Genomic DNA, 72,089 nt, shown 5'->3' on the forward strand with positions numbered 1-72,089 from the left:
GTGGTGGGCTGGGTCAGGGGGTGCAGACTGGTTCTGTCCACCAGCTTTGGGCCACGGGGGCTAATGCCTCCTGACACTCTCAGCCCCATCAGTCCTGGCCGCATCATTCCAGTAATGTAGAAGTCATCAAGGGCCCGGATTGCATGAAGTCTCTCATCTGGAAGACCTCAACAGCACTTGACAAATTCCTGTGGAAGAATGAAAAAAGAGGGAAATAGCCCATTTTTCGCTTACAATTATTATTTGTTATTTATAGGGAATTCTGGATAAAAATCTTTGTTTACTCTGAGTGATGGGAAACATGCTGGTCCAACCAGCCAGCCGTCTGACCAATAAAGTTTCAGAAAGAGTCTACATGGAACTCAAAAGCAAAGATTTATAGAAGTAGACTATGAAAAGTTGGTAGACCAAGATTGCTTTGGAATTAGGCTACTAGTAGCCATTGAACCACAATTTCTTGGGAAGGAGACTGTAAAAAGGCAGAAACCCAAGATTTCTTTCAGATGTATACTGTGTAGAAACAGTAAATTACGATTGATTTGGAACAAGCCAAATGACCAAGACTGATTCAGAAGATGATGGCGAGAAGCCAATAGACCAATATTCATTCAAAAGTGAACTACAAAAAATTGGAAGACCGAGAATAGTTCAAAAATAGACTACACCAAACTGGTAGAAGAAAAAGGACCCATTTAGAAGTAGACGACATGAAACGTTATACATATATGGATATTGTGAATGATAAGATGGCAGATGAAGTTTAATCTATATTGTCCACTCTCTTGCTGGTGTGCTGGTCTTTTCCAAGTGCATTGGACTTGCTTTACACTCAACTGAATCGTTGCTTAACCTGCGCAGTGACCCTGCCACTTGTCATCTTTATCCTTGTACCCCAGATCTTCCTCCACGCCACCTACTCCCCCTCCGGCGCATGCGGTTACGCCTTGCATCGAGCGCCATCACCGACTCGAGAAGGCGATCAGTAAACCTTATATGGGAAAGTATAAGTCAAGAGTGCTGCTTACTCGTCTGTTAAAAGCAGAGTGATCTCCTAAGTTTGTACGAGAGGCTTTTTGACGGTGCCCTGCTGCTTTGTCAGTGCAGCACATGCTGCAGGCGCTGGCATCCCCTATTGCCTTCCAGGTCATTGGCCAGGCCCAGCAGGAGGCGAATTTCTAGCCCATGACACGTCACTGGTTCACAGCTGGATCCGTAACAAGGTATCATAGCAAATGAGTCGGTAAAACATCACTCGGCCGAAGAGCGTGAAAAAGCGTCATGATATCATTTCTAGTTTCGTGTTCGGGAAAGAGAACGAGATCTAGTGATGGAGCGCTGTTATTCCTCACCCAACCATTACGTGCCCCCTTCAGTTGTCCACTGCCTCCTGTTACCCCCCAACCCAAACCGGCGCCCGAGGCTGCGGTCGAGATAAGTCAAGCTAATGTAAGGAGGCAATAATTAAACATCTCGTGACGCTGGGCCAAGTGGCTCATAGGTGTTGCACTAGTTACATGAGGCCGCTGTGACATACTGTCCCATCCTTAAATGTAGACGTCTTCATCACACCAGACTGGCGAGCGGTCGGGTCGCGTCACATCGGGCTTGTTTCGCTACATTGCGCTAATAGCCATGATCAGAAAGGATGTACTACAGCTGCTGTGTGTGTGGTGTTTGGAGCGTGTATGGGAATGGGTACTCGCCTGAATTTAAACTGAAGGTTGAAGTGAAAAATTCTGGTTTAATCCTCTATTTAAGTGTTTTTTTTTAAATATGTTACAGTTTACTTTGAACAAAATTGGCAAAATTGGCAAGTCTGATAACTATCAAATAGTAAAAGTATAGACACCAAATAATGCAAAGTCATTTTAAATATTTTCATCTGAAGCTCAACCTCAATAATTAGAAGTTTGGCTCAAATATCAAATAAAACTTGAACTTTAAACCATCTTCATGTGTGCCATTATGCTAAAGAAATATACAGTTCTCAAGGATTTTGTGTGCATGTGTATGTGTGTTAGTGATTCCACCACAGAGGAATTACCACTGACAGCAAATAAGTAAAAATGTGCTGACAAGCTCAGAAAAGTAAACAAAACAGTTCAGTACAATATGCATGGACAACAAATTCTTAGTGCATTGAAGTGATCGCAATCTCGGGCCCTCCTGAGTGGAGTTTGCATGTTCTCCCCGTGCCTGTTTGGCTTTTTTCCAATTACGCCAATTTCCATCCACATTTCAAAAACATACATGGTAGGTGAATCAACCACTTCAAATAGTCCGTAGGTGTGAGTGTGAATCGTTGTTCGTCAATGTGTCCTGTGGTTGACTGGTGTACCCCGCCTACTGCCCGGTATAGGTGACCCGTGGTACAGAAGTGAATGAATACTATTCTGGTTGTCTTGAAAGATGTCTCAATTTTTATCCTACCAAGCTTCATCAGTTCATGCATAAAGACTTAGAACAGCTCTAGTCTGAGTTGGTGTGGAAATTGACTAAATTATTAATTTGATTTTAGCACTAGGATTGGATTGAAATATACTAAACTATTTTACTGTATTCATTGTATTCCACATGTAACTACTGGCTTGACATAATATTGAGATGACAAAAGTGTTTATTTCTGAAGATGGACGTAAATAAACTACTCCATGTATTTCACAGTAAAATGCATCACACTCTGGTGTTGAACCTTTGAGTTGTGTGACGGATGCAAAGCGGAATGGACAAACACCATCTCGCCTGGTTAAAAAGAACCACAATGGAGACCTTGGATCTAAATGTCACGGTTTCATAACGGATACACTGACATTTGTGTGATGGGATTTAGCCATGGGTTAATACAGCCATCATTGATGTCCATCTTACACTCTCGGTCTGTGAAGTCTATCGCACCGTTTTTCTTTTTAGGGCCCTCACAGAAGTTTCTTTCAAAGGAGCGAATTGAAAGCCAATTATTTCATCATTGGGGAAGGAGGGGAAAAAATAGGTTTGATATATTGCTTTGTTTTGTATGATGCTAATAAAGTGCCTCAGGAGCTCCTTTTTAACTAACTGGCTAAAAAGCACATTCAAATCAGAAGAATGTAAATCGAATCAATTATACTGTTTCTTTTTTTTCTTTTTTCAATGAAAACGCATTTGGAAAAAGTCACGGTATAATGAGGAATTTAAATTGGAAAACTAAAAGCTTTTTTTCTGATCATAAATGCCAGGGTGAGGTGGCGATTCGCCATCCGTGAATTATCCTTTCATATTCCTTTTTTTTTAATCGCCAACGACAGCTTTGCCACGTCTTTTAATGAAGGCAGACCTCTGTGAACTGCCAAAAAAACAAAAAAAATGATGCTTCCCTTTGACATTATTGTTTTATATTTTACTGCCTTTACAGGGGGTCATTAGGTGAATGCATCATTTAAAAACAAAGGTCTTCAACCAGGTCCATACTGCTCTCCTGTGGGTGTGCGAGTGTGTTTGTATGTGTGTGTATGCAGGTAGCAAAGGCTATTTACTTGACTCGAAAGAAGACTTTCTTCTCTTCTTTTTTTGGACAACACAAGAGAAAACCTCCACCCCCGCCCTCCAAGTTGCCGTGGCGCGACCCAGTGTCGGCTGCTTTCTTGGGCTCAGGAGGTTTTTTGAGGGAGAGCAGAATGGAAGTTGAGGATCTTGCTGTGATCCAAAGAAAGTGTGCCAAATTCTATCAACACTGGATTAGCACACAACATTTGTATTCGATCAGCGGAAGAAAAAGAAGAAAACGCTGAGGGGTGGAGGGAATAAAGCTGTTTCCTAGGAGCATAAAAATGGAATTTTATCAAAGCATTGCTGTTCAGTCCCATGTGAACGGATGGTATCAGCCCCCTTTTTGTTTGGCAGGAAAATTTTATGTTCATGAAAATCAACTTGTTTTATTGTATAAATATGACAAAAAGTTATTTTTCTAATTGTAAACTACACACAAACCTATGGTGGTTCATTTTTCACTGACAACCTCAGTTTGGGTATTTTGTGATCAAGAAAATGAAAAAAAGTTACCATTTTCTATTTTATCCATTCATTTTGGAGGAATAATTAAATAACTAATGCCTTCAGAGATGCCCACTTTTAATGAGGAATATGGCCACTCCCCTTCCTCTACCTTCATGCCTTGATGGGAGTCACTTGAAGGGAGCGATCACAGTTTGGCCGTTAGAAATCGTTACACAGACATCACTTATAATTTACTTTAAAATTACAGGGACCAACAGACTCAAATTTATGTACGTGGACATTTCGACATAGGCCCACTTGAACCTCTGTAAACCTCTTAAAATTATTAGCCTTTCCATTGCTGACTTAAAAAAAGCAAGAAATGAGCAGCCTCCCTGCAACCAAAGTGTCATTTCTCTCAGGTCCGTTTGCTTTCAGAAGTCAACATACGCAAACAATGCATCCCGAGAGGCTTTTTGGAAGTTAAATTGTTCATAAGTCGTTTTATATTCAACTGAAATCTCCAAGGGTTAATTTGACTTACATTTTTCTTGAAGTACACATTCAATTGCCTATTTGAAAAGGAAGTGCTTGCTGACTGGCAGCCCAACGATGCACACTGGCCGGCAGCGGACGTACACCTATGCAACTCCTGCTACGGTAGACGACCACAACAAACAGCTCTGGTGAAGAAGGTGCGAACATGGTCGGTGGTGAATTTTGGTGGCAATGAATCACCATTTCAGACACAAGGTGACAACAGAATGTGACAAACCAAGCCAGGAACCAATGAGAATTAGAAAGCTTGCCTGTTTGCCTCCGGTGACGTAGACTGGCTGAGATGAAAAAAAAAAAGGAAGCAAGCTCAAAAAGTTGTTGGACAAGTTTGTTGTACATCTGATCTCTAAAAAAAAAAGCTCTTAAATCATTTCAAATAATTTTAGTGACAAAATTTGAGATGACAATTATTACATTTAGACCTATTAGTGACAACGTTCACCCCGGTTGGACCTTTCACCACTGTAAAACCATTTTCACCATTGTAACCCCTTAAACAGTTTAAACGTGAACACACTTATATTAAATGAAAAAGTGCAATGGGACCTCCACCTTTTTTAACTCCTCTCAGAATAACTGTCACCAAAAAGCCGGAAAATGCACAGAATTATTTCTTGGATGGATTTCTGAACTGTGAAGGACTAAGAAAGAAACAGCAGTGCAAATGCATTCTACGCAATTGTTTAATTGGCGAGTTACTGTATTTCATACACGTGGCAGGCAGCATGTTCACTTTTAAAATCAACCAATGGCTGTTGGGCCAATGTTGACATTTGGAGCAAACTCCCTGCTGACTTAATCACGACAGATATTGCGTGTCATTTTGTGCTCCGCGCTCAGACCCGGGCTGATGGCAGGGCTCATAATTCACCACCGCTGTGAGGTGGGACTCGTGGGAGGTCACATGTCTCCCCGTTCTCTCTCGAGGTCACAAGCTTCATTCTGTCTCCGTGCCTTCCCATCCCGCTGAGCCAGCCAGTGTAAACACAAACAGCAGTGACGCAAAGAGGTCTTGAATGCACCAGAGATTCTGAGCAATGCGACAAACAAGGTGATCATTAGGTCAGACAAGTGTGTTATCGTGGAACCCCCAAACTCTGTTTGCTGATTGACTTCCAAGCTGTAATTTGCGAATAATTTCCCAATGAGAAATAATGTACAGCGATTATACGTACCATAGTCCCGATATTATTCAGTGGCTGGTAGAATTTAATTACTCAACCACTCAAGAGCAGTGCCTTGACTTTCATGGCTCACAAGTAAATTTACATGCATATATTAACCAAATGCTCCCCTTTGATTTGAATTAAAATTGTATTAATTCATTCCAGCTGCTCAAACATCACAACTTTGATATGTTCTTGATTTAAAAAAGCACAATATTATATAAACGCTTAATAAAAGAAAACAATGAAATACTGATGACCTGCAAGTTTGATCCTCAATAATGTCAGTTTAGATTGGCTCCCTCTCCATTTTGACATTGAAGGTTTTATTTGGATTGGGAAAAGAATATAAATGTTTTTTAGTCACCCCCAAAAAGCTTCGAAAAATATTTTCCATGAATAACGGGTCAAGCGAAGAACAAAACAAAGAAAACTGATCAGAAAACAACAACAACAAAAATACACAGTATATCATTTTAAAAACATTTTAAAATCTTGATTATTTTTCAAATCAGTGGACATGCATGGGTTTAGCATCATCCTATTTTGCAGACTTAGTCGTACTGTACTAAAGTGGGGCTATACCAATAAAAAAGAAAAAAATATATATATATTTTAGAAAAAAAAGCTGGAAGGTGAAGGAAAATAAATACATAACTAATCAAATAAATAAAGAAAATGCTAAACAAACAATCTGACATATTTGTTTGATTATTAAATTTCATTTCATAATTGGCTTATAAAATTGGTTTGATCTAAAAGAGGGATTAACTTGTTTGTTTGTTTGTTTGTTTTTAAAATAATTAATATAACATACACACACTTCAAGCTCCAAATTTGGTCACACGTCCCGCCCCCGGAACCTCCAATAGATGTCAGGGCCAATGAGCTTGTACCCTGTCAGTACCAGCCCCTATTGCCGCCTTGACCAATCAGACAGGGCAAGAATTCACTTACTCAGCCAATCGAGGTCTTCCATGAAGAAAAATGGCGGCGCCCTTCAGAAGAGCTGTCAAACGACTTTTGCAACAGTAAGTCAGATCGTTTGCTTTAAGATGCTTCTGCTTTCATTACCGCTTGCAGAATGTACCCCTGTGACCTTGTTCAACCAACTGTGGGGCATATTTTTGCATGCTTTGTAGCTGATCAGCTGTATAGCACCGAGGAGTATATCAGAGCTTGGATTGCTTCATTTGTTTACTCACCCTGTTGTATAAAATACCAGAAAGGTGCATTCTGTGCCAATTGACATTTGATGCAAATTATTTGGTTATCTGCCTCATATGTGATGATTTGGCTTTTGCTTTTGTTATACCTATAGTCAGGTATATATACTGTCTGCTGCATGCACACTTACTCCATTTTTGCTCCTCTTATTTATTTATTTATTTATTTATTTATTTTATATATATATATATATATATATATATATATATATATATATATATATATATATATATATATATATATATATATATATATATAATATAATATAATAATGTATTCTATTATATATATATATTGACAATAAAGCAGACTTTGACTTTGATATTAAATAACCAATTTTCCATTTGCATCAGATGTCAGTCAGACTACGGTCCTCAAATGTAGCCTCGTTAGGGTTAAAATGTACCTGACGTGAAATTAAAAAGCTTTGTAGTCCATTGCGCCCACATTGTGCAATGCACTTCCTTTTAATCTTACATACATCTGCACAGTAAATCCCTTTCGAAAAACCTTAAACAAAATGAAGAAACCATGCAGTTCATAATGATTGAATGCAAGATCTACTGTTTGCTGTCATGCATGCATAAATGTACAATTATATGTAATCCCTCACAGAGATTCGGGGTGCGGGGTTCGATTCTGGCTCCGGCCTTCTTTTGTGGAGTTTGCATGTTCTCCCTGTGCTTGTGTGGCTTTCCTCAGGGTACTCTGTAGAAAAATGTTCAAAATGCTATCGCAACACCAATTAACAGAACATTGAATGTTCAGAACTCCTGTTTCCAAGTTAGTGCTGTATTGAACCTTTGTCCAAGTAGTGCTTTCCATTTCATTTCAATTGCAAATGATTGACAATCAATTCCACACAATCGAAATAATTTCATGAATCTCTTTTTGTGTAGCCGCACTGTAATTCAGGTTCTCACCAAATCTTAATGGCTTGTGTGGCTTTTGCATAATCGTTCTTACTAAAAACCCAACAAAATGTCTCTCGCCTTTGCTTTTAACACTTGGCGGAGGTAATAAATGTAATAGGTACAGTTTACAGCCTCAACAAAGGGTCACGTCTTTCTAATTGGATCCGTTGTGACTTGAGGGAATCGGCGTCTATGAGGGTAAATGCTCAGACAGCCGAGACCCGAAGAGGAATGTGCGCGCTTGTTGTTTTGTTTTATGAACAGCCCAGAGCCGCCCTCGCTTTGCCTCGACACTGGCGGCAGACTGTTCTTTGTCACCAACACCCTTGCGTCAAAGATGCAACGGCATCCTGGGAGGAAAAGCATTGGCGGCCGCTATGAAGTCAACAAGTGATGAAAGTAGCCTGGAGCTTGTCAATTAAGAGAGCCAAGGCCTGGACCTTATAAGTTAATAGGCAGTTTCCCCTCTAGGGGCCTGCTAGGGCTTTATAGCGATGCTTATAAAAAGCTCATGCGTAACTATCCCTATAACGTTTTCAATTAAGTGACGTGAAGCAGTGCCCGCACTTGCTCGAATACTTTTTATTGCATTGATCAGGATGGGACGTTTTCCAGTCACCACAGTTGTTTTTAAAGTGGAACTGTATTTTGATGCTACCTATAAGTGGGTGTCGGAGAGTCACTGGTGACAAAATATTACAGTATTTTGTAATCAATATTGGGATACAGTGATTATGGCCGATCAAAATAATCGTGATACACTTTTTAACCGTATCGTCAGGGATTATAAATCAGAAATCAACAGGTGATAGTTCAACAAATTAGAATCTTGTACGAAAATTTTTTTCCATACTGCAGTTCAATTTGAAAATTGATAAAATCATTTACTGACATATCAAAAAGAGAAACATACTTTTCAGAAAGCCATTTCTTATCTTAGTTTTAATTAAAATCATTTTATTGTCCATGTACTACTGAAATTTCTCACAATGTTGAATTCAGGGTTTGGTAATTTAATAATATTATTTAATTTAACAATAATATTCGGAAGACCTGATGTAACAGTGTACATCTTTACAGTGTCACTTGTCAAACATTACAAAAATGTGAAATCACGCAGCTCACAAAAGTTGTCTTCCGGTTTAACTTTTGAATTGGCATATGTCACAGTAAATACCAGTGTACCATGATATAGTTTTTCTTTTTCCTCTTTTTCCTACTCTAAAACATTAATGTTTTGATGATGGCTGACATGTAGGAAGAGACTTGTGCAGTCACTTGTGATCTGTACCATGAAAGATGTGTTTCACAATATCAATATTTTGTTCCAGCCCTTGGACTTCCGGGGTATAACCGTATTTCCTTGGATACTTTTAACACTAGAATCACATACATTTGCGTGAGATTTATTTGTATAGCAGAGGGGGAAATCCTCGATGAAAATCCGCTCACTCATCTGGTGTCGTCTGCGCTCGAGCCGGCTTTGGCTTCCGGTAAAAAAATAAATGAGTGTTTGAATAAACACCCGTGTGTTGACACCTCATTTCCTCATTGATTGGCGCTGGAAGCCGAGAGCTCGAAGTGTGTTTGTGGGTGTGTGGCCATAATCCAATCAGGTGGGAAAACAACCAGTGGGAATGTTTAAGCAATTTCTTCAGCCACTTTATCCTTGGCTTAATCTTTAGTTTTGAATGTATCGATACGTTTCTTGACTTTTAGAGATTTTTCACTGCCTTTAGTCTTGTTCCAAGTTGTCCTGCAACATGTCAGACAGCATGTTTGCTCAGTAGGTTCCAATAATAGTGATTATTCCCATTGAGCAGACATAATTTAGTTAGTTTGTACTGTTCATATGTGTTATAGGTCTAACATAATTGTTGTTTGAAGACTTAAAACATATATGCTAATTTCTTTTAGCTCCTGTATGATGTTTTGCATTAGGTGTTAGTATTAAGATAGTGGGTTTGTTTTTATTTGTGTGTTGGGGAGAAGGGTATATATTTGGCTACCATTGTTTAAATATACATTGTTTAATTGTCTTTGGTTGTATGTGTCAGTTACAGTAAACGTCAAGTGGGACAAATAATATTGAAGTAAGCACACTTGGCCTCTTGGAGAATTGTGCAAGCAAGTGGCACTAATACGTGGAGAAGCATACTTTAACGCGTTTTAATGTGCTTAAAACGTGTGTGAGTAGTAAAACTAAATAAATAAATAAAATCTTTTAAATCACAGATTCCCACCTATTGGGTGGGTTTGGAATGTATTCCCTGTAATAAACAGTGATTCACTGTTTTAGGCATTACATCATAGTCAAATGTAACCCTTCTTTATTGACTATCATGGATGGCTCACCCACCAAGCCTTTTTTTTTTTTAACGCCTCCATTTTCAAGGCAATGCATCAATAAATGGCTCTATTACCTGCTGTTGACGCAGCTAAGCTTGCCTTTGAAATGTGTTACAGAGCATTAAGTTAACACATGTTGCTATGCAAAAACAAACTCTGGCAACTGGTGTGGGGGGCCAGCTGAGTAAACGTCCTGGATGGAGGCAAAGGGTGGGTGGGCAGTGAGAGGGAAGAGGCCCCACACTACACTTGTCCCAACGAAAGGTGGATCCATGCGGCCAACAGATGGATCTGTTCGCCTGTATCCCCCGGAGGCAAGAAAACAACCAAAGCAAGTGTCTCAGCTCCAGCACAGAAGCCTTTGATCAAAAGCACATCTTCAGCCGCCGACGGGTTTGAAAAAAAAAAAAAAGTAGAGAGAGAGACTTTTCCGACCCTCAGAGTGCACATCTGTATAAACAGAATCAGGGAGGAATGTGTGAACAATGCAACAAAAGAATTTTGTTCTTGGCTAATAGGTCATATATATCTTGGAATTTAGTATTTAATGAAGAGGCATGGAATTTTCTTTGTTTTTAAAGATAGCAAGCTGAGAATGTGTGTTTTGCTCTTTACAGATGTGAGGTAAAAGTCTGTTGGAATTTTCATCTTAAATTTTAGTAGATGGAATTACATACAGCTGAACTTCTATCATCACAAGTTTTTTTTCAAGATAAGACAATGTTTTTCCTGTTCTAGATAAGAATAAAAAAAAGCAATATTATTACATATAACAACAAAACAGTGTCTTTACTGAGGAAGTTATTTGAATGTGTTTTGTCAACAGTTAATCATCGTGAAATAGAAAAGCGTGTATATTAACCTTTTTGAAAAGTGATGATTTATCTGTGAGGAGTAATCCAAGTCTACTCACAAAATGAAGCTAATTTAAAACACTTGTTACCTTGAGTTCTCTGATTTGCCTCACCTATCTCAATGTTTTATGTTTTGCCACAACTGTATAAACAATCGAGAAGTGACTAATAAACAATGGTGACACTCTGAACTTTAAGTGGTACACAGCGGTACGGAGTACCAGCACTTCTCAATATTAGTTTGTAGTCTACCGGGAATGTTTATGGTGTATTGGAATTTCACATGGGCCCACAGTACCCTTTACTCATACAACTCAGTAATAGTCCAACTGATACGATTCAGCAATCTGGGTACCTCAAATTCAAAAAGATGATAGAGGAAATCAATCGATTCTATTCCCGAGGTCTGTTATGAGGCAACAAATTTGGAAGGAAGTTCCGTTAAGAGACTTTTGGCCAACTGGTTACAATGAGTTTCACTTTACGGAGCAGTGTTTTTGAACGTTATACTATACCCCTGTTTTGAAGTGATCATTCGCCTTAAGTGCATTGAAAAATGTCTTGCACGCCTTGGGAGATTGTTGCTCTGCTGGCGGTTGTACTAACAAGCGGAAAAAGTTGAATCTGTTACTACAAGAGCATTGTTTTTGACTGGCTTCCCAGGCGAAGAAAAAGTGCTGTTTTGAGCTTCCAAAGATTCCAGCTTTGACCTGAGAATGAGGAACAGGAGAACAGACCAAGCTCAAGTAGCTCATCAAGAACACCCGTGATGAAAGTGTAGCCAAGGATCCTGAAAGAATCGTTTTAGGAGTGCATGAAGCCATGGCAGAGAAGGTGTTATACTTCAGCAAGATTACCTCAAAGGAGAAACCTTGTAGTTTAGATTTCAAATGTATCCGAGTCTTGGAACTTTTCTGACACACAAGAGGTTATACGTACATTTAAATTTATTCATGGTGTGCTGCCATCAAATATAAAAGTTCCTATTAGGTGCCGATAGCCAAGTTGCTCACTCTAAGTATGAGTAATCATTCCTAATTGCTTCCTTAAGAATATGTTGATGTTATAGCTCTCTTTTCCGTGTCATATTAATTTGCTAGCAGTTTATGTGTATATGTGCACCAGGATATTACTTCCAGGTTTGCAGTAAGACAGATTTTTTTTTTTTTTTTTTTTAACAATTAAATAGGCCCATAATTTTGTTTCTTTTTTGGGGGCATTCACTTAATCCCTTCTCCCTCTTCTGTTGCCGGGTATTGTGGGTGGTGTTTTTGGCGTTCTCACCCCTCTGAAGTTGGCTCATTGCCATGGTGACGATCAGTCAGTTTGAGAACGATGAGGTGTAATTTAGCAGCATTTCCTGTCTGATACGCAACACCATAATGTGTAATGGGTTTTACTTTTTTATAGAGGGGTGTTTGTTAAGCAGGCACAGCAGGGGGGGGAAGGTTTACATGGTTCTCTGAGCCTTTCCACCTTTTTTTGTTTCAAGTTTCTAGCGTATACACCGATATCAGAGATGCTGAGGCCTTGTAGATGCTGTTCTTAGTGTGGCCCATTAGGGTCAATATGGACAGTAGTGTCACGGTTATTGTCCATTAAAGTTTTACCGAACTAATCATAACTATTGCACATTTGTTTGTAGTGTTGCCCCAAGTACTGGTACTAGCATGGTATCCTAAATTTCGGGGGAAAAAATAACCCAATACCAATACAGAGGGCGGGGATTCCACCCTTCATTCTAGTGAATGAGATGTCAGAGGGAATGATAACTTTATTATTAGCGTTGCTTTTTGCATTAGCGTTCAAACAACACAGATGGCAGTAACAAACAACTCCTATGGCACTTAAATGGAATAGCCATGGCCCATGTTTCGCTTGGACTGTCCTTCATATGCGATTAAAAAAAATAACACCCAACTTTATATTTAATTTATAATTGTATTTTGATGCAAATTTCCAAATGAGCTAACCAAAACAAGTTTATAAATCCAACAAATTGGCTACAAACAATTTGGTACTGTGTCGCACGTCCCATCACATCATTGGCACGAGTCTGGGACAGACGGCGTCCTGCGAGCGCTATACTTCATTAGAAACATGTTGCACCTCCACCACACACATTCAAAACAGCAGGGTCATCCTCTTAGCACCAGTCTTTTTTTATCGTCAACAAAGCCGTGCCTCTACATCTGACCATCAGTGTCCGCTAATGATGCGCATCTCTTTACACTGTCCTCTCTTTGTCACTCATTTGTAAACTCTTCATCTCCGCATCGCTCTCTCGCTTCCACGATGTTTGTTTGGCTGCTGAGTTTTTGTTTGTTTATTGTTTCCAGATGGCAGACGCAGACTTAATTTGTGTGGCTTTCAAGTTTCCCAGAGAGCTTTTTACTGCCTTGGCTCAAGCGCTTATCCTGTTTCCTCTAGCTGGGCTTTATGGTGGGCCTTTTAATACTGGAAACAACTGTCACTACCACACACTAGCAGTGTACGTCAATGAAGATCATGTTGAGAATCTTCACTTCAGTCGAGCCCCGAATGAGGGAGTACTTTTTCTTCACCAGAGGGCTCTGTAAATCAGTATGCTTATGTTCATCATGCAGTACTTAGAGATTATGTGACAAACTCGTACTGTTGACTGTTTCGCTCCCATCTCCAGACCCCGCTGAGTCTCGTCTGGGCATCATTAAGCACCACTACGTCATTTATTTACAGGAACCCAGGAGGCAGACTCACCCAGTAAACGCGGGGGAGGACCAAGCGCTTGTCCTTACTCATCGGATGCGGTTTTAAGACGACGCAGTAATAATCAAAGCTCTCAGCTATACAAAAGCCACCCCATCTTCGCCTTAAAGAGGGCTTCTCTCCTGGCCAGTGCTGAGTGATTACCCCAGCATTCGGAGTTGCCTAATCCCATTTTTAGCTGCAATTTACCTCTGACTGGTCCATGGGGTGGACTTCCCTGACCCACTCCCAAATATCTCATGCAACCTAGATTATTATCCTTTGATTTGTCCTTTTTGCCACAGTGTACAATCATTGAGATGTCACCTTCCCATGCCCATTGAGTGTACTTAGTCGTGGTTTAGATCCATTCAAACCGAAGGCACAGCCAAAAGAATCCGAGCCGAAGTGCGAGGGGTTCCGACAGTAGCGTTCGTGTAATCAGTGGTGTTTTTTTGCTGAGCCTCCTGGCTGGCCAAGCTAATCTCATCAGGGTTTGGGCTCGACTGCCGGGGTGAGCGAGAGGACAGCCTAGCATGACCCATATCTCCGTGCCAAGACGGCTACACAACTCTGTCGCAACTGTGCAGTCACATCAGTTTACTACGAGGACGAGGCCCTCTGCCAGGGTGTTTACTACGGAACTGTCTGGCACAACAAGATAATGCCCATGCTAATGCCCTCCAAGGACACAGCCACTCGCATTAATGATGGCCTGAAATTTCTCATCATACACAGACTCTTATCATTTGTAGAAATACAGAATTGGCTATGTTACAGTAATCAGCTTTACTCGTCTTAGTGTACTATGTTTCTTTTTATTGAAACAAACATAATTCAAAGGGACCCTTTGCACGCAAGTTAAACAACTTTATACCCAAATAAACTATTTTATTGATTTTCCGACCATTAAATTGAATACCAGTTGATGAGTTGACCATCAAGATTTATGTTATATGGAATTATTTTTGAATAAATCAATTCTCTTGATAATTAAGGATACATTGAGTGAAATATATGACAAGTGCAAACAAGTTGGCGGTCTAAAGAACATGAACTGAGCTTTGGGAAGATGACGTAGATCCAAACCTTGTTGATTTGAGGAAATTTTGTCAATTAATATGAACATAAGCTGTTCAGATAATGGATGGATGGATATTTGATTGTGCTACTTATTTATTTCATTATTTGATCAGCTAGCCTTTGACAATGATTTTTTTATTATTATTATTTATTACGATAATGTGTAGCAACGGACCAATTTCGCCTTCCAAAACAAGATTTGAATGCATCCATAATACAGTAGTATTGTAGTAAGTGTAGTAAATGATGATGAATAATTGCTTTTAGTGAGCCTAAGATTTATTTTTTCAAAACTTTTTAAACAACTACATTGGAACCAACATGAAACTTTTTGTCATCCCAATTTTGGTAACCACAGTGATTTTAGCCAATTCCAAACCTTAAAAGAGACAAAAAGCCCATAGTAGTTGTAAGGTTTGACCAAAATATAAATATTATCGCTTTTACGCCTTTATGACTTCAGCCTGATCAAGCGAGAACTGATCCATGTTGTAATACTCTGATAACCCTCTAGAGGTGGCAGTTAGTCAAGAATGGTGCTACCAAAGGGCTGTATCACTAGCAATGGAATTACCCGGCTGTTTCACTTGCAGCTGTGGACAAAATGGAACAATAAATACACAAGTGAAGCTGTAAAAATATACACGCACACACCAGAAAACGCCACACGCATTGACAGGATAACAAATCAGCAGCTGTCTGTTTGATGCTTTCGTACTGAACAGGTTGATATTTTTAAAACCAAGTTCAGTCTTCTGGCGGATGTGTTGACACTGGCTTGTTTGGTCAGTTTGAGGGGATAAGACTTGAGTTCTAGGTATAGACTCATTGGAATGGTTAGAATTTGAGGGGTATCAGGTTTTGACGGTATTATAATCTTGAGCAACAAATATGAATTTACTGTCTTTGGCTATTGCGAAAACGTAATAATGTTTCGACATTTTTTGCATATCCGTCCTATACCAAGGTCGAGCAATTGTTGATATCGATTTTGTGGGACGAAAATGAACCGATTAAAGCATTATTATGGTGGAGGGGCATAAACAAACTGTAATATTGATTATGAAATGAAATAATAAAAAGTAGCATAATTAAGTAAAGACATATTCTTCTTAATAAATATAACAGTCCAAAACTCATAGACATGCAATCATTTTTTACTTCACAATTTTGAACTCTGCAACCGATAGGAGAGACAACCGCGTTGGCTGTCGCCAATGGCCTACCCAACATTTGGATGGCAGTCGTAAATAAAATTGTGATGCGACCATTCTGAGAGTGATAGATTACGTCTCGACAAGCCTGTTAGGACTGATTTGCACTACCAGTCAACCGGCCCATGTGCATCTTTTGTGGTTTGTATTTTCAATGTTCCACGCATTATTGCTTCTTCATGACCTTTTTTTTTTTTTTTGCCAAAGTTCGCCTTTCAAAGAACCATTTCACACCATGAACAGCAGACTAACCTTCGAATCAGTCACCAACATAAACAACTGACCACAAACAAATCACCATAGCTTTTTACTCAAATCTTCGATGATGCGGTACTTCCTTTCGGCTTTTGTCTGCAGTTCGAGCCACAGCTGTCGGTGTTCTCAGCTCACCCCTCCCAAAAAAGAAAAAACCTCAGGCCACGCGCCACTGAACCCCCAAACATTAAATAGGAGCATTAGACACACCTTGTTAAGGGCTGCTGATGTTTGAGCTGTGGCTGTGGGTGCGTGTCTCATCCTTTGATGAGACCAGATTCACACACAAGCACACAACTGCACAAGTCCTCCACATATGCCCTTTCCTAAGCCAGCAGATGTATTCTCTTATTGTCCTCCACTGACGCCTCACTCGGATTTCAGTGTCTGGGCCAAAATACCCGCCAGACTAAAGCTTACCTTTTTCTTGTGTAACGTTTCTGTAATTATGCACTTCTGGCGTCACACCTCAGCAGGGTTGATCCAAATATAAAAATGAATTCACAGCTAAATGATGCTCTGTGCGGCCTGAAAAGGGGAAGGAGAAATCAAACGTTTGGTTTAAAGTGCCAGAGCCTAAAGGCAGGCAGTGTTCATTAATGCGGTGGTCATTTCAATGAAGGCAAGAGCCCCTGAGTTCATTGAGGGGAATATCAATAGGCATAATAAATGGCCTTAAATGAAGCAGATGTAAAATATTCACTGCTTAAAAATCATGTTATTGGGCAGGAAGAATAAATCAGCATAATAAGATGAACTGTAAACACTGGAGAGCTGTCACAGGAGAGTCCCACTCATCAGGCTTTCAGCAGAGAAAGTTTTTGCTATAATACACAGTGCTTATCAAATCTATAGACCACCACCAAATTTCAACTTTAGGCCATAGCTGCCCAAATTTACACATACGTTTTCTGTAATTGGTAAAACATCAGGATGTAGATGTTCTTGAACCAAACGTATTTAATGTTTCATCCATTAATCTTCAAATGTACTATTTCAAAGCAATTGATTTTACTTGCATTCCTAAACATAAAAAAACATCACCAGTGCAAATGCTGAAGCCAATTAATATAAAATCCCATTGACATGCTAATGGTAAATTAGCTTCTGGGAAGTGTGTTCTTTCAAATAATGAACATTCACACACAAATGCTATAGGATCACATACAAACTAGTAATATACCAATACTCAAAAGCAAATATTCTTCAGAATCTGTGAAAAATAAGTTGTGAATAGCTGAGTTTTGGTATTTACAATAAATAATTGTTTTAAATAATAATAATTTTAATATCAATCAAAAATAATCATGTTGAGTCTTCTTCTTATGATCTTATTATTTTCTTATCTTATCTTATGATTTCCGTGCCCTTGTTGTCCAGCCCTTGTTCTTCCCCTACGTTCAAACTTTCACTCTTCCACTGCCCCCGCCACTGTTGATGACAGTCTCAGATAGACTACAGTACCTAAAAACAGCCAAAGTCTAAAAAAGGCTACATTTCCAGATATTTTCGTGCCTACTGCAATTTTCCTCAGATCATTTTTGAAAACATTGTCGTGTTCCAATCCAAACAGTCGGCAGCATGTCCACGTCAAATGTGGCCCGTGTCAATCAGCAGACATTTCCAGCTGCACTATACTAACACCCATAATACACCCTTGGTCAGGAAATCTATTACTGACTTCAAATGGAATCTTCTTGATGACTTCCTGAGCCGAACGCCTGCTCTACACTATCTAATGCACCCCAAGCCCCCACCTCCACCCTCTTGGGCTCTGGAGTTTTTGCGTCAGCAGTACCTTCCCGATTTGTTTTATGAACACCGATTGCAAAAAACGTTGTTGCCACCTTCAACTTTTAAATACTTGTTTCTACTTTCTTGTACTTATATAAAAAACAATCCTTAATCACTGACTAATATTTTAATACTTAAGACAAATGTATCTGACCTCGGATTTCAATAGGGCTCTTTTTCTATTTCTGCTCTGTGTAGATTGTGATTTATTTTATTGTTATTTTTCCTACATTGAGTATCACCTGAAAAACATCTTAGTCAAATATGGGTGGTTACGTTTTTACTAGCAGAATAAAAAAGTCACTGTATTGGTAATTTAGGTTCTGTTAACACAGAATCTGGCATGATACAAGATTGACCACGTTTTATTGAGTTCAGATATAGGATGTCTTCGTCAAAGAACCATGATGGTCTAAGTCGTGGATTTCTGTAGTCTTAGTTTATTGAGGTATGCTTATTTTTTGTTTGATCCTGAGATATGTTGGTGTCAAGTTGAAAATGAGATCATGTGTTTCCATGATCCACCCAGTAGGAAGGAAGAGGGCCACTTGTTTCATTGCCACTCCTGCCCATTCCACTCCCTGAATAGAGTAATGGGCCAAGGTAGGATCCTGCTTGCTGACACTTTCCACTTTGTGTTTTTTGTTCTTGAAGGTTTTAAAAACTAACATGAGAACAGTCTGCTCTAGGAACCTAATTTGTGTTGTCAAGACAACACTATGTCATGTTTTTTGTCTTTTTATGATCAAAACACCAATTATTAAACTTGTAAACAGTAGAGAATGTTAATGATCTAAAATGTGTTCAGTGGTAAAGGTTTCCACATGGCAACAAGTTGACGTTTTTTTTTTTTTTTTCCCATTGAAACTGCAGCACTCATAACTACTTGAATATTTTTTCGGAAGATGTGTGGGGGGGTATGCTGTGTGATATTGTTAGCTGAGTTTGATGGCCTTGGTAATAATATCACAATGTATTTTTGTAAACTTAGTCTCATAGTAATTTTCTGAAAGTCAAATACTTAGATGATTCTTTATGCGAAATTGGCAAAAAATGGTTATCAACCTCCCCCATTTCCCAAGTCACTATCAAACCCACCATGACACATTTTCCCTTTTTTAAATGTGTTGTATTCAAACAGAACAGTTTAATTATAATTTGAGTATTATTTTCCAATATTGTTTTAATTGAGATGTCATCTTTTTAAGCTCGATTTTGCGCATGGAGTTATTACCTGACATTGTTTTTTGGTTGTTGTTTATTTCTTCATTTATTTATTCCCCCCCCTTTTGTTTTACTTTTCAAATATTCACTTGCACACGTTGGATTCAGTTATCCGGTGGGATATGTGAGGAATTTCAAATGAAGCAGACCTTGCTACCGCTGCTTGAGTCTCTGGCTTTGTTGTGGTGAAAACAGGTACACAGGTCCCCCCCATGTGGTGCCTGTAGACATGCACAACAGGAGTGACGCATAGAGCTCGGACAAACCTGACAAATCCTGCTTCCGATTTGTGTTACTTTTGTTGAGAAGGAATCTGTTTTTGATGTATTCATTATTGTAGATTTTGGCCTGTGAAGTCTTAATTTATGCGGGTTCCAGTGTAGAAAATGTTCCATTGGAGCAAATTCTTTATGATTAATTTGGGCAAGTGATGGAAGTTAGGTAGCTAAGGGTTAATTTTAACAGTGTACCACAAAAATGTAGAGGCTTTCAGCCTGGAATCTTTTTATGTGGGGTGCCAGGAGGGGCTATGAGGGGTCTTTTGGCTTGTATAATGCTTTCATGGTTTTGGCAGTCAGATTTTCAAGAAACTTCCTGGTGTGTCAGGATCAATCAGGCCTAAGCCAGTCTTAATTAAAGGCTCGGGGCCGGGCAGAAGTCGAGGGCAAGCGGCATCCCTGTTGGTCAAAAGAATGAAGTGTCTGTCATTACAACACTATAGGGAGCATCATCTTTATGACTGAAATTCCTTTTCAAAAATTCTTCCTGGGCAGTAGTGACATGCCCGAATTGACTATCTCTTAGGGGATTGACATGCATTTTGGAATTCATTAAAAAACGAATATAGTAGTTCCCTAACTTGGATTACAGGTGTCATTTTTATATGTGGCCACTTGAGGGCACAGACAACTTAAGAAGAGAGAGCTGCAATGAACTGGGGGGGTGGGGGGGATCAGTCAGTGTCTGTGTGACGGTGGTCCATTTAATTAAACGGACCATGATCCAAAAAACCTCAGTCATGACACAACATAGCCCACAGGAGAAAAAATAAAAGCACAAAAAAATGACACAGATGTCACTCTTTTTCCCTTTTCCGCTTTTCTCTAGTTATAATTCCAAATCGTCCGATGCACTGTGAATTTAGTAAATTTCACTCTCCCAAGTGGATCTTTATGCACACCCATCTGCCTAACTTTTTCCGTATACCGAGTCGAGAATATGAGGATATATTTTGGGTGGGAAAGGAGGTAAAGCAATCTGCAGGACATATCAGATGGTAGGCCAAATATCCTGGCAGTCTGATCGACCATCCGACCTAGTGCCTCAGCTGCAGCCACGTCCGAGGCTCGTCACTGCGACCCCGGGCGGCCAAGCTTCTGTTCTGACATTGTTCCTTTCACCACCTTAAATGTTCTTGTTCATTTTCTCTTCAGGTAGCAGCTTTTGTTGGTTGAATCAAGCAGACCTCCCGCTCACATTTTCTGGTTTTCTCTTCAGTAAATCGTACTGCTGGTAACCCAAATTCCGAATTAGGTCTGTTGATTTGATGTATCTATTATTTGTTTCTTTTTTTGAGGTGGTGTGATTCATTTTATTTTTTTCAGCATTTTCGAATACAGAAAACAAGATAGTCAAAATTATACCAATGAAAGTGAATATTTCAAAAATCAGCCATTCTAAATAAATTTGACTTGGATGTCATGGGAGTAACGACGCAGTAAGTTTTTGTGTTATGCTATTGCACCTGTTTTCTTCTCGTTTTTTTCTTCTGGGTTCGGATTGTTCACAAAGTAAGTGTGAGGTGTAAGATTATTTGTTTACACTAGGTCTTTAAAAATAAATCTGAGTTGTTCTCTATAAACTTGATATTGGTAGCAAGAGCCATATAAGATTGCAGTATCTGTAGTCTTATTTTTATTTTTTTTATTTTTTATACACCATCTCTTCCACACCATGACTTATTTCCGCTCATGTCCAGATCCACATTTGAAATGTATTGAACCACCAGGATTTACTGTATTTTCGACTGAGTAATTAACATTAAAATGACACAAGACAACATCCATCAATCTTTTCCTTGTGTATGTCTCGCTTTTCCTAAGTATCTTAGCCTTAAGAACCTGATAGCACTTAGTCCCACCGTTTGATTTAGCAGTTCTTTAAAAGTAAGCGCTGATCAGTCTGGCCTGTCTGTCTCCCTCCGTCATTACAGATTATCGTAATGACATGAGTGGTGGAGAAAGCACTCCACCCTCTCCTCTGCCTCCTTCTATCCATACTCTGTAATCTTGACGCTGGACACCGACCCCCAGTCCAGTGCCAGCTTCACGTGGAGCATGTGCAGTCGTTGCTACCACTCCCCCTTTAACTGGTTTAGCACCTTTGAAACGTCTTGTGACGATGGAGGTGATTAAAAGTGCACTGACCGCAGTGATGCCACTAAGCACAACCTCTTGACTGTCCTGCTGACGAGAGCAGTGATCTCACTGGCACTGGAGGGAGAAACTTTGATTTGACATTCGACTTGCTTAAGGGTTTGAAAAGAACATTTTAGAAATCTATTTGAAAAGTGTAGTATTGTTTAGTAAGTGACAGTTGCAAATCAGTTACACATACAGATCTTGTCCCTTTCATTCAAAAGTGGAGTATTAAGTCATGTTTGCTGATTGGTTCAAAAAATCCTGAGAAGTGATGCTTTATGCCCAACAACAACATAATATTTTCTCAACAAGAAAATATCCAGACAAAGTTTTCTGTGGCTGTGATGATCAGCTACCGTTTCAGCGGACACTGTCATCTCAGGGACGTGGCGCTGTTAATACAGCAGAGTGCACTGTCTGATTTGTACAGTGAACAGTTTGGAACGAAGGCTAGGCCCGTCCTTTCCAAGCCATCCTCATAGGTTCAGAAACTCTTTCATTCATACAACTTGTGGTTTAGGTTTTGGTGCAGAATATTTTACCCTCCAGATGGAATAAAATTGAACATGAAAATTACCCATGTTATTGAGTTAATTTTTTGTGGAATGTATCCTCAGTTTTTTTGGCTGCTGCTTCTTTCTGGGTCAGAATGATAGTCGACTCCTGAAGACTCAACCAATAATATCAACCCACATCACAAATTTTGTCTGAATAAAAATTGCATGATTCAAAATAAATAATTTTTATCCTTACATTACAAATTTACAAATACAAATTTTCCACAAAACAGAACGAAATACAATGATTTTCACATTTTAATCTAAATCTAATTAAATATGGTGCAAAGATAAAATATATCTTGTTCCACCGGATAACTTAAAATAAATAACATTCACTCGTTTTGAATTTGACGCCTGCAAAACGTTCAAAACAGCTAGGTTGAGGCTGTGTTCATCACCTTTCTTTTTAATAATACTAATTGAAAAATGGGGACTGAAGATGCTAATTTTAAAGCTTTGTTCATCTGTTCACCTGTATAATTTTCTAAACAAGTGCCTTTTTTTTTAACAAACTCCCAATTTCTGCCTTCCCTGTCCCGACATTTTCTTGAATATTAAACATCTCATCTTTATCGTGGATTGTTTTAATGTACATTTTGCCCCACATGCCAGCTTTATTGAAATGAGAGTTTATAAGTCGCCTGACTCACGGCGTCACTTTCAGTCTTGGAGTGAGCTGTGCCACTTTGTTTGTCTTGCCCGAGATTTAAGGCAGTACGGGGATAAAGGGAGGGTCAAGTAGTCTTCTTGAGCAAACACGGACATGGTGACAGCGTTTGGGACAACAAGCGTTCCACGAGAACCAGTCTGTCCTTCCTGCCGACAGTCAACCCCGCCTTTGCGCAACCGCGGCGAACCCCCTCACCCCTTCAGCCCAGGGGCTGTGAACCTGCAAAGGCAGCATAATGAAGCCATATAAGCCTGTTATTTGCTGCTTTACGGCTCGTTTTATGAAGGTGAGTGGACAAGCAGCTCCCAGAATGGTTCCTGTCACTTTACAGATAGCATTACCAAGAGAAAAGGAGAGTTGAGGAGGGAGGACAGGGCAGGCTGCAGAATGGGCCAGGGCCTTTATGTCACTTGTGCCGTGGCTTTGATGGGGAGCGGCCTGGCTGCAGGCTATCACTGGGACATTTTATTTTACGTCGTCCCCCTTTTGTTTTGGGGGTTTGGAGTGGGGGGTATGACCTATGTACTTATTCCCACCTCCTCTTCACTAATCAATTACCACATTGATCCATTAATCAGACAGGGGGTAGCCAGTGAAAGCCCCCATGGGTATGTCTGAAGAACTGTGGGATAGGCCTTGGGCTATCATGGAGGAGTTTCTTCTCCTGCGGTTCCACTGTTCAACAATTGGCTTAGTCTTTACTACAATGCATCACTGCACTAACCAACATGTTTATGACCATACAAGGCATTACAATTGTTGCTAAATATCTGGGAGTGCAAGTTCCTTCTAATATTTATGCGAGAAATAAGGTATGTGTAATTGAGAATTGTGTAATTAAATTGGTAGTATTTTCTTCATTTTACAAACTTTTTCTCAAAATACTCCCCTGTTCATAAATACCTGCAAATACAATTGAAAACAATTGAAGCAATAACACGATTATTTGACATATTTTGAACGCTGAGACACGTTTTCAGAAGATTGCATTTTTGGTTTCCAAAATGGAGTTATCAGTTTTAACAACTGAATTTAACCACAGTTCAGTATAAACAGCAGATTTTTTTTTGGGCCATGGAAAGTAATTTTCACAGGCCTGGTTTAGCTGGAAATATTAACATGACTGCTTTCAAAACGTTAGCATTTTAAGGCTCGGAAGTGCTTTTATCATATACACAATTGAACTTTTTTTTTTTCCTGCCTCAAATGCTTCTTAGATTGGTTGACAACATTTTTCAGAGAAATGTTACAGTTTCTTGAATTAGCCAGAGACATAATTATTAATTTAAACATTTTAAAACATTGAATCAAAATTTGCCCATTTCTCTCTTGTGTGCTGTTGTCACATAAACAAGTGATTATTGTCGCCCACCCCTCTTGGCTATCGAGCCCATGGGAAAATAAAAAGTCCAAATTTTCTTTTTCGAAAAGCCAACAGGGTCCATCAGAAAACATGGAAGCATTTTCAGTTAGAGCAAACATGTTTTTGTTTGTCTGACAGTTACCATGGTGTTTGGGCAGTAGCATAATTATTTCTGGGGCACAAACAGAAACGGATCTGACGGTCAACAGATTAAAAAAGAAGGGGGAGCTGCGGGAGCGGAAGTCACCACATAACTGATTTGGTTTTGGTGTATCCTTACTAAAGCCATCCCCCCGGTGTGCCTCCGCCATCGCCAAGTGATTTGACAGAAGCAGGGGATATTTTGGAAGACGCTGAAAGAAGAAAAAGCTGTTCTGCTTGTTGTAGCCCACCCCTCTTTCAGTCTGACCAGGGTCCAGCCGCCACTCCGCCTGCGCTTGTGGGTTTAGTGAACTGAAAAGACACTTCTTGTGTGGATTTTTCAATTCTTCAACATGTCATCGGCCAGGAGTGCTATTGTCCCGCCGCCCTTTCTTTCGACTCCTTCTGCTGAGACAAGTCGTGTCATCCCCTCATGATCAGCACTTTTGTTGCCTTTGTTTTTGCTGCTACCTCAGAAGTCCATCTTGTCTTTTATATGGCTGCCTTTCATGCATAAGGGAACAGTTGTGGCCTGTTGTGGGGCTGTTCCACTGCATTTCCACCAGTGGGGTTTCTTTTCAATGCCTTCAAAGTAGTACAATGGGCCTCAGAAGGCCTGAATGGCCAATGCAGAGAGCACAATCCTACAGAGGCCGCTTATTTTGTTTTGCCAGAGTCAATAAAAATGCTAAGTTAAAAGCTAACCCCCTTATGTCCTCCTCAAATGGAACGACTTATTTGACCTCTTTTAAGCCTCCCTCTCAATTGACTTTTAATGATAAATTCATTTAAACTGTCAACAAAAGTGTTTTACTCTGCACTTTGCCAATGAATGTTTTATTTGCTGTCCAATGAAAAGCATGTGTGAGCAAATTTGGGGCATTTTATTGCAGTAAATGTTAACTGGAAATTGTCACTTAAAAAAAGGGATGTTTTTCTGTCATTTTTTTAACGAGATGGTAGCAAATGTATATATAACCTTGTTGAAAATAATCCATTGTGAATGGCCCCATAGATTTGTAGCCCATGAGAAGACCCTTTTCATAGAATTTAGACAAAAACGATAACATAACTGTCCATGCCGATGGAGGATCTTCACTTTCAATTTACAAAACCATGATCATGAAATTGGACAACTAAAAATGAATTTTCTAATTTTATCTGGTTTCATTTCATTTCATTTGCCCGTACTTGACAAATTAGATTTTGCATAAAAACAAAACAACAAATTTTGTCCCTTTATATAAACTAAACAAATATACTGTAATCCTCAACAATTTGATATGCATGCCTTTTGTTGGTTTGCAGCCACAAATTTACATCGTGAATGATTTTTCATGGAATATTGACATGCCAGATTGCTACTGTTGTCATAGTGCTCATGTCCTTTCTATTCGAACATTTGCCTTTCCGGAGTCCTCAATAAAGATGTCTCCCTCCTTCAAAGGAGGTGCGGGATTAAACTCGTTTTATATAGCACGGATGACAAAAGTACACAGTCGTTCCCCCGACGAAGACCTTGCATAAAAAGCATTGTGTGCTGATTTGTGAGCTTTGAAGAAAGCCGGGGGTCTTTGAGAAGGATTACAGGTAGAACAGGCATTGGCTGCCCAAGATAACTGCCATGACTTCATCCTCATTGTGTAGATTAAGGCATAAAACCCAAACTAATGAGACCCGATAGAGGGGAGGAAATGGTGGGTGGGGTGGGTGGGGGTGGGGTTGAGGATTCTTCATGAAGAGGGACTATCAGTATTTTTTAAATCAAAATTATTGCTGCAATGCTAACTATAATTTGGGGCAGGAATCAAATGATACCGTTTTTGCCACTTGCATATTTTTAGCTTTAGACTGCTGATAATTGATGACCCAATAGAATTTTTTTCTAAAGCTTTCCTGTGTGTGTTGTGAGCTCCAGACCAGAGGCAGTGTGGATAGGGTGTCCTGCTGTGAAGAATTCCTCTTTCCTTTTATTTTACACAGTCAAAAGTATCAGACAGGTTGACATGAAGCTAGGAAAATATTGATGACTTATTTCAGACTGTTTTTTTCTTCACCACCCATGGACATTTTTCTACATGTGGATGTCATGATACGTTTTGGATGCAATGATTTCCTCCCTCTGAAATTGAATCTACTGTCCTTAGAATCTGAATCTCAATCTAGAATCCACTGTTCACCTCTTGACTCGTCCGCTCACTTACTCCATGTATATTTCAGAGTACATTTTAACATGATTTTTTTCCAAATATTTAAATGGTTTTACACCACCTTACCTGTCTGAGCTCCGTCACCACTACACACTTGCCCAATGTCTTAGGTCAGAGGACCAGATAGTGTTAGAAGTACTGATGACTTGAGCTTTTTCCATTGCAAGACCCTCTCATGAATGACTTCCTGCTAAACGTTAGGCAAGCTCCCTCACTGCCTATCTTTAAAACTTGTCTTAAAACATATTTTTATCCTTTGGATTTTGCATCAACATGAGACTTGGCATTTATTTAGCAATGTTTGTGTTTTTTACTGTCTTAATTCATTTTATTATTTGATATTTCCCATATTTTCTGAACTATAAGTTGATCCGGAGTGTAAGTTGCACCAGTCATAAAATGCATAATAAAGAAAAAAATAGACATAAGTCGCACCGGAGTATAAGTCGCATTTCTGGGGGACATTTATTTGATAAAATCCAACACCAAGAACAGACGTCATGTTGAAAGGCAATTTAAAATAAAAATAGAATAGGCAACAAAAGGCTGAAGATACGGTATGCTAACGTTACATAAACAAGGAAATGAGAACATGCCTGACCTAACATATTAAGAGTTAATCAAATAACTATAGCATAAATAACATGTTTATCAAACCATCCGCGTCACTCCAAATCATTAAATCCAACAAAATCTTCACCCTCTGTGTCACTTATATAAACAACTCCGCTAACCCCAGAGGTAGAAGATGCAGCGCTTCCTCTTCTACGTGGCTTACGTCAGACTCCTCGTCAGTTGCAGTTTCAATTATTCCACAGGCCTAGAGCACCTCATGCAGTTTAGTGTGAAAATAACATCTGAAATTATCCATCCGTCCATCCATTTTTTGATCCGCTTTGTCCCCACGGGGGTCGCGGGCGTGCTGGAGCCTATCCCAGCCATCATCGGGCAGTAGGCGGGGGACACCCTGAACCGGTTGCCAGACAATCGCAGGGCACACAGAGACGAACAACCATCCGCACTCGCACTCACATCTATGGGCAATTTGGTGCGGTCAATCAGCCGAGCGTGCGTGTTTTTGGGATGTGGGGGGAAACCAGAGTGCCCAGAGAAAACCCATGCAAGCATGGGGGGAACATGCAAACTCCACACGGGGAGGGCCGGAGATAGAATTGAACCTGCACCCTCCTAACTGTGTGGTGGATGTGTTAACCAGTGCGCCACCATATTAGATTTTATATTTATTAATTTGTTTTAACTGTTTTTGTTGTTGTATGACTTGCATTGTTTGATGTACAGCACTTGCAGTGGTAGTTGTTTTAAATTGCTCTATAAATATTAAAGAGTTGAGTAATGGGTCGTGACCTATAGAACGAGATCCTGGATACAAGCGGCCGAAATGAGTTTCCTCCGCAGGGTGTCCGGGCTCTCCCTTAGAGATAAGGTGAGAAGCTCAGTCATCCGGGAGAGACTCTGAGTAGAGCCACTGCTTCTCCACGTTGAGAGGAGCCAGATGAGGTGGCTCAGGCATCTCATCAGGATGCCTCCTGGACGCCTCCCTGGGGAGGTGTTCCGGGCATGTCCCACCGGTAGGAGACCCTGAGGACGACCCATGACGCGCTGGAGAGACTGTCTCTCAGCTGGCCTGGGAACACCTTGGGATCCCCCGGGATGAGCTGGATGAAGTGGCTGGGGAGAGGGAAGTCTGGGAGTTCCTCCTAAAGCTGCTGCCCCTGCGACCCAAGCCCGGATAAGCGGAAAAAGATGGATGGATGGGTGGGTCTGGTTGGGTGGGTGGATGGATGGATGGATGGATGGATGGATGGATGGATGGATGGATGGATGGATGGATGGATGGATGGATGGATGGATGGATGGATGGATGGATGGATGGAGTTGAGTAATGTAGTAATGTACGTAGTTTGCATATCCATCACTCAGTGATTATTGTGTGTGTTGGGGCTGGAAGGAAAATCTTTAATTTTGTACATTTACCACACAGCATCTACCTGCACCTCCATGCTGGAGGTAATTGTCTAAATCTACATATTGAGTGCATGGCTGTTGTCATTCTGTTTTGGAGTGTGGCCTCTTGTTATCTGCCATCATTCATGTGGTACAATGAATATTACCACCTGAATTAGGCCATTATGATGCCAGTTGGAGGCCTGTAGAGTTACAGGAAATGCATTACATTGTGATAATGAAACAACTCCTGCAGGCTAATTAATTCAACACAACGATGACACATAAAAACGAAAAGCAACGTAAAATCACAAGTTATTGGAGCGTATTCAACACGGCATGGGATATTAATTGTCTCTTAGAATCATTATTCTAGTTCGGTCTGTGTGTGGCTGTTGTTTTGCTTTGTTCCCCTTAACTACTTAATAAGAAGGATGAACACAATGTTTCCAAAAGATATAGACTAATTTCACCCTTGTAACAAAAAAAAATGGGCCCGCATTTCTGCCTGTCCTTGCCTTGTTTTGAGTGCCATTTGGCCCATGTCTGCTGCCATGGCCACCGCCGCTGTTCTTGCTAATGAGAACCAGCACCATATAAACCCACAAACACACACTCACTTCTGATCTCGGACCAGTAAACACAGCTGCTGTGGCCATGTCCCACCACTTTACAGACGCTTGTATACCCACAAAGCCCCGTGTTATCATAACCTTTCTTGTAAAATCCGGAAAAATGACGGGAAGGGAAATACATTGTTAGTATAATCCCATATGGCAATTTTGGGGGGCTGGTTTTAATATGCAAGACAGAACAGTTTGTCAACCACGTGTAGGCTACTGAAACTAAAAGTAATCCAGATTCTTAAAAAAAAAATGAAGATAATGTCATAGATAAATCATCTATAATTGTCATGTACATACAATTTTATAAGTGATTGTGTCCTCCAGTTGAAACTTGGAATACAACATGATCCTTAGAGTATTAATGGTATACACGTACAGGATTTTTATGTCGCTAACATCTCTTTCTTGAAATACGTCAACCGCTGTTATCACAAATATTAATTATATAGCTCAATGAACCTATTGGGGCAGTCAACATTAGAGGTTCCCCTGCAAATATTTGATCTACTATTACTATCTACCCATCAGCCCTCTGACACATTTTCTGTTTTCCTTGATTGAACACTTTTCACAGTCCAAATACTTATGTCATATATGCAAGAATCAGCCTAATTTACAGGAGTTGCTATGACAACTCACAAGCAGATTAGAGCCAAGAATGACTGGAGGGCACGTGGGAGCATTGTTGACAGAATTAAGCGGTAGTTGACGTGATTTTGCCTCCTCTTTTTTTTTCTGTTTTTTTTAATAAAGCCAAAGACAAGTGAACTGTAGAATAATTCTTTGTAAAACCACAAAAGAAAATCCCTTCATCCTCCTTTTGTAGCCATCGCACAAAAGGTCACTGACACAATCAACCAACTATATGATCCTTCTTAGTGAGAACATTTGCAAGGTGGCAAAGACAATAAATAACACTCAAAAAATGTTCCTTCAACATTTTATGTTTTTTTTTTTCCAGAACTAGACACAATGTGTTGGTCAACACATTTGATTGTTCTGAAACAAATATGTTTATATTTTTCCGAGCATACTTCTATCCTTGCCATATACAACATGAGGTCCACCCTAATGCATTTCTTCATCGATTCTTCTTGCAACCCATCTGCAGAGCAGGGAAAGAATGATAGAGAATGCTTCTTTGTGACGTGAGCAGGGCAAAATGTACAGACAGAGTGTGATGGACGGACCGTCATTTCCTAATTTTCATTGCCACGATGAAACTGTCTTGCCGAATGTATAAAAATCCCATCTCCTCCGGCTCACTGGTGAAGGTGTTCAATTAGGAAGCTGAGTCGAATTGCCGAAAATAATAGGTGGCACACCACAGAGATGGCTGGAGGCACAATTTCGTCTTGAGCCACAACTTTGGATGACATTTCCACCTTTCAAATCAACAGCTCCCAACTATTGATGGAAAAAAACTACTAATAGAGCACAGTTTAGTCAAAGATCATCCTAGGAATCATGTGCAACACTCCTGCCAACATGCAAACACACAATGCAATTTTCTGCTTGCTTTTGGGGATGTTAGTAAATCAGGCACATAAAACAGAAACCAAAAATTGCGTGTAAGCCAAGTTCATTTTTCTTTTAAAAAAAGTGTTCATGGATCCAATCGTTTGCAAACCAGGTCATTCCTAAACTGAAGTTCCACGGTACACAAGTGTGGAAATTGAATATCTTGAATTGAGAATATATTTGAGTTTCTCAACTGACGATTTTAATCTGTGAATATTTGTAATTATCCTCTGGAATGACAAAGGCTGCATGACTGTTTTCTCCTTATCAATATTGTTATATTTCCCCACTACCCCTATTTCTGCGGCATTGATTTATTTTTATTTTTTTTTAAATCATAGTTAAAACGTTCTTTGTTTTGCAGAACAAAGGTATTTTTCGGAATACTTGAGGCGTGGCTGTGTGGATGGGGCATAGAATGACAAATGTTTACACTCATCACATCTCATTGCTGCTGCTTTTATCAAAACTGGCCTTGCCGGAGGTCTGTGCTCCACTCCATGACTCTGCTATACAACCACCCCCGCCAACTCCCCGAGACACTGAGCAGTGTGGCTGCATTAGCATATGAGTGGCTGAGTGTTTGGGTGAGTTTGTCTTCAACAAAAGAAAACTAAAGCCTAGGTCATCGCATATATCCCCTCCACTTCAATGAGCAGCTGAAGGGCAAACAGAACCAAACCCCTCCAAACATTTATAGACTTTCACTGTTGTCAACATGTTTACCATTAAAGTTGTTTATATTATGAAAATGAATGCAACAACAACCTTTAATTATTCAGTGTCCTCAACCCTGCATTCATACTGTATAAGGTCTTCTAATGTATGCCACGAATACGTGAATTAATGTGTGCTTATGTTGTGCATATCTATTTTTATTAACAGGGATGGTGTCGGGCTCAGGTTGTTCACCAAGGGATGGCGTCACCACCATGACACTGCAGGTGCTTTGCTGCCCTATGTGCCCCGCAGAGCCGTGCTCTACTGCCCCGGCAATGATGAGCGAAAGCTGAAGAAACTGGCCACACTGGACGTTGATTGCGCCGTTTTAGACTGTGAGGATGGCGTTGCCCTCAGCAAAAAGGTAGTAATCCCAAATTGTTTTTTTTCATGGTAGGATTACATTCAAAACTATTGTGCTATTTCCACCATGTTGGCACCCTGTTACTCTAGCCTGTTTTATTCAAAGATCCAATGCAACAGAGGTGTAAGGCGATCTGCTTGTATTTTACAGCATTTGGTGTGCTGCTTTAAAAACTTGCTTCCAAGCTAACAGGTTGGGAGAAGTGTCAGATAGTGAACGTTATATGCCGGTGCCAGCACAGCAGTTTCTGAAACTACCACTGAAGGTGGTTGAGTTTGTTTAGCAAAACAGGTAGAGGGCAGGAAAAAAACAGTCAATGTAAATTGGACCACTTGGACTCAGATTGGGATTTTTTTTTTAATCTCATTAGTGTTTAAAAGAGATTTTTTTTTCACTGAATGTTCTGTGACAATTCTTATGATGAAATGTTTTTGGAGTCTAAAAAAGCAAATAAAACCGGAGTTAAAATAGATGTTTTTGTAAATGATAGCGTTAAGACCTTTTCGCCCTGCATTTACCACTTAACAACGTAGTATGTTGTCGATAACATTATTCATGGCGTGTGCTACGCGGATGTGATGATGGAACGGCGTGTCCTGTCAGGGTGCACCTGCTTTGCATCGTGACTGGAATCAGGGCTGCAATGATGTCAAAAGGTGCACCCAATAGGAGAAGGCCTGACTGAGTAATATCAGAGTGCAAAAGACCAACCAACAGGAAAAGCCCTCCCTGTTGCGTCCTAGTAAAAGCACTTCCTCCACAGCTCTGTTGTCACGGCCATTCTGATGTCTGTCATTTCAAAATGTCCACTTGATAACGCCCTGGAAAATTTCTGATATTCTTATATTTGTGATTTTTTTTTTTTTTTTTTTTTTTTTTTTTTTATATAAACATCAGGATCAAATCAATCCTGTTCTTTATTCTTTCTTTTTTTTTTTTTTTTTTACCATATTACTGTTTAACCACCTCTTGCATCTTTTTGGTCCACATTTACCATTATCTTTTTCTTTACCATTCAAAGATTAACACTCAATTCATAAATGGTGACGTCAACATTAAGGTACCCTAAGAGCATTTGATGTTAATTCAACATCAATCTGACATCAAACATCAGTGGTTGATGTCATGGTGATGTTATTTGTATAGCATAAATACAACTGCACAACAAACTTCTTTTTTGTTTGAGAAAGCATACTATGTTATTTAAACAAGTATACGTGTTGAAATTGGCCAATTAGTTTTTTACCTTAAATGCAACAAAAATGTATTTGATTTTTTTGTTTGTTTGTTTTAGACATTTTTTTGCGGGACATATTTTTATCAAACACTGATGCTCATCCCTTTGTAGATAGCTTTGCATTAGAACTATTTATAGCCATATAAACATTCCTCCAAAACATTGTATACTTGTAATAAAATATATGGTACAAAATTTATTATATGAGAAATGGTGTAGAATGGCATAGAACACGTATAAAATAATAATAATTTAAGTGCTAGTGTGCAGATCTGGATAAAAATTCAGATTTGGGACATTTTTGTTGTTATTCTTAATATCTATATGCATTGATTAAAAAAAATTTTTAAAAATCATCCATATTCACAAATTGCGTTTCAATAATGGTCTTACTTTTGACCTAAATTAGAACTCTCCGGCCGACAGGTGCTTTCACACTTAATCCCATAAAGGCAAACTACCCAAGTAAGATGTTTCAAGCAAGCACATTTCTCCCTATTATGGTGGTATAAAGGCAGCAATGCCCCCCTCCCAAGCCTTCTTTAAAACAAGGTGACCACGTCCCACTGGGCAAGCAGTGGGAAAGCAGCAGATGCAGCAGGTTAAAAGCATTCTCCTCCCGCTCACGCCACCTCTCCATTGGCCCTTCTGAACTGTCCATGAAATTGTGATTGGAGATCAGGATAAAGAGTTGGCCCGGGTGCAACAAAGAAAAAAAAAAAGTGAGCTAACAAAGGTTTTTAAGTCATGATAATAAAGATGATTGATATGGCTGCAGGCCGTTCCTGTAGTTAGACAAAGGCAATAAGATGACGGCCCGCGTGACTGACAGCTCAGAGCTGTGACCCCGCGATGATGTCACAGCTTTGGTCCACAGGAATGCAGCCATTTAGACTCAAGAAGAATTCCCAGGTTCTGACCCTGTATGTAAGTGCATCCGAAAGAGTTTGCTTTCAACCTACTTCTTTTTAATAAAAGAAGACAAAATATTAGGTTCAACTAATGCTACAGGTATCAAAAATTCATCCTATTAGAACAAATCCTGTCAATAATAGTAAGGTATACAATCATTTATCAATGTTTCAGCTGTTTCCAAGAGTGTATTGCACCACAAGAAAAGCTATTTTATGAAATGTTCTATCCTCTGTTTCACATTTATATGTTAGGGATCTGCAATGAAAAGATGAAATTGCATGAAAAATAACATTTAAATAGAATGAATGTGTGTATCGTCGTGAGTATTGGACTAGTCGGGTCATATGTAAATCACAGCATAGCACAGGCGATTACCCATTTTTGATTCCTTTCTGTATTTACTAAATTATTGTCTGGTAAACGTTAAACTTTAAAACCCATGCATATAGTTAGTCTTTACAACGTGACTGCCATGCATATCAAAACAGTTTTCTTTGATTCTTCACAATTACTTTTCTGTACGCAAAACCTTACAGTTTTTACGAGTTTCTTTTCTCGCCAGTGTACCTTTTAATGTTTGCTTTTTATGATCTGCCACCTTCACCTTTAAAACTTGCTGAGGACCTACTTTAATTACTTGCCACTTTGACTCCCAAAATGTCCGCCCTCCATCTTGGCAGTAGCGCCGGCTGCTTAGGAAGCGGGGATGAGAGACGGACCAAAGGGTCAAAGCCACGGAGAGCTTGCTAACTGTCAGCATGGACCCGTAGGGGAGTGGAGGGAGGGAAGATAAGGCTGACTGCTCTAACACTCTTACACATATCATCATATCTGTATGATCAGTGGGCTGGAGGAAGAGGGGGAGTTGAAACCCTGGAGCGGAACTGACGGCTACACCTGTCCTCTGTCCTCATCTTTTCCTCGCTATCTTTTTTGCCCTCCTCTTGTACTCGTCCCTCCGCTCCAGGTTCCTCTGGGTTAAGATGGTTCCCTCCTGGTCTCTTGGTTGCCCTATGGTCCACTTTTCCCCTCCCTGGCGTGTGTCTCTCTGTCTCCTTTCCCCACATGGGTCCCTCCATTCTCTACCCCCTGCCCTCCTTTGCCTTCCCTGCCTTAGAGATTCTCTCCTAATCCTTGGAAATTTGGAACTAATGAACTAACTGCTGAGCCGCCGCTACGGAGCTTGCTCCCAAACTATACTGTACTTCACACTCGATTTCCTCTCCAGATGGCACGGTGGCTTGGCAGACCCCGTGGGAGGGAGGGGTAGGCACCTCACTCACTCTCATGAGCCTGCGGAGGCAGACACATGCACACTCACACACACACACACATGCACACACGCGCACACACAGACATGTTTACCAGACAAGTACACAAATACTGTTGACCTGAACTACTTGTATGCGAGGATACTTTCTGTTTCCCTCTTTTTCAACATTTTGTGGATTTCTTATGTTCTGAAGGTTTAGGAATCCCACCACCATCTTGCAACCAACAGGATTACAGCATAAACAGCTTTTGCAAAGGCTATGCAGAAATAACTTAACAATGATTTGTAGTTTTGAAATGCTACGGCACGTCATGCCAAGAGCTTTAATAATTTAGTGACACAAAGTGACAGTAAACATGCTAAAATACAATGCACAACAATTTGTCAATAATTTACTGGAGCATTCTTTTTTAAAAATAAAATGCTTCTAAACCCAAAAAACGAACAAAGGAAACAGTTACTACTACATTCTGAGATTCCACTGATTACATAGTTAATTTACTGAAATTTGTATGAACAAGTTTACAAGTTTACTTGATTATGGCAAGAAAATGTTCAATTGTCAAAACTGTTAACCAATGGCTGGCCAACGTTTGTTCAACCTTTTGCAACCTTGTACAAACTCTGACCATACAAATAACATTCAGCTCTTGAAAACAAAGATCATGCAGTCACATAGGAATAATTGTGTTCATGATGAGGTCAATTTTGTATCAGTCATTGATGGGCCTGATTAAAAATAGCAAGTGGTTGGATTTCACCCACGGGCCAGGGTATTGTTCAACTCTATTGGTCTGACTACAAAATTGGATTTGCCGTTAAGTGGAGCCTATCCCGACCCTGGGCGGGTCGGCAGTTAGTCACAGCGCACAAAAAACATTCACACCTCCAGTATGGTCAATCAAGAGTGAGCTGAGGGAGAACAATATACGTGCATCCTCTAATGGACATTTGAGGCCAAATCTCAATTGTGGGGTGAACAAACCAACCACAATTCCAAACAACAAACCACAATTTCAATATGATGCTGTTTGGAACCTTAAAAATGTGTCTTGAACTGTAATGCCCTACTCCAATCCTGCACCAGTAGACAAAGTTACACTCTGCACTGTCATCCTTATATATGCCTATTCTATATTCTTTACTATCCCACCCTCATTCCACCCTACAAACCACCAACGGAGCAGCGCTCCCAATTTTGTTGTATACCTGCTGTACAATGAAAATAAAGGCATTCTATTCTATTCTATTCTATTCTATTCTATTCTATTCTATCCTATCCTATTCTTTTGCTCACAGGACTTAACATCGTTACTTTTGAATATGAATCAGCAAATTGATGGTTTTCATTCCGCTGGTCTTCCTGTGAGTTATTGAAGCAGAGAAAAATCTGCCTCGTTGTGGTGTGAGCATCTGAGTGGAGATTAGATGTTCAGTGCATGACATTATTACGCGCTATTACCTTTTTGCTGTCGGCGGTGCAGTCACGATATGAGCTATGGCCTATGCATGAACTGGTGTCCGACACCAGAGATTTTCAATTTTACATAAATTATGCAGTCAACTGTCAACTGCTGCATGACCTCGGTTGAGTGTTGGTACTTATTCCTGCAGACACTAAAAGATCTGCTCTGCCTTGAAGTGGTCTCGAATGACTAAACTCTTGACAAGCTCCTGGGAAATATTGATTTAGTCTCTTGGTCCATGAATACTGAATATTTTGTATTTAGAGTTTTAAGTATAAGGGTATGTTTACCTCCAACTTTGAATGTGTGCTTGACACCAAAAAAGGGCCAGATTTGATGCAAATTTTCAACGTGGCTGCCAAGACTCACAAACAGGGATTGAGCCTAGCATCAAGTCATAGAGCCATACAAGTACAGTATCTGAAAAACACATATATATATCTATATATATATATATATATATATATATATATATATATATATATATATATATATATATATATATATATCTATATCTATATCTATATCTATATATATCTATATATATATATATATATATATATATATATATATATATATATATATCTATATCTATATCTATATATATATATATATATATATATATATATATATATATATATATATGCTGAGTGTGCGCTGATTCAAATTTGGTGAATCTTTGCTTTGGGAAATCTTGGAATCGGCCTTTTCATTTCAGATTTAGTTTTGCTGGAATTGTCTCAGTTGGAAAGCGGAAACACTGCAGTCCAGGAATAACCTGGTAGAGTTAGATCCTCCTTATTGAACTTTAACTCCACGTTCATTTTCTTGTCGAGTGTGATGTCAACAAGGCGGTAGCCATGCTGAGACAAGTGTACACTGGACTCGACGGGATCCCGAGTTCCAGGACGCGCGTTAAGGAGCTGCTTGTTCGCTCACGTTCAGCGGCCCTGCCTTTACTGGCTGACTAGTTACCCACCTGCCTTCTCTGCATGTCAGCTTCTAATGATGAAGATGATGGAGGGAATCAAAGAGGAAATGGAGCTGATGTTGGGGAGAGCGCTCCATGGGGCACCAGGTGGTAGGGAGAAGGAGCTTTGAAGGAACCTGTTGGACGGCTGTCCATTAATCTTGTTCAAAGGTTTTTATTCAAGCCTTGAGTATCACAACCCATAGGGGTCAAGGTGTCTTGTAGAATATTATTCCTTACTTTATTTTGCTTTGTGAGCTGACCATCTTCCCTGACATTTTTGGCATCTTGGCCTTAAGAATAGCATCAAGGTTTCTGGTACACCATTACAAGAGAAGTACAGCATTTTCATTCAGTTTCTAGTTACAGTGGAACCGTTCAGCTCTTATCCTATTTGATCCAAGAATATTCAAGGCTTGCTTGATTTGTAGATGGCAGTTGATTTGGTCCGGTGCTCAATGTCAGACAGTAGTTCACATGAATCAGTTTTCCACGGTCACCACCAACAACAGATGTCCTGGCAGGTTTATGAAACATAAATTATGGCCTTGTAAATAACCCTTTGCGTTTTAAATTACAAAAGATGAAGCTTGCGGTCGTTGATGGCTCATGAGCGTGACGGTAAAATGGTGCAATGAGAGGTTCCAAGATCATCATGTTAGTCGAGGCCAACCCTAGATGACCGACACTGACCCTTTTAAAATACTGTTTGATACTTTTCTATGCGTATAATCAGATATATGCGCTTTATTACTGTATTTGATTCATTCAAAGGTGTTCATAACAGTACAGTTCTGCATTCTCGTAGCTCCTAATTCGGACTGTTGTCTCGGTAGCTGTCCCAAGGGGGTCTAATGAAAGTCAACCTAAATTTACATATATTTTCATGTATCTCTCCCCATTTCCATTATATTTGTTGACAATATCTCTTTGAATCATACTTCTGTATTTTACAAGGTCTCATTTTACTTGCAGGATAGTCTTTAAAATTAAATCCTGTTGATTGATTGTGAAAATGAAAACATTTGCAAGACAAATTATAGCAATTTAATTGTGAAATATTTCTACCTTTTTTATCCAAAAGAAGGCGAGTGTAACAGAATGACAGAAAAAAAGGAATATGAGAGCAAAAACTTGAATGCAAATGCACAAGACACCCTTAACAAAATAACTTTGGCCAAATGATGACAGAATGTAAACTTATTCCCTGTAACCTTGCTTCATTCTCTTTCATCGGTTTTTTATTGGTATATAGTAACTTGGTAATGTTTACAATTGCTAGTTAAGTAGTAGCAGATGATTTCATTGTTTTAAGAAGTTGCAATTTCAACCTTAACTGATCAAGCAAACTTCTCAATGATCACCCAAACTCAGTTGCTCATTCTATTTCATTTTAGCTTAATTTCCCCTGATACACTGAATAGCATTATTGAAAACCCAAAATGGTCCATCAACAGCTTCAGTCGCTGATCAAACCTGACAACTTATAAGCTTCCGTTTCCGTATGTTGTTTAACTCAGACCACATTTCTCCCAGCGAGAGAACGCCTTTTCCTCTCAGTAACAGGACGTCATTCCCATCATTCCAACACCCCTTTTTTTCCATTCCCTGGCATCTGTTTTAAATATAGTGGCATATGTTTTGTTACTGGTAGAATTTGGAACTGCGACCCCTCACTTTGATTTTTTTTTTTTCACCCTCCATCTATCGTCCTCACCTCCCTTCCTGCTCTGTTTTTGCACAATGTTTACTTTAAAAGAACAAAGTATAATGTGTTTTATTTTGTGCCTAAATGTGCAGTTGTTACTACTCGACCTGACAACGCCACTAGTCCTAATGTCAACTTTTTTTTTCAGGCAGAGGCCAGGGAAAACATTCCCAAGATGTTGGCTGAACTGAACCTGGGCCGGACGGAGAAGTGTGTGAGGGTTAACTCTGTGTCCAGTGGTTTAGCTGAGGCTGACCTACAAGTTGTCCTACAGGCTGAGGTTCTCCCACCTGCTCTTATGTTGCCCAAAGTGGAAGACACTAAAGAAGTCCAGTGGGTAAGTTCTTAAATTGTTGCGTCTTGGAGGTTATTGTTTCTTAAGGCAAAGGAAATCATGGTTGCAGTATTTCTTTTGCCGTTCAGTAGAAATACACTAAACTGAACTTATGTACAGTGGCTGTAATGGAAGCTAATTTGTTATAACCATTGTTACCAATTCTGATTTTATTGGTTACTGGGCTACACACTTTTAACATGACAATTTACGACCCTTTTGGTTAAATGTGTATTTTACATTTTGTAAGCCGCCATAGTTCTTTTACTTAAATAAATGTATAATTTACAGTGATTTCACAATTCTAATATCACTCATGGATAATCGGAATCTGCATCATAAAACCCTAATTGAAACACCTTTAATGGTAATTGAGTCTCTTTTGAAGAATCATTAAAAATATGTGAAAGTCATCATTGGGAAATCACTTTTCCAATAAATAAAGGCCAAATAGAGTTTAATACTTGGCTGCAACCAATGGAGCAGAACAAGTTCGCTGTCCAAACAAGTCCACAAGACTTCAACTATGAGAAAGTTAAGCTCCATCCAATTTTTTTCCAATGTAGTAACAAGAGTTGAGGATATTCAGAGAGCTATCATCCCATCTCCACAAAGTAACAACAACATAAAATTCAACATTTCTCTTTCCACCATCAATCATTGCAATTTGGTCAAATAATAAAAAGGGTTTACAATATGAGACAACCACATGTGACCCATTTCAGCAAAACAAAATGGTGCATGCAAAGAACATAACTTAAAAACCCCTGTGATATTTCTTCCCATGTCCTCTGGGTCCATGAAACGTGGTAGTATCCAAACTCAAGAAGTAAGATGAAACCACTTCAAAGCAATCATAACATGCTTTTCCATTTCACAGTAAAAGTGGGAATTGATCCCTGTGGCAGGATCGTGGATGGACAGCGGTGTTTTTCTTGGCTGTTGCTCAAGACATTTGTACGGATTTGCTTCATAAGCGTAATGGAGCTCACAACTGCGCCTTTGCCTTAGCTCACTCAAGACTACTTTGTAGCCGGAACATGTCACGGCAAAAAGTGTATTTAATCAAAGCTGAAGTATGCCCATTCATAATAGAGTTGCAGTGTAAACTTAAAGGTGAAACACAATCCATTCCACAGCACCAGTCAAACTAGGACACATTTTCCTTTTGGGAATTGAATTGATTTGTGACAAAGTGTCACCATCAAATTTTTAAAATACAATACACTTGGGTTTCTTCAAATTACAAGTAAGATAAAAAATAAATAGATGTCTTCTATATGGTATAAGTAAACTTCTGATTGTTCCATACATGAGTAAATCAACTTTCAAGGTGAATATTCACATTTCCGTTCATTTATTTTTTTATTACAGATAAATATTTCAACAATCAATGCAGAAATTTGTGTTTTAAATTTAAAGTGCAAATTTTGATACGACATAACGATAATAAACGAGTTCCAACATGTATTTCAGAATTTTGATGTCAGTGAATTTGTCTCTTTTCAGCCAGATGAACATGTGCATCCATTCTTCCAAAAAACAGAATTTGCTGCCATTTTTAGGGGGGTTGTCTCTACCCTAATCGCTTCCTCATAAAATGAGTCTGAGTCATTATCAGCATTTGTCTCCTCTTGGTAAACTCGGTTTATTGGAGAGAAGAGAAAAAAAGTCACTCAATATTGATTTATATTTCTATAAGCCAGGTGGCTCATTTTAGGATCCTTTTATGTTCAATCTTGGTCATCTTGTATTTCTTCTTTTATAGAACAACAGCGATCGATTGTTTGGTTAGTGCATTTAATTAAAGGAGAAGAAAAGTGACCGGTTTATTTACATGACTTGTGTTGAATGTGTTAATACAGCAGCAGGCGGACACGTGTTGTTTGGGATGCTTCCTCTATTCTATCACCTAAACTCTTCTTTCTTCCATTGTGGTCTTCTTGGCCTTTTCAGCAGCTTTTGCATGCGCATTGAAGCGTCTTGTGTTGCAAGCATGTGTCTGATTCTCTCCACTCTTGTAAGGCAGACGCAGTAAATCCCCTCCCTCCCTCCCTCCCCATGTTGCCCCTCCCTCACTTGTTTATTTTTCTCCTTTTTTTTTTTTTTTTTATTTATTTTTTTTTTTTTTATTGATATTAGCCCAGGAGCCTCTAGACTGATTTGTCACTAAAAGATGGACTCGCTTGTTTCCTTTTGTTTGGAAAATCTTTAGCAGGGGCCTTCCTCCTCTCAACCGCACCCCCACAGCCGCTTTTGTGACTGACGGGCCTTATTGGGCTGTAACAGGCGTAACCCCCCCCCCTACTCTCAAAGCAACCCTTTTTTTTTGTCTGCGGGACAATTCTCACACAGATTCGGAGCCGTGCGGCATTCTTTGCCCCGCCACACTATTTGGTGTAGCCAAAAGAATGGCGCCCCCGTCCCACTCCTCCTCCTCCTACCGTAACCTCCCCTTATCCCTTTCTCCGCTTCCCCTCTGTGAAATGAACACTTCAGCAGGCAGGAAACATTTAATCTGGCCTCCTTTTGAAGCAAAATTAATTGAAACTTGTCCCGCTATCGCTTCCTTTCTCTTGCTCTTTGCTGAATTGTTCGAGGGCTTGCTTGGAAGAGGCGTTATGCCCCCACTTTTCTTTTCGTTTTTCTTTTTTTTTTTTTTTTTTTTTTTTTTTTTACCCACCCCAATTGAGTCCCAATTAAAGAGCCTTAGTTGTGAGAGCCATTGACATCTAATGGCTGCTGTACATAAGAGAAGCACAATGAAAGAACCTCTTATGGCGTGTAAATCAGCCTCCCCAAGTGCATAATAGCCAAAGATGAGAATACGGGGACGGAAACATGTAATCAGAGACGCTTAGAGGCTTTTAAAAGAAGTTTTTTTTTCCCTCTCCTCAACAATGTCTGTTGTTGTGTGTGATATCAGCGCCATCGCCCCACAATGGCCCGCCATCTATCTATCTTGTTTCTTCTGTCACAAAAATAGATTTATCTTACACCCTCTTTTCACACTCTCAGACGAACCCCCCCGCCCCACTTCCCCTCCGCCTGCCTCATGCCCGACTAAGCCCCCAGCGTTCACGTTGCTATGGCAGCCAGGCTCCCACCGGGTTGTGACCTCAGATGATTACAGTACAAAGCCTGTTGGGGTCTTGGAAAGGAAAAAAAAAGACCCTTTTGAAGATGAAAAGTCTTTGATGGGTTTGTATTTATGCAAATCTCTTCAGATATGATTTATCCCGACTGTGATTGAATGGAGAGATGATTAAAATTGGCCCTATTTTGGAAATCCTTCAATGGAGGCCTCGTTCTTTCAGACAAGCGGGTATGGGGCTACGTTTTGGGTCGCCTACCTGAGATTATCATGGAAAAAGGCAAAGGGACAAGAAGTTTTTTCCTCTGGTTTGCCGAGTAAGGGGGGGGGGTGGGGGCTAGTGGCTTTGAAAAGAAATATCTGATGAGGGAGGGGGGCTTTTGTGTGTTTCCAGATGATAGATTTTGGAATTTGGGCTATCCCACCGGCAGTCCCAAGGCTCGCTGTGAACTGGTCTGTTGGAAAAAAATTGGAACGCTTTGGTCTTTAAAAGAATTAAACTCCAGTTTTAAGATCTGCCGAGGTGAGCTCGCATATTAGCAAAGGGACACAAAAAAAGAGCTCGTCAGAAGTGTCGCATTGTGGCGACGCCATCACTGATAGATGTGTGTGCACGTGTGTGTGTTGCAAAAGACTTTTCAAATCTTGTTTCTTCTCACCTTGATGTGTATGCAAACACTGTGTGTATTTACACGAGCATGCAAAATCTCTGTCACTGTGCAGTTTCCAAAGACTTCACACGAAACCAAGAAATATTCCCTGGTGCTCATGTAAAATATGTCATTCCCTCTGCTTCTTTGGCGTTTGAACCCTCGGCCATGTTTTTTTCGTATAATGACTACTTAGTGAGTAGCGCAGGTGGTGGGGGTATCCAGATGCATATCAAAATGTTGCGCGCTCCTTCGCCTTCTTTTTTTACTCCATGACGGATGTTGAAAGCTGTCATATCGCTTACCGGTATTCGAACATTTCCATTCCTTTTTTTTTTTTTTTTTTTTTACCCCTGAATTAATTCTCCCACAATAGCGCAGTGTGAGCTCTTTGGAGTGGGCTAATAATGCAGTGGTAAGTGCACTTTGGGTGGCAGCTGCACGGTGAGGAGCAGCGACTTTACAGTTCCTCAGAGCACGATGCATCTTTTAATTTATTCATTCAAGCTATTACAAATGGATTTGAAAATCATCAAAAGGCTGGGTTGTTATTATTACCACTCAAATCTGCCGAGGATACAAAATGTCTGATGTATGTCTGCTGTCCAAACAAAATTAATTTATTGTAATTGCACGGTGCCGTGTTGTTGTGTTGTTCGCGCAAACAGCGAGCTAATGAGTCGCAGCGTCTGTGTTCTTCAGTTCGTTGACAGGTTTCAGCGGAGCTTGAAAGGACGGTCGTTGACGGGACCCGTTCGCCTGGTGACCTTTGTGGAAACGGCTGTGGGCCTGCTCAACTTTAAGGTAAATTAAAAATGACTACCAGCCCCACTCCCCTCCCAAATTTCGATGACATATTTTTTTATCAGTTAAATGCCACATTCTACTAACTTAAAATTCAAATAAAATATTCTTTAACTTTGTACTCATTTTTTATTTTTACCTTATTGATGTTTTTTCTACTTCATAAAAGTTTTCCGGGAAACATCAAACAACTCGGAAAAATCTGCAGTACACTGGTAAATACTTCATCGGCCAGCAACGCAATGCATTTTAGTCCGTCAAAGTGTATTTCAAATTCTTTCAGGTTACTTTCTATCATCAAAGAACTGTCTCATTAGGTTTCACCGAGTAATCAATGGAATTATCATTTGGACAATCGATCCCAAAAACATTTGTTTGTGACAACCCTACTCACGTATAAACAGACGTTCAGAAATGTCAGACACTGTCACATCCCTATAAAAGTAAATTTGAATAAATATATATTTTCATGTTATATTTAATTGTTAATTTTGCCCGTAATGAATGAAAGACATTTGTACCCTCCTCGAGGTCCTCTGTTAAACATCATTAAAAAGAAGCAGACAAGAAAAAAAAAGGCTTTTCTGTAAGCATTTTATGCAATTATGAGATTTTTCAAAACTTAAAAAGCGAGACATCCTACCACTGTCCCTTCATGTTTATATGCCACTGGCAGCTTACTGAGTTTTCTAGTATTCTAATTTTCACCCTTGATATAGAGTAAAGGCGAGGGAAAGGCTTTGCCTTCATTAGCATATTTGATAAGAAGGAATGTACTTTTGTAATCAGTGCTTTTTTTTGTTGTGTTCCTTGTGAAGAAAAATCACAAAGCCAGACTGTTTGAAGTTGAATATTTTTGCTGCTGTTTCACCCACTAACTGCCAACCTGTAATAGACCTGCTTTGCTTCTCTTCAGGCGGTATGCAAGGAAATCCGTAGACTCGCACCCGAGGCGGGCCTTCATCACGATGGTGTGGTGTTCGGTTCCGATGACTTCTGTGCCAGTATAGGTACCTATTACTGTGTTAATCACGATTTCATATTTGTGCATTGGTTGCGGAGGACACCTGGTGAAATGATGATGAAATGATGAAATGATGATGAAATGTGACGCATGTAAATAAATGGCTTGTATTTCTAGCAGAAAGATGAATGCAAGAATTGGCCTCATGCTTCCGTTGTTATCATGCTAGTGTGACCTACTAATGATAGTATTTCATATGGAAAGGTAAAATACCACCTCCCACTGGTATAAGGAGAGGGTATTTAAAAAAAAAAAACACTATGACAAATAAATAGTATATTGTTCTGCATTATTTTTAGGAAGCACTTATGAGCCACATCATTAGATAAACAGTCAGGCCGAGAAGACTTGCAGGGTGCCATGAAAAGTCCTAGAAGAGTGCAAACAACATCAGGAATGATTTCATGTGTACAACCTCCATACACATTCTCTTTCAAGCTGCGTCACTTGGCGTTTCCACATGGCTTAAGTTTCTAAGTAGACTAGCAGAAACAGTTACCTTGTAAACAAAACACTGGTTCCAGTGACGTCACATCATCTGATCCGAGCCCACAAATTATAATTGGATTATTAATTTGCCATGCTCAATCAAAGGAGTGAACAAATTACCATCCATTTGTGCACAGCTGTAATAGAAAGCCTTTACCTGCCTTACCTGACTGTGTAATTGTTTTACATGGTGTTAAGTCGTGAAATGTCATGTAGCAGGTTCTTAGTTAGCGCCCTAATAAAAAAAATAATTACAAGTAGTAAAATAAATTGAAAATATGCTGTCACATGATGCCCCTTAACAATTCTGCATGCTCCCTCAAGTACCTATGACTAGAACCGGTCCTGCACATGGGCATGACTACATGTGTGTTAAAGTTAACATAATGATGTCAGGGTCTTATGCTAGGTTGGGACCAAACACTAAATATCGTGTTACCCCACGTGTATTGCATTCTTCTCTTTGCTGTGTACATGGAGGTTAATTTGAGCAGAGAAGATTACGGGTTCCTTATCGTTCAACAGAAAAAAAGAAAAAAACTGGAACATTGTTGGTCAATCTGGTGACCGGCGATTGTGCTATCTTGGTTTGTTAGCGCAACGGCTGTAAACAATATTACAAATCACTAGGTCATAAGATTGGTGTGACTTACACTAAGTCCTATTGAAACATTTCATGTAGTAATGTAATACTTTGTCTCTCGTTGACTTTTAAGATTGGACCCGCATGTCACCAATAACAATTCAATAAAATACCTTTCTATAAAATTCAGCCGTTACAAAGTTATTAATTTAGCTTTGCATTTGTCATTGTGCTTGTAGGTTATAATGGTGTACAACTGCACTGCATCAAATTCAAGAAACACATCCCATGTTATTTGTTGTGGAGTGCAAGATAAACTCGATTAATGCCTGGATTCCCTAAAAGCAAAATGGATCTATTTACTTTCCTGCCATGCACCCCTGCGTGAGAGCAGCATTTGTTACCGGCGATACCGTATATGTTCCAGACTTCCTCACTCATTGCCCCTTGCTATCCTCACTTCCTGTGCACCCCTTGGCTTCCTTTTGCATTAGCTCGGCTCCCTTTCACACCTTGACACGTGACCGGCATGCTGTGTGTGTTTACCCAAAGGCGCCACACGGACCAAGGATGCCAAGGAGCTGCTGTACGCTAGGCAGAAAGTGGTCACCACCGCCAAGGCTTTCGGGCTGCAGGCTATCGACCTGGTGTACATCGACTACAAAGACGTAGAGGGGCTGAGGCAGCAGGCCCGAGAAGGAGCTCTTATGGGCTTCACAGGTAACGCTCAAGCAGTTCATTCATTTTTTAGAGTGATATTAGATTTCACAAAATACCCCCCAAAAATCTAATGGCAACATTGGAATCCCCAAGGCTCAGCACTAAACAGCTTTGCCTTAAAACAAGCCAACAAACAAATATTGAATGTAACCGACTTGCTGATTTTGCCAGTAATCTGTCTGTTCATTATCTACCTCAATTTGCTATTATCTTTTTTTACCATATCATCATGAGCGTTTCTTCCTTTCGCATTCAATTTCTAACTCAGTCAGTTGAGGTAGCAAACTTTGGGAACGATGGTTGCATGCAGTTAGGTAGACCCAGCCTGAATAACCTGTTTTGAACAACATTTTCTTCAGATGGAACATAAATTCTGTCCTTAGATACACTCATAAAGGGGTGATGTACGTATATTGTACAATAAACTAGTAGAATTCTGTAGTGCAAAGGCAAATCAATACATTCTTTGTGTTTTTTTTTGTTTTTTTTTGTGAATTATGAACAACAAAGTCGCATGGTTGTTAAATGCTCTGACATTTCTATGCAAGTGTTTGTGGAAAATGCAGGTGTGATTAAAGTGAGCTATCAGCCGAAAGCAGAGGCGACTTTAACTGGGCACTCTGCGTGTCTGTAGCCAAGCAACCGACTTGAGTGTGCGCGTGCTCATGCAGCACATCCCGGCAGGACAGTCTACTCCAGGGATATTCCAATCATTCCCTCCAGCCCTCCTGCAGTACATAGTTATTGTGATGCTTTGTCTCCTTAAGGACAGAGGAAGCGATATAAACTCACAGCCAATTCATTAGGCATGCAGTTTTTTAAGATCCTATACAAAGACTGACATTAATAATGCTTAGCTTTAATGCTGACAGAGAGATAAACTACCTTACAGTATATCACACAGAGTTGTTTGTAGAATTATTTATTAGCTAATTCACTTTATCAACAACTGTAAAATAAACCACAGCCATGATAATGAACACACTCTTAGATTACCTCTCTGGCAGTGTTAATTCAAATGAAAGTATTTATATTTATGAGAGCAGAGCATATTATATTATATTTTAGCATATTTTTATCTACTAACTCTTTATATTCCAAAATTCAAGTTTATTGGATATCCAGAAATTGTTTGTTGAGATTTTTGTATATTCACATTTAAATTTTCAAGTAACTTTTTAAAAAATGTTGGATTATTTTACTTCTGTGTGGATTATTTTTTGGATCATTTATTTTTCCTCATTATGTAGGTACATGAAATGTCCGTCTCAGTTGGCTGAGTAACTGAAAGCTCAATATCCACAAAAATGCAGCAAGACTCTTGGTTTGAAAGCTATTACTAGTCCGTAAAGCATTGCTGCCAAAAGTATATACCTGAGCAGTAATTGATCTTGGCACAACCCAAGTCACCATTAACACAAAGCACAGAAAATTCTCCCACCAAAAATCCTGTAATTGATGAGGAATTGGGTTTTATAGAGTTGCCTTAACGTTACAGTTTATTTACTGTTAAGTGCCGTTTCACATCTCTGTGAGCTCTATTCAAAACTATTTTTTGCCTGGTTGAGTTGACAAAATTCTCTGCTTTTAAAAGAAGAATGTTCCACTTCCATGCCCTGCCCATCACTCGCCTGAGAGCATTTTTGCCAAATAGCCGTCGCCCAAGGAAGTGACAGCTCCACATGGCAGCCCGCGATTGGCCGCTGGGCATGCATGATGCATTTTGGGAGGAGGGTGGATTGTTGGCAGTGGATTGAAGTGGCTGGCAATCGGTTTCAAACCAAGAGTACCTGAGACTCCTCCGCCTATGCCGTCACTCCCATAGCTGCATGTACACTCTCTAATGTAAAACTGTCCACCAAAGTGGCACATTCTTAAAACACAATTCCCACTGTGGTCACTGCATACATGCATTCCAAATTTTACACTATTCTGATTTGTGAAAGCATATTCATGCTTTCGACTAAGATTTCATACTTATTGCATATATTCATAAACACACACACTCACTCACACACATGAAACAACACTCATAGAACCTGAATTTCATAATAACATTCTAAATATCAAACGTTATTTTGCAAATATAAATTCCTTTTACTGGGGGTCCTCACTTTGATGTTGCTGTAAATCAGAATTTGTACATAGCAATATAATTACAGTAAATATTTATCCCAAAAAATTGTGCCATAAATATAAAATAATTAAATGAAAAACAATAAGTTTGATGCTAACTGAGCGTGCTTTCTTGTGCTTCGCATTCTGACACCATACACCAGTTGTAACCTTGAAATTTCGAGACAATTGGCTAAAATTAGTTAAGTTACAGGTTAAGAAAACAATTTGTGAAATCATCGAGAGTATAATTGTCATCTTCTGAGGGCAAAGTCCTAGTATTATACCCCAAGAAAAGTTACAACAAATTTTTAAAACAAACACTTCTCAAATTTAGTTTTTTTTTTTTTTTAACACTCATTGGCTGTTTTTAAAACTGGCCTTGATAGCCTCAATAAACGACTCCTCAGCTAGCCAACAAGTGTTTGCATGTGGTAAGTCCCTCAACTAAGCACACAGGCACTCGCACACATAGCAGTGTTAACGCACTTGTCCTCACATCCACGCAAACGTGAAATGAGTGTTTTTAAAATAAATGTCTAGTAGCGCACAAAGGCGTTGACGGCTTGTAGCCTAATTAACAATGTCAGGAGACGTTCAACAGCCTGTAACCGCAGTGTGTGTTCATGTGTGTGTATACAGTATGAGTGTGTATTAGTGGGGGTTAACTGGGGTGAGATCAGCTTGAATGGCAGGAGTGGGCCCCTCTCCTCCACCCCTTCGTGCCATTTGCTCCCGTTTGGTTTGCTTCCTTTGGCTTGGCCCACCTTTTTTTTTTTTTTTTTTTGAAGGATTTGTCGTCCGCCGCCAGACGTTTCATAACCGGCGTAACTTATCAAGACAAGTCTGATCTGCAAATGTACACAGGATTATGTCTGTGGTGTTTGCCATATTTAACCGGGAGGTTTTTTTTTTTTTTGGGCGGGCAGGGTGAGGGTATAGTAAATTCTGATTTAGGATTGTTTGAGTTTGGCATCTGTTTCAGCCCGATTTTTAATTTATGAGCTTATGAAAGATTTACATGTGGCAGTGACTTTTGTGTTAATCAGTCTGACAAATGGTGGTCATTAATTATTATTGTTATAATAAACTATTGAGGGTTTGAAAGAGTGTTTACGATTGAAATTGTAGTTGTAAGAGAAAAGGTGTAAGTTTACCATATTGGTTTTAGTATCTTATAAAGTTGTCTAACATGAGCGGTTGCAATTGTACAAGGAAAATAAATTCATTCTTTTACTGTCGCTTGTCATTTTATAGGATTCGGTTTTGTGTTTATATTAAAACAAATTGTATGTTTGTGAGAAAAATTTCATGAGGATATTTTTATAAGGGTGGTGAGTCTGAAATCTATAACAAAGCTGCACCATTATGAGGAAAACAACGTACTCACATTTTCACAACAATCAAGTTGTAGTGTTATGGGGGATAAACTGTTGCATTTTACAAAATGGAGTCATAGTTTTATGAAAATCTTCTATGAGAATATTGCTGGTGTTTTATAAAAAGAAGTGCAAAGGTGCTGCATTTTATTAGAATGGAGTGATAACTTCACAAGAAAAGTCTGTGTTTGTAAGAAAATTAATTTCACAAAAATAGTAAGTTTTAGTTACATTATACGACCCCCCCATATCCCAGTTCAGTTTCCTCTGACCCACTTTAACAGATTTTTTGTTCTTGTTCTTGCAGTTGTCACTTTGTTTTTATAATGTTTGTGCATTTTTTTGTTATCCATTGCTCCTGCTCTTGCTCAGTATATTGTGTAGTGTAGTGAGAATTGTAATAACAGCAAAGGATAAGGTATATTTTTTATTCTATTGTGCAGGTGTGCCGAGTGCGAGTATAATTTGCATTTCATCACTATCATCTAAATCTGAGAAGCGTGCACATTTAAAAATTCAGATTCAGTTCTCCTATTTCTCCTCCCTCATTGCTGTAACACACCATTATTTCCCTCAGCTCTGCTTGCTATTGTATTGTATTGAAAAACAAATGATTTCAAATGACAGTAAATTAATGGGTATCTGAATGCGATAAGTGGAGTAAGTGTAATATTTATCTTCATGCCGCAGTTTTGTGAGAGGAAAATGATGGGTGAATCAATGTGACACCTCGTTGCACACAGTTTTTCTGCATAAACATGTGCAAATATATTACGATAAAGGTTATTTAACAGTAGAAAAAAAAAAACAACACACTCTCCAGCTCCCGGTGTCAATATTTTCTGCTGCCTCGGTTGTTTTAAATGCAAGCGTTGTGCTTCTGTGAAGTGTTTTTGGGCGGTGGGGTGCTCTCGTTAATGATGCGCACAGTCCTCCGGGGTCTGGTGCCGGCCCTCCTCAGACGCCTCAAATATAAACACACAGCTTCCATGTATTTATACAAAAACTTTGTCTTCCATGTTTTAAAATCAACAAATGGGTTTGAAAATATGTGGAATTCTTTGAAAATGTCAAATGTTGGTGTTATTTCTGTGCGTTTAGGGAAGCAGGTCATCCACCCCGGGCAGGTCCAGGCCGTGCAGGAAGAATTCTCTCCCAGTCAGCAGAGGATCCAGTGGGCTAAAGAGCTCATTGCAGCATTTGAGCAACACCAGAAAGAAGGAAAGGTAACCTTTTTTAATGGTGACCTTTTTTAATGTTTCCCAGTTTTACTTATTCTTCATCTATGGCATCTCGTCATATTCGTCTAGATTTACAATGGTTTAGCCAAAAAGAAGCCACAGTGCCTGCCTTGCACTTTTCTTTTTTCTTTTTCGGGACAACACGTCTATTAAGTCACTGAAGCTGCAACCTCATTTAAAGCTCAGTTGAACTCCTAAATGCAGCAATTTAAATGCTCTTTCCAAAGCCATAACAAGCAAATTAAGTATTCTTAAATTAACGACATACAAACACAAAAAGTACGACACAAGTGTACTCTTGTATGTCCCTCTCGCACACCTCCGTAGCTGGCCACAATGCAAAGTGTATACCCTTGGGTGACTCTCAGAGACAACATAAGAAGAGGGGGAGGTATAGGGGTGGGGGGAGTCCTCAGGCCAATTAAGTGTACAATATTATTGTTCCTAATTTAGTGCATGGTTGGATCCTATGTGTCCAGCTCGGTAGGCTATCTTCTGTGGTAATACACAATCTGCCCACATCGCTCTCTCGCTCTCGCTCTCTTTCTTTCTCTCTCGCTCGCTGTCTCCCCCTTTCTCGGACTGTCGCTGTCTCCTTCTTTCTCGCTCTCTCGCCGCCCACCCCACGATGATGGCTCTTAACCTGCCTGGCACCAGGGATCCTATAGGCTGCCTTTTTGTGTGTGTAAAGTCTATATAAGGGGTTGAAAAACTTTGTTGCTTTTGTGTATTGTTTTTTTTTGTGTTGTTTTGTTTTCTTAACCAAGTCACACTCCCACCAGAGTACATGATATCGCCATTTCTAGCGACTTGCTGGTTGTAATGAAAATTTCATTGGAACTAACAAAAAGTGAAGTATTAATTTGCTTCTTCTGTCAACCCCCAACCTGCTACAGTTATAGTTTGCCCTCTGCGTCATTCACATCTCAGTTTCAACAATGTTGTGTTGCAGAAACATTACATAGTGACTTATTTTAACTCAATTATCATTAAAAAAATTATATACAGCATGCTTTTGTAAGAAATTTTGTAGGCTTCCAGATATGCAGTTTACAAGCGACTTCATTCTTGTGAAATTTTAAAACAAATCCCTAAAAAAAAAACTCCTCTGCTTCATGTACGTATTACATTTTCCACAAATACGACCAATGCCCTCCTAAAAATATCAAATTTTCTGCAAATGAATATATTTGCACGGAGACTCCCCCATCCCCCAAAAAGTTCTATAACACCTTCCCTAAATATGGCTAACAAATCAATAGTTTGCCCATAGTTTCAAAGCACTCATGATGTGTATTTTTTTCTTAGGTTTTATAGTAAACTCCAAAATATCACTTTCCTGCAAATTAAACTTCATTACATTTTGAATGGAATTCTACTAAATTATCCTGTGTTAGCCGTACTACAAATGAATGCATAAAATAATTCTCAAACAAACTTCTTTACCCCAACACTAACTATATCTTCACAACATGAACGTTTAACTTGCATTTTTTTCTTTTTCAATCTTCCCAGGGTGCGTTCACGTTCCACGGGAGCATGATTGACATGCCCTCCCTGAAGCAAGCGCAGAACATCGTCACGCTCTCTGCTGCCGTGCCACAAAAATAATGTGGGCCGCCAGGGACCAAGTACATAGATCTGCTGGTGGAGGGGGGCCGCGGGCCAGGCAGGCACTGGACTTTGCCTGACACCAAGTTTGCTTTCAATTTAGGAATGCTGGACTTTTTGGGGGCGAAAATTCTACATTTGGACAAGCTGTTCCCTGGGGGCTTCTGGTGGAGTGGCGCCATCATTCCATCATCACGTGCCCACACCTGCATTCTCCTCGAGGTCACCATCAAAGCATCTTGATGGTCAGAGCCACTGGGCGAAAAGGGTAAACAAACACTATTTTGATTTGCGGGAGAGCCATTCACCCCCATTCACACCAGCTCCCGCCCTCTTCAGGGGCCGGCTCATAAACGCAGAACAACGTGAACTCACCATTTAGCGTCTTTGTGTGGCTCCCTTGAGCAAAAGTCATGCGGCTCCTTGCGCGGGCAGCCTGCGGGTTTAACTGTGGGCAAATATAATAAAAGCTGCCTGATCTCTCATTTAAGGTGAAGCCACTTTATTCCAAGCGGGCCGCCTCTTGCAGTACTCGGAACCCCAGCGGTGGTGCGTGTCCTACTATCATGCTACAATATGTCGGCGTGGAATTGCACGCAGGCAAACCATAGTGTTTGAAAAGCGCTGTTGCCCCAGCACAGCCCATCCTAGCTTTTGTCTTCTCCTGAGGATAATTGAGGGGGGGTGTCGCAAGTGCTTCATAGTGCCATTGGTGACCATGGCAATGAAAAGCTCCCTTTACACCCCACCTCATCCACTCATCTTCCCCTCGCTTTCTTGCCACTGTATGATGTATTGTGTCTGCAGACAGGCCCGGGTCTGCGCCAGGACCCGACCGGACAAAAAAAAAAAAAAAAAACTGTGCCCAAGCCAAAGGCCCCAATAGTAAGCTGTCTGTCTGGCATTTGGCCACATTATTCCTCCCACTCCCGCTCCACTTTTTGCTGTCTACTATTGACCAGCGTTTGTGTTTGTTTGTTTTCACAACTGATGCAGAGGTCGGCGAACAAAACTGCTCCTTCTATTTACGGCTTTCATTAAGTGAATCCGCACACTCGTCCCAACAGTACAAACAAGGAAAATGTGAAGCCACAAATTGTCAATGTGATTTTACTCGTATTTTATAGAAAATAAGATATTTTAGTTATTTATTTCATCATTTTAAGATAAAATAGCACTAATTTTCCAGGGCTCATGTTTTCTTTTCGGAAGGTTTTTAGAGCCTTACATTGCAAAAATTAAGTAGGATTTTATCTTATACAAGGGGTTTTAATTGTGTTTGCATATGTGTATTATAAAATTTGCATTATATAAATATATATATATATAGCTTTTAGTAGAAAAACCAGGACAAATACTTGATTCTTTTCGGCCTATTCTTTTACGCAATTAAGATGGCATAAGTCTTTTGCATGTTGGAATTTTGACTGACAACCCCAGGAAAAGTAAGCATTCAATTTAGTTACCATATTTGCGGAATGTTTTTCAGGGGTTTGAGCATCCCCCAATCTTCACCGTGCCCAACCCCCCTTGAGTTCATTATTGTGGAGTTGTTGCTTGGAAGTGACCTGTGGACAAAGGCACGGGAAAATAGTACTAGGCTATACATTTTCTGTAACGTGCGACAAAATTCTTGTCTAATCTAAAATTTGGCTTGAAAAGTGACATTTAGCAGGGTGACCTCAATCGTTAGTTGTACTCAAATCGGCAAATAATGTTTTGGTTTTTTTTAATCAAAAATTGATTTAAAAAAATTAGAGCACAGCGTGTCTGCCATGGAGTGGATTATTAATTAAATTAGTTTTTCCCCTCTATGGCGTTAGAGTGATGCACATGTTGCTTAAAATGTATCCGCCATGAGCACCACATGAGACCCATGCCATTACTGAACTTCACTAAGTTTGCCAGTTGTCAACAGGTGTCCCCTGCTGAGAGGAAGAAGTTGTATGCAGGAATAGTGGAAATAATGACTTCAGTATTTCTTTTTTCCCCTTTTTTAACATGTGTTCATGCTCTCTCTACAAAAACACAACTCCAATGACATTTCTGCAGATTAAATGGATCCCCGCGTGTGTCTCCGCACTGTGTAATACTACATGACGTGTCTATTATGCGTGGAACTGATATGATCTTCCATCCCGCTCGGCTGCTTTATTTAAACGCGTGTCTTCAGCGTTTCCCCGAGAGACAGACAGAGAGAGTAAATTACAATTAACACGATTAGAAGCTCGCTCAAATTGCGGCGGGAATCAATTAGTCTGCGAGCAGTGTTTGGTGATGTGTTGCCTGAGATTGCTTTCATAAATGACGAGAGGGCGTGCGTGCGTGCATGTATGCAAAACACTGTCGGAGGAGAATTAAAATGTCGCGTTTTACATATTTCCCCATTAATCTTAATGGGGCCCGTGTGGCAGGCAAATGTGTGTGCTTTTATTCTAATTCCTCCTCCCCGCCCGGGGAAGCTCCCGAATAATGACTTGATGTTTTAATAGACTTCTAATGACAATATATGAGCAGCTAATTGCAGTAGAACGTCGTTATGAGATGTGACTATAATAGATGTGACTGATTAATCAGGATTAACTTTGGCATATTGTCTCAATTATCTATTTTGACAGTCACCATTATTTTTTTACAGGAAAATTATCAATTTAAAATGGAACAAGAATGAACATTTTCTTTCATTTTAGACAAAATTCTCAAAAGGATGTTAGGACTTTCCTGAATGTTTCTGAGCCCGACCATGCAAAGGATTTTGTGCAAAGAAAATAATTTCAGTAGAACATAAATATTTTCGGGGATGCTTTAGATAACAAATTGGATTTGAAATAAAACATGCCTCTGCATGGATTGTGTTGTTAGGGGGGAATTTGTTGCAAAACCTAGTCACAGAAGACCATTTATCAGTTCTTTTATTATATTTATTTTTATTTTATTTTTCAAAATACAATTGAGGTAAGATGCTTGCCATACATTTATCTAATTGATTTAATCCAAATTAATTACATAATATATCAGGAAAATCATTTGAAGGCACAAAGATGTATATTTTTAAAATATTGCGGAGTCTGCCATGCCTTCCTTTTTTTCTTGTTTACACGGATGTGCTCTATTTCTAGATTAAAGTAAAACCATTTCTAAGTTAATTAACTAAATTATGTAAAATTCTGATGGCACCAAGCACGTCATTTTTAATAGTCAAATTGTAATCGATGTGACATGCAAATAAGCTTCCCGTTCAAGGCAGGTGTACAGCCCACCTGCTGATAAAACTGAATGGGGCTCTGCAGAAGGTCTTCTGTGAAGTTGCCTGGATAGCAATATGAAATCAAGGTGTAGTAAAAAGAACAATAATCCGTTTTAGCGTTACATTTTATACAAGTCTCAAGTCTCACATTTTATACAAATTGTTTCAATTCAGTAGGAGCCCCACCTTTTCCAAAACCCAATTCCTTCCACGTAGACTTATTCTCAGCCCACATCAAAGTCTAAACAAGCACTAGCGGAGTCCACTAGAATCTCGAAGAGGGAGTGTTGAGCTATAAATGGGACATACTAATTAATGAGTGTCCTTAATTTCTTTTTCTATGATGTCCATTTGTGTTGTAGGCCAAAATTATTTATTATATTATTAGTTTTCTCTATTTTATTGAGCATTAAAAACGTTTTTGACATTTAAACTAACTTCTTACATTAGCGTTTGCCATTTTAGCGAAAACATATTAATCATAATATATCATAATCATAATTAATCATGATGTCCATTTGTGATGTAGGCCAAAATTATTTATTATATTATTAGTTTTCTCTATTTTATTGAGCATTAAAACCGATTTTGACATTTAAACTCACTTCTTACATTAGCGTTTGCCATTTTAGCGAAAACATATTAATCATCTTTTGCTTAATACCGCACATACCTTAATGGGGGACTTGATAAAAACGTTCTAAACTAAAAAAAGAAGTTCTTCATGCTTGACTCTTGCCATATTGTGAGGTACACCTCCACACTCTAATGATAGCCAATGTAACAATTCTGCTTTTAATTATCCTGTCCATTGATTAAAGGTGGAAATTCATGAGTTGTCTGAAATTGTGGGCAAATTTTTTTTCGCTATCCCAAACAAGGTAGATGTTTTTATAAAAGGCCAAAAGAGGAAAAAACAACAGATCCCCTTACATATGAGCATCTTGATGTTTTTGTTTTGATGTACGTGGCAGACCAGATCAAATGCTTTAGTGAACTGCAGATGGCCCACGAGCCTTACTTTGCACAACTTTGCTTTATTGTATTTTTTGGAGTATTTTATTTGTTGTAACAGAGGATGACAGAGTGGATGGCAACGTATTGGTCACGCTCGAGACTCAAACACAACATAATCCAATTAAAAAGACGATAACCCTGCACTTGGGTATTCTTTTTCTCTTTCTTCACCCGAGTCGCTGACAAGCACTCTTGTGCTCCCACGTGAAAGGAAGGAGTCAAGAGCCCTCTCTCTTAATCCCAGCCACGAACCACCAGTGAAAGAAAAGCCCTCATTGGTCCTCAAGCTTTGTATGGATCATGCCCCTGACACCCCCTCCTCTTTTTTTTTTTCAGGGGGCTCATCACAGTGCAAGGCAGCCTGTTAATTTGGCCCTTCAACCAAATAGGAGGAGGGGGAAGGTTTATTCAAAGGTGGTGACAGTTGTTAGTTTGTTTGAATGAGGAACACTAAATAATCACTTTGTATTCAGTGTCCTCTTAAGTGGATCAAACGTTGCTTTATAGGACAAGTCACGGTTTCAAACAAAAGTCGGTTTTCTTTTATAATGGAATTTTACTTTACAAAACAGTCAAGGTGTGATTCAAATATACTATAGACTTCTAGCTTTAATTCAAGAATTAAAAACAATATTAAGCAGCTCAAAACCAAATAAAGTAAATCCAACAATTAAGTATCAGGCATTTGGTAGTATGAAGAAGTCAGTACAATATGAGCAATAAAACTAATCACACAAACCAAGTGACAAAGCGGATTTGTGGCCCGTTTTACGGCACTGCTTATACTATCAACAAACCAAAGACACATCTGCACTCACTTATTTTTTATGGGAAATGAAATGACTCAAAAGTCAACCAACAAACATTGTGTTTCTCTGTAGGCAACAATAGTCCAAGTGCATCCAGCTAGACATAAGAGCGTCTACATATTTTAGGTGTTGCAAAGTGACAGGTAATAGGCATTAATCCTCTCTATATGAGAAAGAGGGCTGGGGTAAGGGTTAAGAACATCTTCAATAAATGGATGGGGGCGGTTGGGGTTAATGAAGTGCCACTTGCCCTTTGGGGTCGCAGTCACAGTGTGCAGCATGGCAAGTTTCAATGTCTATTTGTTTTGAATACTTTCGCAGCGGGCATATGATGTGAGTTTTGGCTATAGACTACCATAATGTGCAATCTAATGAGATCCAATAGTTCCACCTTCTAAGCTATTGTCACAACTGTAAGAAAAGCCACTCTTACACAGCCTGTTAAAGATGGTGTTTCTATACTTTTTTTCCAGTGTTGCTGTTTTGTGAATAAAAATGAACATAACAATGGAGCTAAATATCTTTTCAGATGGCAAATGATGCTGCTCTATTGATGGTCATGTTTGGGAGATAAATCATCAAAGTTGTGAGTCATTTGTTATGTTTGTGTATGATTTGAGAAAGGAAGCATGTTGACATTTGATAGCAATGGGCCAAGAATCGACCCTTGTGGTCGGGTGCCAAATCGCCAATAGTATATAGATTACAAGTACAAGTAGAGGTACAAGTAGTACCTGTCATGTAGAGTGGGATTTGAACCAGTTTAGAATTGTCTCAATCAGAGCTGCACCAGAAGCTCCTTATTATTTAGTCGGTGTTTCCCCTGTTGTTGTTCTGTGAAACGCCACCATTGCAGAATTTGGAAGTGTTTTCGGGCAAAGTTGACATGGCATTTTCATTGCTTTTTCCCAACGTTACAGTTTGTATTCAACTCAGGCCAAGTCAACCTCGTAATTCTCTGAGTCGTGAGGTTGTATCAGATCCATAAGCGGTCATTTTCTAACAGCTTTTAAACAGATTTTTGTGTGTGTGGAGAAGGGGGCAGTCTGCACCAAGTAAACCTGTCAGTTTTCTGTCTTTTGAGGTAGGTCAGAGGCAAAACGACTCATCAGATTTTTCACACAACATTTCTGGGCTTGCTTTGAGCAGAATGAGATGATGCAGTTGACAAAGCAAGGTTTCCGGCTTCAGAGGTGGTAAGATGACACCCTTTGCCTGTAATTCAGAGGGCTTCTGCAATGTTAAGTTGAACTTCCGACAGTCACTTCTCCTGCCCTGCTGTCATGAAAGCATTTGTCGCTATCAGACTAGCAATCAGCAGCTGCGAGGTGGCAATTTTTCAGCATCTCTGCGTGAAAAAGGGCTTGGGACAGTGTAGATTTTGGTGCTAATCCAAACTGGGGAGTAGTTGGGCCTTGAGTGCCATTCTGCTTGTCACTAAGATGGATCTGACATGATGTCTTGTGCGAGGGCTGCTGTCATTTACTCGCAAATACGTCTGCAGAAGGCCAAAAGGTGCCTGTCCCCTGCTCGCGTCCTCCTAATGACATAATTAGTCTTATGATTGGGACCGTCCGGAACAAAGTGTCCTGTGGGATACATTAGAGATGTCATCGAAGAGCTCTCCATAGACTTTGTTTAGTTCTTTTTTTTTTTTTTTAATCAAAGAAGACCAATCAAAACAAGCAATTGGACTACAGAAGCTATTTTGCAGACACCATAGGTCATCTTGGCATTCAATCATTTCTGTCCTAAGCCTCTTCCGGGGCCTCACTGGGTCTCTTTGAAGCCATGGGTCAAATGGAGACCCCCGTATCTCAATCTCATTGCCTATCCAGCCATTTGTGCTTCCTTTCTGGCTTATCCCAGGCAGGCTGCAAACATCAAGACAGCACATTTTCTTCTGACCAACTCGGGGCCCATATCAGTCATTGCCAAAGCCAAGCCATTTGGATGTGTGCCGCCTGTGATGTTTCTGGATTCACCAAAGTCCGAGGGAGGTCCCTGTCACTGCATGGTTGGAGGGGTCATGCGATGCTTTTTTTTTTTTTTTTTTTTTTTATATAAACTGGTGCACTGGTTTATCACCATGGATTAGAGCTCCAACAGTGAGGCTGAAGTTGGTCCGTGGTGGACTTCCATTGAGATGATAATAGGCAGAGCAGTTTTATGTGAAGTTCTTTTTTCTATGATCATGGACATTAGGCTCCTCCATTCGTCCCATCATGTCAAAATACTGACCTTTTCCCGCAAGCAAACGAGATGCATTCAAGGCCTCCCTCTGACAATAGCTCTCCTTCTGGGATACCAATCTGCACCTGCAGTAGAATGGATAGAGTAATGGATAGAGTAAAAAATGTTCACGATATAGTGTTATTCTGTCATTGTGGGCACCTTCATTATTGATAAAGGAGCTGTACTATGCTATTTGCAAGCTGTCCAGTTAATTATAGACGTACAAATATATGATTATTATTACCTTTGGCACAATGGCGATCAAATGATTTATAAAATATGATTTATTTTGGTGGGTATTTTTCTAAATAGATGTCTTATTTAGTAAAACATATGGATGGTGCGGGCGTGGCTTCTCACTTTGTGACATCACAAAACGAGGACCAGGTCGTTTTCTCTTATCGGGTGGGGCTGCTGCTTAGAGAAGAGGACTGAGCAGTTCTCCAAGAAAACACCACAATAGTGCAAATTGTGTGTGTGTGTGTGGGGGGGGGGGGTACAGGATTAGCAATTTAACATGGCTCAAAGCACAACATTTTGATGTAATAGTTGGCTCTTTTATTCAATGAATAAATCCCTACACCCCCAATGAGCTTGAGTCATTTAAGGTAGATATCTATGAAATGGACTTTAGAAGTGCACCACTGCATCAATTTTCTACTAGATGGAGTCTTGACATTTTCATTGAATCTTCTTGGATGTTTTCAAGACTCCCTCTTGTATACATTTTGAAATCAATACAGTATGTAGTGAAGTGCAATGCATTAGGCTTCATGGAAAGAGGCTTATTTTGAAAGGACCACCACAGGATATTGTTCACACTCCAACGATTAAGCTGCTCCTTATACTGTCCACTCTCATCCCTGGGCACAAATCAAGAGTGTCCATCCCGTAAGAAGTCCATCTGCTTCTCTTTCCTTCTGTCCTTCCCCCCTCCATCTCCCTCCACCTGGCCATGTTATGTTTCTTTCCAAGTATGCTGAAGCCTACATCCTGCATTTAGAGGCTTTTAGGGGAAGCTGGTCATTCAGCGAGAGGCCACTGGGCTGAGCTTGCTCACGCCTATCTGCACTTTCCTATCGACTTTGTGGCCGGCGGCGGACTGCAGAAGGAGCGGCTAGCAGGAAGTGGCTCGTCCGTGGACGACCTTGCTCTCCGCTCACCTACTGGCTTGGAGTGGCTCCCAGTCCTCGGGATGGGGCCTGTTGGACCGGCACCAAGTCCTCTACCCCCGCAGATGTTATGTTAGCCAGCCACCAGATATGATATATTGTCTGTTGTGCAGATAATGGTCCACGACTGCCAAAGCAGGCTTTAGGATATAATTTGTAGTAATTTATTGCACAGTTTAAGATTTATGGATGGATGCTTGTTGCCAACAAACAGCTAACCCAGACGTAAAATTAACAAAACCTTTTTTTTATTATTTTATTTTAATGATTATGACAATGAACTCATCCTCTTATTGTCACAATGCATCTTAACCCTCTATGGAAAAGATGCAAAACTAGACTTTATCATGTTATGATTATAGTTGTTAAAAATGTTATATTTTTGTGATGCACTGATATAGTTCTTGTCAGATGACCATAGAAGGACATAGTTTAGTTTTTTTTTTTATTGGATGTCTGATACCATTTTTTTTCGGACCAATACCAGTACGACCACTCAACTCTTGAGTAGTTAGATACTGATACCACGAATACTTTGAATACTGAAAATTTCCAAAAGAACAATGAAAGAAAAACCATACATCCTAAAATAGCATATTTCTTTGGAATTTGTATCAAATTAACGGCAATTCTTGTTTGTATTTATCAATTTCAATAGTTAAACAGAGACATTAGAATTGAAACTAGGCCGGGTATCGGACCGATAGCTGTACTTGGTACTTGTCCATCGGTGCTGACTCCCATTTAACATGAGATTGAATGTGATTGGTTAATCCTAACACAGCCACATATCTGCTTTCAGGAGTGGTGTTGTTTTTCAGAAGGACATTATCTCAATTGTCAATCAATATTTTTATGTATTTTACTCAAATATGTTTTTTTCAATTTGACCGTACAAGGAATAGACGACATTAATGGTGATCAATTGAGGCCATTTATCTTGGTCTAACTTTTTTATATCAAACTTAGAGGTCACCATTTATTATGTACAAATGGATATGAGGATGAGTTCCTGTTGTTTCTTTTCAGGAGTGGAGCTTTGAATGTCTTACTATTGTGAACACTGTTGCTTCGTTGTCAACCGTTATGTCTCAAGTGAAAACTTATTTTCTTCCTTCCTCGATATGAAAACCTCTAACCCACCAAAAAAAAAATCCTGATGTGTTCACTGAGTAATTGATTTAATGAAGTTGCCTAGAAGGGTCCAGGTCAGTCCAGTGACCCCCCTGAGAGTTCACATTGTCACGTGTTTTGCCTCCCTTGCTTCTCTTGGCCTCTGAGGTAAATGCACAGCTGCTTTGAGCTGGCCCAAATGTGGATGACAAAACCAACATACACACCTTTCATGTGCCCAATTGGACTCCTAAAAGCAACACGAAGCACTAAATAAATGCAATTAATTTAGTATGTGGAAAGAAAATGCCCAGGAGTGCAATATGGTGTCAACAATGCACTTAAGAGATGTCATCTTAAAAAAAGTGAAGCTAATGTGACTTCCTCATAAATTTGAAGTAAATGTTTTGTTCCTAACATGTCCACCTCAGATAGGTACCTCTACTATAGACATAAGATTTTTTCTTTTTCTAAAGTAACATTTTCCTGGGGGTGTAATGTGACTCTTGCATTAAACTGATTTTTATTTCCCCCCCCCTTCCTGGCTTCCTTCCCCCATTTTTCATGGCACGCTCAGAAAAATGAGGCCTGCCACTTGCAGGGTGGCTCTGCATGCTCAAAAGAAAAGTGCCTTTTTATTTAAACACGCAAGGAGATCTGATGTCATGACTCTCAGGTGAAATAAAGTGCTTGGTTTGGCATCATCTACTTCTCACCACACTCCCACAAAAAGGAGCACACCCTTCCCCATTTCAAAATAGTCCACATGAGAAATAAAGTCTTTCAAATTCTATTTTTAAAACAATGTACAAATGTTTCAGCGTGTACCATCTTGAACCCCCCTCCCCAACCAAAAAAGAGACCATCTTTATCAAGGGTGCATGCACATGAGAAATTGGACCTCGAATAAATAATCCATCCAAAGTGGCACCCCCTTTTCCCCTCCCCCCAAAATCGAGGGGCCCCCATTTGACTGCTTAAAAAAATATTGTGGATTCAACATGTGACAAACACACTTAAGTGTGTGTAAAAAGTGATGTGGCCGTCCAACACAAATGTTAAAAAAAGGTTTTGATTGTGCATGTTTGTTTAATCCCCCCCCCCCCCCCCGCCCCCAACCAAAAACGGGCCACCCCTAACAATGTACACAAGATGCTCATGCACAAAAGATGTGTTTAAATCGAGTTTTTACAGGTAATGTGTCATGTAACTTTCCAGTGTGTAAAAAAAAAAAGTCCGTGCGTGCCCTCTTTCTCTAAACTGCGTAAAAACAAGGCCACCCATGGTAAGATGCGCCTCCTCACGCCCGCCCCTGACAGAAGGGTTGCACCTTTTGGAAGAAAAAAAAATAAGAGTGTTGAACCAAATGTAGAAAAATTAAGTTTGTTACTGCAAGTCAGCCCCCAGGAAAAAAAAAACAAGGAGGGAGCCCTGGAAGGTGCGCCTAAAAATGCGCAGGTGCCCCCCCAATCCACATACACTTTTTTTTTTTTTTTAAAGTGGGATCAAATTGACACCTTCAGATAAAAAATCTGCCGACAGTTACATTTGTTTGGTGTGTGCACCTACGAATCTACCCACTTTTCTCTCTCTCTTTTTTTTTTTTGTAAGGGCGTCGTTTTTTCCTTCTTGCTTTGTCCTACCGTTCAAATAGTGGCGTCTGCATGTCTGACTCGGCCAGTTACTGATTTGCAGGCGGCGTGTTAAGGTGGCCCGTGTAAGTACATTTCCACGGGCGTCCCACTAAAGGAGAACAAATCGCTGACAAAGGAGCGCCTTCTCCCATTCAGCTGCGTCGTTAGGACAACCCCAAAAGTATTCCCGGGATAATAAGTTCCACTTCAAAGCCTTTCCCACTCGCGGATGACCGCCGCCTCGCTTCTTCTCCTTCTCCTTTTTTCTTCTTCTTCATTTTGTGTTTTGAGCTCTCCTCCTCTTCACGCCATATAAGAGCAACTATTTATATTAATAAACTTGATTGAGAAAGATAAGTAAAATGCTTTTAAGAGGGCACCTTGCAGCCACCTTGTTAAAAGAGGTGGGGGGGGGGGACCAAATATTTTGGTGGGAGTCAATATCAAATGTAGAGTGCAGGAAAAACTATGAAAGAACAAGTGTACTGTAAAATGGCTCGTGTAATTTGCAGTTCATGAATATATATATTTTACATATATTTATTCTGTTAAATTTGATTATTATTCTATGGTAAATAGCAATTTTGACTTAATGCAGGCAAGTATGTTTTTTTTTCATTCTGTTTTTCTTTTTTGTGCACAACATGGGACTGCAATTGTCTTGGGACAATCGTAACACTACTGCAACATGCAAATAGTGTATGAAATCTAAATTTACATTTTTTCCTTATCAAATTTCTTTTTCACCGCAGCTTTAATTACAGATGATGATTACCGTTTGATTGGTTTGCTAATTGGCTTTCACTATCAAATATGCTCTATTTTCCTTCTATTTTAACCAAGGATCATGGCGATCCATTTATTAAAGGAAAACAATCGTATTTTATAGATGCACATGACTTTTTACTATATTTAATATTCTTGAACTAGCCTAACATTACGATTCTAATGCTGTATTATTATTAATATCAAAAATGCAGCAGAGGTCAGTATACACCACAATGTGTATTATTTTTTTGACTGTAACATTTCAGTATGTATTATTTGATATAGTTATAATCATCACATTGTAGAAAAACAGCAGAGGATCAGCATAAAAATATAATGGCAGTATATATTATTTTCTTGAACACGTATGTTTTTTACACCATGTAAAACTGTTATTTTTCCCCAATAAGGACCCAATATAATATAATTTGCTGTCCCCGAGCTAATGTTTTCCCACAATAAACGTACATATTTTCCTATAGGCCTTTGTTTATAGGCCTACCTGTGTTACACCTGTGTACATCCTTGAAACTGCTGGGTTAAAAATTGGACCGACCCAGGAAGTTGGGTCAATTCGACCCAACTTTGGGTTGTTTTGCTAAAACAAAAAGCCAACCCAATCGGTTATATTGTTTTGTACAAATAAATGAGTTGTTTTGTGCAAAATGGTCCAATTTTTAACCCACATTGAGTTGTTTTCAACCCAGCATTTTCATAGGTGTAGAAAAAAAACATTGGGAATGTCAACCATCATTCATTTGATTTTTGCTGTTATTTGTATACGTTGACTATTAATTGTCATAGATATTCCAGGTGTTTCATCTAAATAACGTGCAAGTGAGGATGCTACTTCTGCTTTGTCCAGACACCGTTTAAATGACGTAAAATGTGAGCATCCAAAAACATATCCTTCCTGTGAGTGGCTTTCAAGCTGTGTGTGGGCCCCACACATGCATAGGCCGCTCCATAGAGGGCCACATTGGGCCTTTTCCATTTTCAATGCAAGGAATATAGAATAAGCACTTTGATTGGTGATGTACATTTTAGATGTTTCTCCACCAGGTTCTGCTGCACAATCACGCAACTGTTTTGTCCTCATGTGGATAAAAGTTAAAGGTGAGAAGCACTTTGAATATGTCAGTTAGAAAATACATATACACAATTATTGGTTTTCAGTGTCATAGTAACGTGACAGATGCAAGTATTGCCTTCCGTACTGATATTTATTAATGTTTTTTGTATTATTTTTTTTTATATCGTAAATTGAATTTTAAACATCAAAGTTCAAGACAGTCATTACCCCCCATTTTCATATCTTTTAAATACATGTACAAATGGCACCATGCACCTCAACAAAAGAGACACATCACTAATATTTTTTAAAAAAGTAATAATAAAATTTTTAAAAAAGACATGCGAGGGATTTTTTTTTTTCAAAGAACTGAACATTTCACATTACACAGCCTATTCAAGTCAGTCATTTTACAGGACAAAAAAATTATCTTAAAAAAAATCTGCAAATTAAATTCGAAAAAATATATAACAAAAGTTACAAAAATATCAGCAGGGTACTACCACAAAAACTGGTATTATTATCATCATTATTTCTTTGGTGCTTCTGTAATTTCAGTACAACATTGAAACCAGCAAATAAATTACAATGTACAAAAAAAAGACAAATATATTCTTCTAGAGTAGCAATAAAAACTACAACATTCACAAACATGAGTACACTCACATATGTACAATTCCAACCAAGTCTGTCAGTGTATTTTTTTAGGGTCCCCGGGGACTTTTGTTGTTGCATAAAATATAGACTTAAATACCTCTTAAATAATACAAAAAAAAACCATCCAAAACACAGCGAGAACCCTTGAGACATATTTTGTTGTTATCAAAATAATAATAAAATAGATATATTTTTTGTTTTGTTTTGTAGGCAGATGATAGCTCATAAAATTAGAAGAAAAAAAATTGTGTTTTCACGCTAAATCTGGGGTGAGAAATCAGCGGATAATGGGCTGTTTTTGATATGCGAGATAATTTCTATGTAATTTATAAAATGTCATGACAATAATGAAAAATGAACATTAGTTTGATCATATTTTTCCATAAATTTAGAATGGCCCTTGAGGACTTCAATTATAAAAGGGCACCGATGAATGAAATTGTTGACCCAAGCCTACACTAAATGGACGGCAGGACACTTGTTGATGGAACTGGAATTATTAGCTCTAATTTGCATATTAAAACCCAAAAGTGTTACTTTGAAGGAAGCTGGTTTTGGAACTGCATCCGCTTTGATTGAGTGCTTTTTTTTCTATTTTGTGTCCCATCCCCAGGGATGGTAATTATAGCATCGTCCTGGGGTCTGAGTCTCTAAACGAGTCCTCATCGTCAGACTCTGAGGTGGGCACATCACTGGAGGGGGAGTGCAGGCTGTGATGCTGCTGGTGTTGCTGGTGTTGGTGGTGCACCCCCCCTCCGCTGCCTTGACACACGTACCACTCGTTCAGGTTGGTCACCTGCGGGGAGAGGCTTGCGGAGCGGTTCCGCTGCGGGGAGAGGGGCTCCCCGAGCGGATTGCTGGTGGCGGAGGAGGGGATGTATGTGGTCGTGTTGTTGGGAGGCGGCGGGGAGCTCTTACAATGGACCTTCATGTGTTTGCGGAGGGAGCTTGGGTGCGTGTAGGACTTGTCGCACCCACGGACCTTGCAGTAGTAGGGCTTATCGGACGTGTGCACGTGCGAGTGCTTCTTCCGGTCGCTGCTGTTGGCGAACTTCCGGTCGCAGCCTTCAAACTCGCACTTGAAGGGCTTCTCACCTTAATGACAACACAGACACAATCAGAGGACTTTTGAAGGCAACATCTTGAACGCACGAATTCACCCACCCCTTAACCCCCTCCTCACATGTGCAATGTATGTTTTACAGCGTGAACACGTGTAACATGCCTTAAGGCCTGATGGTTACATGTGTGAGGAGGAGGAGTTGAGTTGTTGTATGTAGCTTGGAGTGCTGCATGCATACTTGGAAACACATGCGCTGCATCTTGCACATGCGCATTGCCACAATTTTTTTTTTTTAGATTTTTAAGTTTGATAATTAACACACAAAAATACTTTTTATGGAGTCTAAAGCGTTTCAGGCAGATCATTTTTTTAAACTCTTATTTTGGACTTCAGTTAGACGGTTTAAAGATTTTAAAAGCATACTTTCAGGTTATGTTTATTATTCAACAGACCTTCAGTCGCCTGCGGTGGCAAAACTATCGACCCACACGTCGAGCAGTGCGGAAAAAAACATTAAAACAAATGCTGCGCAAATGTTTTAGTTTAATGTTTAGGGCTAAAGATTCATTTTTCGTCTTGTTTGTCTTAAGTTTGAATCAATTTCCTAGTTCCGATTCGAATAGAGCGTACTTTTTGCTTCTGGTGCGCGTAATTACGCGCGTCCACACCACTAAATTCACATACCGATAATGTTTTTCCCGACTTAAGAGTGGATTTACTGACCTGTGTGTGTCCTCTTGTGGATCTTCAAGTTCTCCGAGCGGGCAAACACTTTCCCGCAGCCGGGGAAGGGGCACGGGAATGGCTTCTCTCCGGTGTGCACTCGGATGTGGTTGATGAGTTTGTACTTGGCCTTGAACGCCTTCCCCTCCCGCGGGCACTCTTCCCAGAAGCAGACGTGCGAGCTCTGCTCCGGCCCGCCGACGTGCTCCACCGTGACGTGGTTGACCAGCTCGTGCATGGTGCTGTAGGTCTTGGAGCAGGGCTTCTTAGCATTCTGCAGCTCCGGCTCGACCCACTTGCAGATGAGCTCCTGCTTGATGGGCTGTCGCATGTAGCGCAGAAAGGCCCCCGCGGGCCCGTGGGCTGCATTCACGTTGTTGTAGCCGTGCAGGGCGGAGGCTCCGTAGTGATCCTGTCGGGCCCCGAAGTGATCCGACCTACCGTAGAGGTCCCCCGGTAGACCCAGGCGCATCTGCCCATTGAGTGCGTGGTGGTGTGGGTGCGAGCCCGGGGACGCTTGCTCGTGGAGCCCCGAGAAGAGAGAGTGGGCCCCGCTGTCTGCGTGGCCGTACGCACCTGTTGGGGAGATGAACACGCCGTGGTGGTGATGGGGGGAGGCGGAGGACTGGTCGCCGAGAGCGTGCATGGCGGAGGCTGAGAGTTCTCTCCTGAGGATCAAGTCCCTGCTGCTCGAGTATCCCGGGTGAGGGTGGTGGGCCACAGGGAAGCCCACGGTAGTCTGAGTCGGAGCGAAGGAGGCTGCGGTCGCCGCCGCCGCAGCAGCAGCTGCCGCCGCGGTCTGGGCTTCGTGGTGGCTCTGGATGTGCTGCGAGGGGCTGAGCTTGAGAGCACTGGTTTGTGCCATGTGCTCCGGTCCGAATGGAGTGAGTGCCACGCCGGGGTCGTTGGCCAGCTCCCCAGGGTGGAGGTGGGCATGGTGGGAGAGAGGGTGATGCCCCCCTAGCCCTGGGAAGCCTGTCATGTTCTGGTGAGGAAGGACTTGAGTGGCTGCCAAATCCGCTAATCTTAACGCGGGGTTCCTCTTGCTCAAAGGGGCTTCCATGACTACTCCATGCGCGCGCCCTCATGCACCACGCATGGAAATATGGATATAAGGCGCTCTAGAAGTTCTTTTGTCCGGCGTCTAACTCTGCTTTTTTTTCACCCCCCTTTACTCTGTCCTCGAGCGATGGGCAGAACACACAACAGTTGGAGCACGCAGTGGGGGGACCCGCTTTAGAAATGCCACCGCGGGTATTGGACGGATTTGGGTGAGTGGCAGCCCGGCGGACGAGGCGATTGGCTGAAGTTCAGCCGAGGGGCCCAGCGGGGGTCCGCCACCCCACCCCACTCCTCCTCCTCCACACGCCGTCCACGCCGCACTACTAAAAGTTGGGTCTCGCAAAGTTGCAGGTTGCACTCGGTTTTGGTTGTGATCATATCCGAAAGCCTCTTGAAAGCTTCTGCTCTCGGCTACGAGGTCGCTTTCATATGATGGATAATAAAGCGCTGGTGCAGGACGCAAAGCGTAATAATGTTTTTGTTTTTTTTGTGGGGGGGGGAATTTACAGTGCCTACAGATTTATCAATATGGTTTACACACTTTATACATAGTTTATATGAACATTACACTAATTAACTGCCTAATTAAATGTTGAACATGTTCTTCCATTGTATGCGAATTTAGGCTTGTCCCATCAGGGGTCGCCACAGCAAGTCTCTCGCGTGATTTGTTTGGCACAGTTTTTACGTCCGACGTCTTTCCTGACACAACCCACTTATTTTGTTGAATGCATGTTTTTACCTGCACTTGTAATGGGCATTGGCCGGGAATCGAACCCACACCGTTTACGAAAGGAAGCAGCATACACCGTCCTGTTTACGCGAAGCACAGAACTATAAATTGTAGGCTACACATCTTTTTAATTCCACGTCATCCTTATGGCTCAGTATTTTATTGTTCCATTAATCCTTTTAATTTATTTTTAATAGCATAATGCAAATCAATTATTACCTTTAGTCTCTTAATTGGTACATTCCACTGTCCAAGACATACTAAGCATCAATATCATTTCAACTCCAATTCCGTATGCGCGCGCGCGTGCGTGCGCGCGTGTGTTTCCCCCCTGTCAACTGCTATTTACCATCAACTTAGAAGGTAACCAGTACACGCATATAGTGCTTGCGTTGCACCCACCAACTGAGCTGAAGTTCACAGACGGATCACACACGCACGCACTTTGATTTGTTACCCGTTTGACAGCCGGCAGAGGATCTGTCACTCAAATGTCTTCATTGGCATCTATGACATGTTTGTTGCGCTGAATTAAACAGGAGCCATTGTCCAAAGTAACCACTATGTTTATTTTACGAAAAGAGGTGCGTGTCTAGGAGTACACAATTAACGTGGAAGAAGTAAATAATAATAATAATAATAATAAGTCTTATTAATAATAATAAGTATTAATAATAATAAGTATTATTATTATTATAATGAAATACTTTGCTGTGAAGTCAACATTCCTTTCAGAGCCCCACACGCCCACATACAGAAACACGAATTTCTCATCACAAATTGTTTTTTTCCATGTGCATGGAATTATAGTTCATTTATGAACAGAAACTGTGAGTGTTTCTGCAAAACATTTTTATCATATTTGTCATTTATAGTTCAAAACAATCTTTTTGTGGGGCTGCAACATTTGGTCATAATGGTACCTATACGCATAATCAATATTTGCATGCAATTAATGTCAATAAAATTTGGAGTCATCTAGATTTGGTATAAACTCATTTTTAATGCTCAAATTTGGTACAAATTTGTCAATGGGGAATTTTAGAAGCGTTGTGTCGGGGTTGTAAGGCATACTAAAGATCGGGAAGCAACTGGAAGGCAAAGCATTATCAGCACCCCTCATCCCCCATGAAATATTCATCATGAAAATACATTAACAATTTAAATGAAATTGCCTGTATTAAAATCTATGATTCCTCATTTATTCACAAGACTAATTTATCTTGCCATATACATATTGTGTGAACAACAAACATGATGGCTCATAAGGGGTA

The 72,089-nt window shown here is 40.0% G+C and overlaps 2 protein-coding genes across 3 annotated transcripts; one reads left to right on the forward strand and one right to left on the reverse strand.

Moving 5' to 3' along the window:
* The first annotated feature begins 6,642 nt into the window (after positions 1-6,642).
* On the forward strand, positions 6,643-54,838 carry clybl (citrate lyase beta like). Of its 2 annotated transcripts, XR_015067264.1 has the most exons (10): positions 6,643-6,727; positions 31,699-31,897; positions 39,615-39,803; positions 44,247-44,348; positions 45,265-45,358; positions 46,997-47,164; positions 51,760-51,884; positions 53,415-53,530; positions 53,614-53,778; positions 53,850-53,869. XR_015067264.1 is itself a non-coding variant. In XM_085920512.1 (9 exons), the coding sequence occupies exons 1-8, from the start codon at positions 6,684-6,686 to the stop codon at positions 53,508-53,510; spliced, it is 1,017 nt and encodes a 338-aa protein (XP_085776638.1). In that variant the 5' UTR covers positions 6,643-6,683; the 3' UTR covers positions 53,511-53,530; positions 53,614-54,838. The 2 variants fall into 2 exon arrangements, 1 of the variants encoding a protein (XP_085776638.1); XM_085920512.1 differs by having other exon boundaries at positions 53,614-54,838.
* Positions 54,839-67,856: 13,018 nt separating this feature from the next.
* zic5 (Zic family zinc finger 5) lies at positions 67,857-70,083 on the reverse strand. Its single transcript, XM_085920452.1, has 2 exons — positions 69,021-70,083; positions 67,857-68,329 (listed from the first exon to the last, which is right to left on the reverse strand). Exons 1-2 carry the CDS (start codon positions 70,081-70,083, stop codon positions 67,857-67,859), a joined length of 1,536 nt encoding a protein of 511 aa, XP_085776578.1.
* Positions 70,084-72,089: the final 2,006 nt, after the last annotated feature.

This window comes from Syngnathus leptorhynchus, chromosome 9 (assembly GCF_054491065.1).
Source record: "Syngnathus leptorhynchus isolate UIUO chromosome 9, UIUO_Slep, whole genome shotgun sequence".
Taxonomy (NCBI): Eukaryota; Metazoa; Chordata; class Actinopteri; order Syngnathiformes; family Syngnathidae; genus Syngnathus; species Syngnathus leptorhynchus.

Bases quoted from the DNA above. Each gene is read 5' to 3' on its own strand.
- zic5 (XM_085920452.1), bottom strand. From the start codon at position 70,083: ATGGAAGCCCCTTTGAGCAAGAGGAACCCCGCGTTAAGATTAGCGGAT. The intron at 68,330-69,020 runs GTCAGTAAATCC...GTTGTCATTAAG, and splicing joins CCACAAGAGGACACACACAG to GTGAGAAGCCCTTCAAGTGC.
- clybl (XM_085920512.1), top strand. From the start codon at position 6,684: ATGGCGGCGCCCTTCAGAAGAGCTGTCAAACGACTTTTGCAACA. The intron at 47,165-51,759 runs GTAACGCTCAAG...CTGTGCGTTTAG, and splicing joins AGCTCTTATGGGCTTCACAG to GGAAGCAGGTCATCCACCCC. The intron at 51,885-53,414 runs GTAACCTTTTTT...CAATCTTCCCAG, and splicing joins AACACCAGAAAGAAGGAAAG to GGTGCGTTCACGTTCCACGG.